Consider the following 60,948-nt stretch of genomic DNA (forward strand, 5'->3'; position numbering starts at 1 on the left):
AAAGTACTTCTACATCAAAAAATTATATTCGATAAAATGTTTGGAAAAAAAATGATATTAGGCGGCCTTGAAAGCTTTTTCATTAGCCAAATCTCTTTCTACGGGAAATTCAAAATGTTTTTTATGTTTTTTTGTTCGACAGATAAATTTGGAGTAATCTGAATTGGTTTAACTCAAATAAGATACAAAGGTTTATATTGTATAAATTTATAGTTTTTTATTTTTTATTTTCAATTTTTATATAATATTTTAATTTTTTAAATTTATGATTATACATTTTAGATTTTTTAAATTTTTAAATTTTTTTTGAATTATTTATATTATATATGATATTTTTATATTTTTAAACAATATATTATATATAATATTTTAAAAAAAGAAGGGTGGTGTGATAAATTCTGATAACGCCGCGTGAACAGTCAACTTGGTCAACATTTGATCAATAGTGGTCAACGATGGTCAATGTCGATCAATGGTGATCAATATCGATTAACGTCCAGTCAATGTTATTATTGTAAATAAACCTAAATGTCAGTGACACGTTTTAATTGGTTGAAAGCTGTCACATGACACATTTTAATTGGTGCCATGTGGTGACCAATTTTTTTAATGTTAATCATATAAATAATTGTGAAAGTGTGTAAAACTACTTTAATTTTTTTGAATCCCTCTCCTATATTATTATATTATTAATAGATGTCAAAAAAAAGTAAATATTATATAGATATATATCATATATTATTAAAATCTATGGTATTTTGGTATTTTTTTTAATTTTGGTGTGTTTGAAGGTTAAGTATTTTATTATGGTAATGATCTGTTGGTTTTGATTTATTTAATTTGTATTTTAATTTAACTTATATTTTATATAATTTAACACTTTTATTCAAATATAATTTATAATTTATTTGTATGCGATATTAAAATATAAACCTTTTTAAAAATAATTTTAAAATTATTTAAATCGCAGGCCAAGCCAAATATAAAATAAAACACTAACTTCAATGATTGTTATTTTTGAATTGTATATTTTGCTTCTTCAGAAGTTTAATAATACAAAAATAAAAATATATAAATTCAGTGTCTATACTTTTTAAAAATGATTTATCACTTTTAAAAGAAATTGGCAATGAACATATATCACAATTTTAATTAAAATTGTATCAATTAATTGATATTTTCACTACTATAGTATAAATCAGATCATATCAATAAAATTATTTACTTGATATTTTTGCAATTATTAATTATAAAATCTTTAATTTTTTTTCAAATTTACATCTATGAAATCACTATGAAAATTGAAAACTTAAACTCTATGAACATCTACAAATCTTTAAAGGATTAATCTCTATGAAATATAAAACGAAATAGAATACCATGATTCCACTAAATAAAAAACCAAAGCCTATTATCTTTATCAGTCAATATTTTATAACATACTAGTCCTAATTTATGTCAATGAAATATTCATTAACTTTTTTTTTCTTTTATTAAACAACTAAGTTGCTTAAATGAAATATTAATTTATGTCAACTAGTTTTCTTAATAGATTTTTTTAATTAAAAAATAGTTTTCTTTATTTATTAATAAACAAATATCATGTTATTCAATACATGATTCAATATAAAAACATAATTATATATAGTAAATATATTATTTTTTAAATCTTACAAAATTTTTAAAAAATATAAAAATTATTTAATAAAATTTAATTAATACATATTATTAACCCGTGCATTGCATTGAAAAAAATTAATTTATACTATTTTATTATAAAATCCTGTGAAAAAATGGTACAATTAAAGTACACCATGTAAATAATAATAGCAATTGACAAAACATTTCTAAAATTTCAATGAGTTACATCAATAAGCTAAATTGAGCATAAATTTTATCTTCTTTTTTTTTAGCACAGCTCAGCTACCTGTTTAGAATGTAGTAGACCATAGAACTGGCTACTAAATAAATTATGAGATTCCATGAAAAACTATGCCTGTCCTTTCTGTCTAGTATCAACATGCATAAATGTGGGAAAGCAGCAAATATGTATGAAATTCCAGAAATAGGTATGGTTTTCCTTTTTGTATGCTACCGATATATGTTGAGTATGGCTCCTATTTCAATCAAATTTGAGAAATAATCTTTTAGTTAAACTCTATTTATTTGTTTCAATCAAACTCTGATTAATCTAGATTATTTTATTATTATTTGACCTATGAATTTAGCCTATAAATAGGCTCTTCTACAACCTTAGAAAATACACCTTATAGATTAGAACTCATAACATATTTAGAGAATTTTGTGTTTACGTTTTGAGAGTTCTTTATTTTCGGGTTTTCGGGGTTTAGTTTTTATCTCCATCTTTTGTACTCTTCATTCTTTTTCCGTTATAGTAAAATTATCTTTGCCCATAGTTTTTTATCCTCTTTGGAGAGGTTTTTCCACGTTAAATTTGTGTGTTCAATTTCTCAATTTATTTTGCTATTTTTTTACTTATTGCTTAATCGGGTCGACCCCAACAAACTGGTATCAGAGCAAGTTTAATTTTGATAGATAAACCCATTCAGAGATGGCAGCAACAAGGTTTGAAATTGAGAAGTTCGATTATGAGAAAAATTTCAAACTGTGGCAAGTTCGGATGATGGCAATTCTAGTTCAAACCGGCTTGAAAAAGGTTGTTACGGGGAAAAAACCTGAGAATCTAAATAAAACAGAATGGGAAGAGCTTGATGAAAAGGCATTGTCTACAATCCAGTTGTGCCTCGCGAATATGGTATTGCAAGAGGTATTGATGGAGAAGACCTCATTCGCCTTGTGGAAAAGGTTAGAAACTCTTTATGCGACTAAGTCTCTGGCTAAACGTTTAGTGTTGAAACAACTTCTATTTACATTTCGCATGACCGAATGTGAGCTTCTTAGAGATCACATCAATCAATTCATTACTCTTTTAAATGATTTAAAGAACGTTGAGGTTCATATTGACGATGAAGATCAGGCTATGCTATTATTGTGCTCTTTACCCTCTTTATATAAGTCTTTCATGGAGACCCTAATTTATGGCAGAAACAAACTCTCGTTCGAAGATGTGAAGGGTCATTTGTTGAGTGGAGAAAAACTTGACAATGAGTTTGGTTTGGCTAATGAAATAAAAGAGCTTCTAAGAGTAACGAGAAAGATGTAGCTGGTGCTAATTTGGCCAATGAAAGCAGTGCTGATTTCTTGTTAGTGTCAATTAGTAATAACTCCAAGCTCACGCCCGAGTAGATCCTAGATTCGGGATGTTCTTTTCACATGTGTCCCAATACAGAATGGTTCTCCACATACAGTTCGGTTGAAGGTGGAGTTGTGCGCATGGGAAATGATTCATCTAGTAAGGTAATTGGTATTGGTACTGTTAAAATTAGGATACTTGATGGGACGATTAGGACACTCTCAGATGTCAGGTATGTACCTGATTTATGAAGGAATTTCATCTCCTTGAGTATTTTAGACTTGAAAGGATGCAGAATAAACATCGAGTCGAGCGATATTAAAGTATCTCGTAGAGCTCTCATTTTGTTAAAAGGTAAAAGAACCTGAAGTCTTTATATTTTGGAAGGTTCTACAGTAACCGGTGAACTTGGACATCCCTTGTCCGTTATGGAGTCGAAGTCAACTCGTTCAGAGCGGAGGCAACTTGGTCATAAGAGGGAAAAATGTATGACTGTTTCGTTGAAAAGAGGTTCTCTTTTGGATGTAGGTTTTGAAAAGTTAGGGCACTGTGTTCGTATAAATCAGACTAGGGTTAGTTTTAATTTGGCAATGTACAAGTCGAAGGCTAGAAGTCTTCCAGTTTCAAAGCACAGATTCGACTCAATTAATTCCTTGCATAGTTCAAGATAGGCCCGTGGCGGGCTTTGGCAAAGATGGCATTATGGAAACATGAGTCAAGGTGGAGATTTGTTGAGTATGACTCCTATTTCAATCAAATTTGAGAAATAATCTTTCAGTTAAACTCTGTTTATTTGTTTCAATCAAACTCTGATTAGTCTAGATTATTTTATTATTATTTGACTTAGGAATTTAGCCTATAAATAGGCTCTTTTACAACCTTAAAAAATACACCCATTAGAGATTAGAACTCATAACACATTTAGAGAATTTTGTATTTACGTTTTGAGGGTTCTTTGTTTTTGGGTTTTTAAGGTTTAATTTTTGTCTCCATCTTTTGTACTCTTCATTCTTTTGCCATTATAGTAAAATTATCTTTACCCGTGGTTTTTTATCCTCTTTGGAGGGGTATTTCCACGTTAAATATGTGTGTTCAATTTCTCAATTTATTCTGCTATTTTTTTACTTGTTGCTTAATCGGGTCGATCCCAACAATATGCATAAAAGAGGAAAAACAACAAATATATAGATTAATATACCCAACATAAATACAAACCTTCACACTTCATATCCACCATATACTTGGTCTGATACCAAAATTAAAGGGGGATCCAATTTATGGGAGAATATTAAATGAATTAGAACAATCAAGATGTTAAATTACAAGGTCAGGCAAGGACCCATGTTCCTACAAGTCCAAGACAGAAAAAATCAGAATTTATAAAGATAATAGGTGTAACGACCCGAAAGTCACTAGTGTTAAAAAGTGTAATTTCAAGATCTCGTTTTTGTAAACCGTACTCATAAATATTTTTATTAAATATTTAAAAAATTAAATTAGTAGTGAATTGAATTACGGTCATGTGATTTTGTCGAATTAGTGCTTAATTAGGGTATAAGGACTAAATCGTAAAAATGTCAAAAGTTTAATTTTTAAGGAATCTTTAATTAAACTATGACTAAGGGATTTAAGAAACAATTAAACCACTGCCCTAATGATAGTGGACAGTAGGAAATGTTAATTGATTATTAATGTTACAAAATTTTAACTTAATTAAAGTTTAATCTTAAACTAAGGTTAAAATAAAACAAAATGGAAATACTTGGGTGAGTGGAGAGAAAGAGAAAAACCATATTCTATCCTTCTTCATGCAAACCGAATGGGAAATTAGGGAGAAAGAGGATTCAGCCATTGAAGTGGATTTTTGAAACTTAAATCTGTTAGTATAATTTAGTTTTTTTCTAAAATTATGTTTTTGAAATTTTGGGAGCTTGAGTTAGCCGACGCATATAGTATTTTTTGATATTTTTAAATATTGAGAATGTTTCCATTGATAAATAGTTGAAGTTTTAGGGGTTAATTTGATAGATCTTAAGTTTAGAGTTGAAAAAGGATTAAATTGTAAAGTTAATTGATGGTTTTGTTTAATAGGGACTAAAATTTATAAATTTAAAAATTTGTGGTAGAAATGAGAAATAGGAAGTTCAATTAGGACTATAGTGAAATTGGCATAAAAGATTGAGGCTAAATTGGAAAGTTACGTTATCCCCGATTTTAGGGACTAAATTGAATAAAATGCAAAAGTTACATAAATTAGCAATTGAATGTGAAACTAGTTTTATATTGATAATTTTGTAAGCTTGTCTTGATCTGTAGCTAACTTCGACCCGAATTCCTCGAAAAAGAAAGAAAATCGCAAAGTCATCAACGAATAGCTCAGAGTACTGTTTGTGTTTCTATAATTCGAACTATCTCAATTGTTTCACTTTTTCATTGCATTGTATGGTAAGTTTATAAGGTGAGTTATAATTGATTCAATGATTTGAAATGATTTGTTATGAATTGGTTGTCTGTGTAAGGACTGAATTGAATAGATTTAAAAATATTAAATATTATTTGAAATGTGGAATCGTAATAATGTTTTGATGAGTATGTTGTTAAATTTGAAAATTATTGATTGGTTTATTGGGACTATGATATGGAAATTGTGAAGCGATTATAAATTAATGTGAGAAACTTATTACCCTATTAACGGGCAGGGTTGGGTAAAATTGGCATGTCATAGCATAGGAAGAATTCAGGGATATACGACTACGTGTTTTGGAGTGATAGGTACCCCATTTTGTCGGTTATACCGATCAATACTAGGCACATCTATTTGTCAGTTTTATTGGCCAGCGTAGGGTGCAACTTATTATTTTCAAATTTATCTGACAAACACTGGGTGTCAAATTGGTGTGTTGGTTGGATCCGCGTACCCGTCTAAGTCTAATTTAGATTAATAATGAAATAAGAATGGGAATTAGAATAATGAAATGTAAAATGAATAGAGTTAAAAGATGGATATGTTCTTTAAATTCATGATGTGGATATTGAGATAAAATGAGATACTTAATGTTTGATATTTCAAATGGTTATGAGATGGAAATGTTATACCTCATACTAGTGCCTTTTGTTATATTAGATAATGAAACAATGAAATAGTAAAAGTTTACATGATAACTTGCATATCATTAATTACTTTTGACTTATGCATTTGAATGAATTATATTAGGTTTTAATGTTAGGATTATAGAAATTTCACTGAGTTATACTTAGCATACGGTTTTGTTTTTTGTGCGTAGGTTAGGTAATTTTTTATTTGATCGTCAACTTCAGCATCCAACGATAATCCCGGACTCAAGTGTTGCTGATATTTTTATTTTGGTCATGACATGTACCTAAGGTGTCATTTGGTTAAACAATGTTCTATTTTGGATTTTTGTTGGCATTTTGAGAATCATATATATTTATGTGTAGGTGTTGGCAAAGCTCGCATTTCGTGGTGATATTATTGAGTAGCTTAGGCATGTATGTTTATTTGCTTAAATGATGATCTTGTGATGTGCCATGAAATTTGTAATAAAGGTGGATGGTATGCCTATGTTGAGATGAAGTAAATTGGTAATATTAGTGCATGCTTATAAGGTTGAATTTGAAATTGCTTGAATGGCTAAATTGATGAAATTTTGTTAGTTGTATTGCAGTGTCTTGGAAGGCATATTAGAATGGTTTGAATGTGGTGTTTTGGTTGAATTTGAATTGTTGAATTGAGGTGCTAATTGTGGCATGTTGGTTAGGTACTTAGGTTAATTGTTATAAATGATGTTTGTGGTATAATTTTAATTCTTTTGAATTGGTTGAGAATTGGTATAATGTATTTATTGCTTGTGGCATAAGTAAATTAGGGTTAGAAAGTTTGTTTTGAAAGGTTTCTTCAAGTATACACGACTAGATACACGGCGTGACACACGGTTGTGTGTCATACACGATCATATGGCACGACCGTGTTGTCTGTATGTTTAAGGTGATTTTTGGTGCAGACGACCACAGTATGTTACACGACTCGGGGACACAACCATGTGACATCTTTTGAATATTTGCACTTTTGACTCACTCGGCATCAATGAGTTACACGATTTGTTTGCACAGTCGTGTGACTCCAACTCCACATAGCTTGCCCACACAGTCTTAGCCTTTCACACGGTCGTGTGACCCCTTTTTACAGAATTTTCCTATCTTTTTATTTTTGTTTCAATTTGATCCATGATTGATGTTAGGTTAAATTAAAGCTTTCGAAACCTCAATTAAAACCCGAAATTAATTGAATTACATGTTATACTTGATTATATATGGTGAAATGATATATCGTATTGAGATTTCGAAGTATGAATGGTATGTAGTTACTTTGTATTTGTTTGTAACATCCTATTACTCGGGTTCGGCATCCAGACCGGATAAGGGGTGTTACAGTAGGAATAGAGAATAGTAAGATTTGATGAGAAAATATATTGATTAGTGAATTAATTTCTTATTAATATACTATCACCTTAATTAATAGTTAATTAAATGAGTGGTAAAATTTTAGGATATTATGATGAAAACTCTATCATTGCATTATTTAATGCGAAAGCTTATTTGTTTTCTTTTTATTAATTTCAATTTTACTTTATGATATTTTAATTACTTTAAAATCATAATCATAATTATTTATTATAGTAAGACTTATAATTGTTTAGAAATTAATTTGAATATACTAGAAGTGGATGAGTTGAATATAAGGTAAGTAAATAATATATATTAATCATATATATTTATATTTATTATAAAATATACAAAGTATTAAATAAGTTAATATAGCTTAATTATATTCAACAATTGAAATAAACAATATTATTTATGTTATAAAATAAATACACAGAAGGTAAAGAACAAAGAGAATAGGAGAGCAAAGAGAAAGCGTATTTTATTGATCAATCGGGAATAATTACAATGCTTCATCGAAGTCTCTATTTATAGGCATAAGAAGTATAAAAGAAGTAGAGATCTAATTCTAATAACTATTAGAATTTAAAGTACATTAAAACTTTATCTTGATCATGATGGACATCCACTTAATAAGATATTCATAACACTCCCCGTTGGATGTCCATTGGTAGATAATGTGCCTCGTTAAAACCTTATTAGGAAAAACCTTGTGGGATAAAAACCTAATGAAGGAAAAAGAGTACACAATCTATAATACGAATAATATGTTGCCTCATTAAAAACTTTACCAGGAAAACCCAATGGGACAAAACATCGATTAAGGGAAAAAGAGTGCAACGCGTATTTACTCTCCCTCATGAAAACATCACATATTTCCTCATATTCTATATATTCAATCTTGAATATTAGTTTTTCAAATTACTATTTGAATGTATTTTCTAAGTATTTATATTACCATTCTTTTAAAAGTCATGAGTGAGAGAAATTTGGGGAAATATATTTTGATCTCTTGAGGAGATTCAACAATAATCATAACAAACTTTAATCATGATTCTTTTATAAAAACACAAATAGGTATTTTGGATCATTTTATAATCCTCCTTCAACTACTATTCACTAAGTCAAATTTACCACATATGTTCAAATTATTTTAGTTCATATAAATGAACAATTTCTCAAGAATTTCAATATGCTTCTAGTATTCTAAATCTTTCAAGTATTTTAATATAAACTTTACATTGTATAGTGATTCATAAAAGGTTGTAACAACAACCATTAGATCGAGTTAAATCTTTTATGGATTGTTACTTAAATAATATATCTAAAGGTTATTACACCCACCACAAAAGAATATTATATATTTTCATAATCAATGCCAGGACTTAGCAAAAACATCATCACTACAGCAAAACAGGATTTTAGCGGCGTTTTTTAGGCCTATAGCGGCACTTTTTAGCGCCACTAACAGTATTTGCAGTGCTTTCAAAAGCGCCGCAAAAAATGCTGCTATAGATCATGCCGCTAATTTTGGTGGCGTTTTGTCCACATAAACGCCGCTAAAGAACATGACCTTTATCGACGCTTTTATCACAAACGCCGCTAAGGAACATGACCTTTAGCGATGCTTTTAACAAAAGCCGCTAAAGAACATGACCTTTAGCGGCGCTTTTATAGACCTTTATCGGCGCTTTTATCACAATCGCCACTAAAGAACATGACCTTTAGCGGCACTTTTTATCACAAACGCTACTAAATAACATGACCTTTAGCGACGCTTTATTCACAAACGCCACTAGAAGTACCGTTCTTTAGCGGTGTTTTTACAATAAACACCACTAACTTTGGTAGATTTATAACATCCAATTTTTATCCATATGCAACCCTTCCTGTAGCATAGAAACCAACCAAAAATAGCAAATCTAAATGATACTTCAAATTCAACGAAAGATATATGATATAAATTGATAAATGAATACAATAATGTTAAAAGTTAAAATGTTAAAAATATTCATACAATAGTCCAAGATGGCGGATTTTGCGACTGTTGAAACATTTTCATCATATTCTGAAGTTGTAGTTGGAGTGCGTCGTACTTTCTTCTCTGTTTCATTTGCAAAACTACTTCATTTTCACCCTCACTGGTTTTATATCTTTAGATATTTGGATTACTAGTCCAAAAACTCCATGAACTTATTTGTACTTGAGTTGTGTCTTTCTATTTTGATCAATTTATTCCATATCTATATTTCTCAATAGATTTATTCAAGATTCTCATTTTGTTTCATTATTTCAATAATAATATTGCATGCAAAATCATTTTCGACCACTTTTATTATTCGGTTCCACATTTTCTCGAATTGATATAACTTATCGAGATCTCTTATTTTTATTATTTTAAAATTTAGTTTTAGGTACCTGAATATTTTTTGAATTTTTACTTATTAGTTATGTCTTGGGTCTCTTATGGAGCATCCGCCTCCACTATATGACCATCTAGAAGAATTTTCATCTTTGGAACTGATCAATCTACTATTTGTTCTAATTGATTATCCTATTAGTTATTCTCATTAAGTTTGTAAATACATCTAACAGTTAACTTGTAATGAGTTATCCTTATTGAACTTCTGGTTCAAATTACTCTCCTCCTAACTCATTACAAGTTGTTATTTCTCCACCCCTAATGTCGGGAAAACTATTGAATCAAAATTATAATCACAAATCATGTCATAATTGAATCTCGAATACATTCAAAACATCTAATAATATAAAGAAACTTGTAATTAATATATATTATAACCTTTCTTTGAGGATTCACTCATCTTTGTGCATTATGGTGGAGCAATTGGAACATATACGCACATACAAAAATTCAAAGATGAGAAATATTTAGCTCTTGATCATAAACCAATTGTAATGCAGAATATTTATAACTTATTAGCTTGATGCATACAATACATAAATCAACATAATCTCATGTTGAAATAGGAAGTTTAGTTCTCATAAGTAATGGTTTAGACATTAATCAAAGGCGTTCAATCAATAATTTCTCTAGACCATTATGCGCATAAATAACAAACTTTTACATAATTTTTTCAAACTCAATCAATAAAAGACTGAGATATAAACTCATTTGTATTAGCAAGATGAATTGTCTTAATTGCATGATCTGAAATTAATTATTTAAACAAGTAATCTTGCAAATGACAAATTCAAATTGATAATACATATGTGATTATTTTGTAGATGCATCTACCAAAATCATATAATATCAAAACCATCCACATGATGGATGAATGGGCCCATATTCGTTTCATAAATGCAAGACACTAAATCTCAACTTTAGCTAGTGAGTTTCTAATAATCAATTTTCATTGAGAACAAACAACATATGACAATTCTTTTAAATTAAAGAATCTTCTAGTTCTTTAATGAATGTCCATTTGAATTCTTAATTAATTTTTACATCATATATGATCCAGGATGGTCTAACTAGTCACGTCAAGTAGTAAATGCATTTGTATTAGTAAACTCTTGGTTTACTTTAACATGTGTTTTAATTATACTAAATTGTAACAAATTAATAATTTTATTATCATTCATTTTACTTTGTATCCACATATAAGTGCTATTGTGACATTTACTAATGGAAATGTCTAAATCAATGTGAATATTATAATGTCACTAAGTCAACAAAATAAATATAATTTCCAAACAATTATATGCAATATTTGTTTCAGGAAGTATGTTAAAATCTTCAAATATCTAAAAAAAATATTTGCAACTTCAAGTGCATCTAACCATAACGTGCTTTAGATAGAATTATCATATTTTATTGTTTATAAATAGATCTTTCACAGTCAAATATTTTGCTTCCAACCCTTTAATGGGGATGATCACAAAAAATCACAAAGATTATAAAATAAATATAAATTAATAACCCAATCCTCTCTTTTTTATCCTTTCAAAATAGATATTTATAGCAATAGTGATTTATATGAAATATAATATTTTTCGGATTCAATATCTCAATATAAGATCCATTATAAATATCTTTTAAAACCAATGGATTAACTACCACAAGATATTAATATATTAGCTCTTCTAGAGCTTTCGGCTAATTTTGTACTATCAAATATTAGAATAATATTTGTTTGTTTTAGTATCAAATAAGATAAATACTTTCTATCTATAATGATAGATTTTATTACTACATTCTCATATCCTTACTCAAAGAATATTAATAGAAACAAATTATTTAGGCGTACACTATATATGTGGCCAATAATCTTTCATATCACATTAATTACATAAGTTATCTTTACCCTTTGAAGAATTATCTTGAGAACTCTCATTTTTTTCTTATTTATTACTATGTTCCCACTTTTAGTGGTTCATGATTATATCTTTTATTTTCTTTATGTTTGCATTCACTTCAGAGAATGCAACAAATCTAGTAGTGTAACGCCCCAAAATTTTTAATTTCGTTATTGTGAAACTTTGACACAAATAACTATCAGCTTTAGTGGTTATGTGTTCTGGGAGTGTTTGGGAGGTCTCAAGTTCAAGCTTTAGCTTGGGCAAGTTTTGGTATTTTGAATGAATTAGGCCTTACTCTTGTTCAGTAGGCTTTTATTTGATTGTTGGTTAAATTACATCAGAATGGGTCTGCTAGTCTGGTGGTTAAATAGTGTGTTATCATGGTGGAGGTCTTGTGTTTGAATCCCTATGCAGGTAAGGGTATTATTTTTTGCTCAGATTTCGGGATAGAGTTGTGTAATAGGGGGATTCTGAGTAGTGGGTGTGTAGTGGGAATTAGGGGAGAAGATTAAGGGATTTTAAGGGTTATCGAGATTCTATTTTATTTTTTTCCCATAACCGAATTTTGACTCTCTTTTCCAAAAAATTCTGCCGTCTATTCTTCTCCATCTCCTCTTCCCAAAATTCTTTGAGTATTTTCATCTTTCTCTTCTTTTTCTTCTTCTTGATTTTTCCCAAATCCATTTATTTTCCTTCGTTTTCGCACGTGGTTAGTGCTCGCTCAGTTTTGGTAAGTGTTTCTCTTTGTTTCTATCATAAATCTCTTAGCGACTAAATTGGTAATGTTTTTTCTCTGCAATTTGGGTGTAGAGGGAGGCTCGGACTAGTGAATTTAGTGTTCTCGTCTTAACAATAGTTAAACAGAGGGTGATCGTTGGGGGTAAGTTGGGTTTCTGTTAGTTCTTGGTTGTCAATTCGCTTGTAAATATGTTAAATTGATGTATATACAAAATTTAGACACGAGTGAGAAGCCAATGTCGCTTGCTACTGATACTGAGTCTCATGATCGCATGGTTGGGGACGACGCATTGTCCAGGCTATGTTGAGGATATTGGAGAAGGTCGCTGGGCCTAATACTGGATCTGGAGGTCGTGGGTCAGTTACAGAACGACTCCGGTTCAATAGAGCTAAGCGCTTCAGGGGTGTCACTAGAGTCTCCCCTAATGCGGCCGAGTACTGGTTTGAGGCCACAGAGAGGATCATCGATGACCTAGATTGCACCTCTGAGCATAAATTTAAAGGTGCAGTCTCGCTGCTGCGTGATGAGGCTTATCAGTGGTGGCTTACTCTTAAAAAGGGCACTCAGCCCGAACATCTGACCTGAGAGTTCTTTAAGACCGCCTTCCAGGGGAAAATATGTCAGAGCTAGTTATGTGGATGTACGTATGAGGCCGAGTTTTTGAGACTGAGCTAATATGCGCGAGGTATTGTGGCATCTGGGTATGAGCGATGTGTCCGCTTTGAGGATAGCCTCAGAGATAATTTGATAATTTTGATAGCCCCGCAGAGGGAGTGAGATATATCTACCCTGGTCGAGAAGGCAAAAATCACTGATGAGGATATGGAGGTAGTTAGGATTGGAGAACACCAGAACTACTTATCTAATGTGATCTCTGCACTAGTGGCAGAGAAGTTGGTTCGTAAAGGATGTGAGGCATTCTTGGCCTATATAAGTGTTTCAAATTCTAGGGATTCTATAGTTAAGGATATAAGAACGGTAAAGGATGTTACGGATGTCTTTTTTCAGGAGCTACCGAGTTTACCTCCTAATCGTAAAGTGGAGTTTGGGATAGAGCTCCTTCCCGGTACAGCTCTAGTGTCTATCGCCCCTTACCGAATGGCACCGAAAGAGCTTACGGAGCTTAAGGCTAAGATTTAGAAGTTATTGGATCGTGGGTTCATCCGCCCTAGTATGTCTCCATGGGGAGTACCGGTACTGTTTGTAAAGAAGAATGATGGATCTATGTGGATGTGCATTGACTACCGGTAACTGAACAAGATGACCACTAAGAACAAGTACCCCCTATCGAGGATAGATATTCTATTTGACCAGTTTCGAGGAGTTTCAGTTTTCTCCAAGATTGACTTGCGTTTTGGGTATCATCAGTTGAGGGTTAAGGAGGCTAATGTGCATGAGACGTCATTTAGGACTCGTTGTGGTCACTACAAGTTCCTAGTGATGCCATTTGGACTGACTAATGCACCGATAGCTTTCATGGATCTGATGAACCGAGTGTTTCAGCCCTACTTGGATCGGTTTGTAGTAGTGTTCATCGATGACATATTGGTTTATTCGAGGACTGAGGATAAGCATGACGAGCACCTTAAGATTGTTCTTCAGATTTTGAGGGAAAAGCAGCTATATGTTAAGTTCAGCAAATGCGAGTTCTGGTTACGTAAAGTAACATTTCTAGGTCATGTGGTGTCTGCTGAGGGGATTCGAGTCGATCCTCAAGAAAATGGAGGCTGTATTAGATTAAAAATAGCCTAAGAATGTGTTTGAGATCAACAGCTTTTTGGGGATGGCAAGTTATTACCGACAGTTTGTGGAAGGATTTTCACTTATTACAGCACCCATAACTAAGCTGTTACGTAAAGGTGTACCATTTAACTGGAATGATGCGCAGCAAGAGAGCTTTAAGAAGCTTAAGACTGTACTGACTGAGGCCCCTGTTCTGATACAGCCGGAGCCTGGAAAGGAGTTCACTGTTTATAGTGATGCATCTCATGTCTGTTTAGGATGTGTATTGATGCAAGATGGTAAGGTGGTAGCCTATGCATCTCGTCAGCTTAAGACCCATGAGGCGAATTATCCAATGCATGACTTGGAGTTCGCCGTTGTGGTATTCGCATTGAAAATCTGGAGGCATTATTTGTATGATGAGAAGTGTATTATCTACACTGATCATAAGAGCCTCAAGTATCTCCTCACTCGGAAGGAGTTAAATCTTAGGCAGCGTAGATGGGTTGAGCAGCTTAAGGATTATGATTGTGCCATTGAGTACCATTCCGACAAGGCCAATATGGTGGTCGATGCGTTGAACCGTAGGGCTATGACCAATCTGAGAGCGATGTTCGCTCGACTTAGCCTATTCGACGATGGAGGTCTCTTGGCAGAACTTCAGGTCAAACTGACATAGATTGAACAGATTCGAGGTAAATAGTTGGGGGATAAGTCTCTCAGGTTGTGTTTTCGTCAGGTTAAAAATGGTGGCACTACTGATTTTGGGATAAACAGTGATGGGTGATGCGGAAACCCCAGATCTAGACACAAGAGAAACACAAATTAGAAATAAAAACGAGAATAAATAAAATTAGTTAAATAATAATAAATAAAAAGAAAAAAAAAGCAGATAGATTTGCCCTATGGAACCCTTGGTTAACTTGTAACCAAAAATGCCAATGATTGAGCGGCTCCCTACGAAACCCCTAGAAGAAGAACCTCTAGAAACACCGTGAACGGGAAAAAAATTTGAATATTTGTAACTTCGAAATACCCTCGAAAGTAACAAACTCCAAACTAAATAGCAAGAGAAAAATCACTCTACTCTCAAAAATTTGCCTCACACAAATTTGGAAGAAAACAAAATACTCTCTTTTTATTCTCCCCCCCCAATGTGTAGAAAGCAAGCCTATTTATAGGCAAATTACAAGAGTAATTGAATCCTAATAAAACTCTTTCAAGAGTAATTGAATCCTAATAAAACTCTTTAAAATTATCTAAGAAAATAAATAAATAATAACCTAACCAATAAAATTACTTAACTCATAAGTGATGTGTCCCAACCAATGAGAATTAAGTAAATAATAATAATAATATACATAAAATATTAATCCACCAATTCATGGGCTTTCACTATTCTAAGATTGGTCCAGTGAATTGCATTCTCGTAGTTGTCAACGTCACGAACATGATCACTTAAATTTGTAGCAACAAAGTCTTGGACAAAAGCATTCATCTTTGATTTTAATTGTCGTGCCTTGGTTCGAGTGATTGGACCACTAGGAAAAACAACCCCTTGAGTGTCACCTCCTTGGCTCGTATCATTCTCCCCCTCTTCAAGAAGATTCGTCCTCGAATCTGAACCTACATCAAATTCAAAAGGAGAAAGATTAGAAACATTGAAAGTAGCACTAGCACTATACTCACCAAGAAGATCAATGCGATAAGCATTGTCATTTATTTTCTCGAGTACTTGGAATGGACCATCCCCTCGTGCATCAAGTTTATTCTTTCTCTTAGAAGGAAATCGTTCCTTCCTCATATGTACCCATACCCAATCTCCAAGTTCAAACAAGACTTGCTTTCACCCTATATTAGCTCGATGTGCATTGGACTCATTCTTTTTCTCAATGGCTTTACGAGCCTTCTCATGGATCTCTTTCACTAAATCAGCTTTCCTTTCACCATCTAAATTAGCAATCTCATTCAAAGGTAAAGGAAGCAAATCTAAAAAAGTAAGTGGATTAAAGCCATATACAATCTCAAAAGGAGTAAAACCTGTGGAAGAATGAACAGAACGATTATAAGCAAACTCAACATAGGGTATCCATTCTTCCCAAGATTTAACATTCTTACCTATTATGGCTCTAAGTAAAGATCCCAAAACTCGATTTACCACCTCGGTTTGACCATCAGTTTGAGGGTGGCATGTAGTAGAGTAAAGTAGTTTAGTACCTAACTTACCCCATAACACCTTCCAAAAGTGACTAAGAAATTTTGCATCTCTATCGGAAACGATAGTCCTTGGGATTCCATGTAATCTCACAACTTCACAGAAAAATAGATCGGCAATATGGGTTGCATCATCAGTCTTATGGCATGGAATGAAATGAGCCATTTTAGAAAATCGATCCACAACCACAAAGATGCTATCTCGTCCATGCTTTGTCCCTGGTAAACCTATTACAAAATCCATTGAAATGTCAGTCCAAGGTGAACTAGGAACAGGAAGAGGAGTATTTAGACCATGAGGCATCATAGTGGATTTAGCTTGTTTACAAGTAATGCAAGTAGAGCAAATTTTCTCAACAAGTTTTCGCATGTTAGGCCAATAAAAATGCTCATGTAAAACATCATAAGTCTTAGTGACTCCAAAATGACCCATAAGACCACCACTATGAGCCTCTCGAACCAACAATTCTCGCATTGAACACTTTGGTAAGCATAGTCTATTATTTTGAAAAAGATAGCCATTATGCTTATAAAATTTGTGAAATGCACCATGTTCACATGCGTCATAAATGCTTGCAAAATCAGAATCAGTGGCATATAAATCTTTGAGATACTTAAAACCTAATAATTTAGTATGCAAAGTACTAAGTAAAGTGTACCTTCTTGATAGAGCATCAGCCACAATATTATCTTTACTTTTCTTATACCTTATAACATAAGGAAAAGATTCAATGAATTCAACCCACCTCGCATGTAGCTTGTTCAACTTACCCTGTCCCTTTAAGTGCTTAAGTGATTCATGGTCAGTGTGAATCACAAACTCCTTTGGTAAAAGGTAATGTTGCCAAACTTCTAATGCCCTTACCAAGGCATACAACTCTTTATCATAGGTCAAATAATTCAAATGTGCTCCACCAAGTTTCTCACTAAAGTAGGCTAGTGATTTACTATCTTGCATAAGGACGGCACCTATACCTACACCAGAAGCATCACATTCAATCTCAAAGGTCTTTTCAAAATTAGGTAAAATAAGAATATGAGCATTACACAATTTATCTTTAAGTTCATTAAATGCTAATTCTTGCTTATCTATCCAATGAAAATAGACATCCTTTTTAATAAGTGCAGTCAAAGGCGAAGCAATTGTGGAAAAGTTTCGAACAAACCTGCGGTAGAAACCGGCTAACCCAAGGAAAGACTTTACCTCAGAAACAGTTTTAGGGATAGGCCATTCTTTAATTGCCTTTACCTTCTCCTCATCCACATGGATTCCTGTAGAACTTATCACAAAACCCAAAAAAACAAGCTTATCCATACAAAAGGTGCATTTTTCAAGATTAGCAAAGATTCGTTCATGCCTTAACACATCCAATACTAATTTAACATGCCCAACATGATCATTCAAAGTTTTGCTATAAATCAGTATGTCATCAAAATACACAACGACAAATTTTCCTAAAAAAGGTCTAAGTATGTGGTTCATTAATCTCATGAATGTGCTAGGAGCATTAGTTAAGCCAAATGGCATGACTAACCACTCATACAGGCCATACTTAGTTTTAAAAGCAGTTTTCCATTCATCACCTTGTTTCATTCTTATTTGATGGTAACCACTTTTTAAGTCAATTTTAGAGAAAATGCATGCACCATTAAGCTCATCCAACATATCATCTAATCGAGGAATTGGATATCGATACTTTACCGTAATCTTGTTGACAGCACGACAATCAACACACATTCTCTAAGAACCATCTTTTTTGGGACGAGAAGTACAGGGACCGCACAAGGGCTTAGACTCTCATGAATCAACCCTTTCTCTAAGAGATCTTCAACTTGCCTTTGTAACTCCTTAGTTTCTTCAGGATTGCTTCGATAGACTGGTCTATTCGGAATACTCGAACCAGACACAAAGTCAATTTGATGTTCAATCCCTCGTAAAGGAGGTAATCCCTTAGGCATTTCAGAAGGAAATACATCCTCAAAATCCTGCAAAAGATCAACAAAACAACTAGGCAAATGTGTATTAGGGTTAGTCAAAACAAAGTTTTCCCTAAACCTAATAATTACAAATATTTGTTTTGTACAAAGAGCAAATTTGATATCTCGAAACCTAGCGAATAAACTCACTTTCTCATCTCGTGACTTGTGTGTGCAATCACTCACCAATGTTAGGCCTTTAAGTTGGCTTTTAACACTAATGGCCTCTTTACTCTCAGCCTTTTTCAATGATTTTACCTCACTTCCCTTACCCATCTCACTAGCAAGTTTGAGTTGATCATTGTAGACTTCTTGAGAAGGAAGTGGAGCCAAAGTAAACTTCTTTCCAAGGAACACAAAGGTATATTGGTTAAGGAAACCATCATATTTACTCGTCAATCAAACTGCCATGGCCGTCCAAGTAAAATATGCCCAGCTTGCATTGGAACAACATCACACAAAACTTTATCAGAGTATCTACCAATGGAAAATAAAACTAAGCATTGTTTAGATACTTTTACCTCCCCACTATCATTCAGCCATTGCAAGCGGTATGGCCTTGGATGCTTCACACAAGGTAGGCTAAGTTTCTCAACAAGGGAAGAACTTACCACATTGGTGTAACTTCCACTATCGATGATCAATGAACTAGGTTTTCCATTAATCAAACATCTCGTGTGGAAAATGTTATCTCTTTGTTCGTGCATTTCCTCTTTAAACTAGACATTTAAAGCTCTTCGAGCAACAAGTGCTTTCTCACCATACTCCAAGTATTCTTCATACTCATTATGAGTATGCACATCATCAGCATCTTCCAAAGGAGGTTTCTCATCTTCGTTATCAGACTCAAAATCAACCTCGCCTTCTTCTCGAATCACCAATGACTTTTTATTAGGGCATTCTCGAGCATAGTGACCCATTCCTTAGCATTTGAAGCAGGTAATATCTTTTGGCTGCTTAATGGTACTAGGAGAAGTAGAAGAAGAAGATGGAGCTCGATTAGTAGAAGTAGAACCTTTAAGTGAATTAGGCATACCTCTATCTTTGGAGTAAGCTCTAGGCTCATTTGGCTTGAACTGTGCATCTCTCTCATTCCATAATCTATCATCTTGTTTTTGCCAATTTCCTCTCCAAGCAGGATTAGAAACTGAACTAACACCCCTCGTTGTCCCTTTCTTTCGTAATTATTTTTCAATGGTAAGTGCGGTTTGAAGCATCTCTTTAACATCCATGTAGTGTTGTAACTCAACTCGATTTGCAATCTCAGGCTTTAGGCCGGCAAGGAATTAGCCATAGTCAACTCAGTCTCTTCAACAAGATTGGCTCTAATCTGAATAGTCTCCATCTCTTTGTAGTAGTCATTCACAGATCTATCTCCTTGAACAAGATGTTGGATTCTTTGATGGAGTTCTCGATAATAGTATGGTGGAACAAACCGTTTTCGCAAGATGCGCTTCATTTCAATCCAAGTAGTAACAGGTTGCTCTCTATAAAGAATCCTACTTTTACATAATTGATTCCACCATTTTAGTGCATAATTAATGAACTCAGCGACAGCGTATGTTACCTTTTTCACATCAGAGTAATTGTAACAAGCAAAGACTGCTTCCATCTTTTCCTCCCAATCAAGGTAAGCATCAGGATCATTCTTCCCTAAGAAAGAAGGAAATTTTGGTTTGGGGGTGTCATTGTTTCGTTCCAACCTTTCTCTAGGTACATACTCGGACTCAAAGTCATCATCAAAAACATGGTCCTCCCTTCGTTTAAAAGTTTGATCTCGCGAATTTGATCGGCTTATAAAGGCTTCGTTCAACTTCTTATAATTATTGGCAATGTATCTCTCTTGAGTTGTAAGTTTTGTATCAAGATACTCCTTTTGCTCTTGTAACATCTGGGTCATGCGATGTTTGAACTGAGTTTGCAACTTTTTCATCTCTTTTTGTAACAACTCGACCAAAGGATCGTTCTCTCTTTTTTGCTCATCCTCTTCATTTTTACTAGTTTGGGATCTAGTGAGCGGCATGGTATCTGTGAAAGATCAAACAAACAGGAACAAGAAAGAAAAAATAATAATAACCTCACTCATTAGCTCTCAAAAGAATAACTCTCTGAATGATTCAAAACTTGTAAATATGTTTGGAGAGGGTTACTAATCAAGATCAAATAACAGAGGTGCAAACTTCAAAAAAACAATGAATACCCTAATTGCTCTAAGAGGCCAATAAACTTGAAGAGGCAATTTGTAATGGAAGCTACACAAATGAAGGAATGGTGCGTGCCTTTAATATCTGCTAACACAAGAAGAAACAAAGTGTTAGAAAGCGTAAGAGAAACAAAAAAAAATGTAGGCCTGCAATGATCCCTAACTCTAGAGTCAAAGAAAAGCTTTAATAAGAAGAACACTTAAGAAAACTCTACCCGATTTTAAAGAAAAACAAAAATCGGAAACATTTGGTGTCTTAAGATTTTCAAAAATTGAAGCTTTAATTATACTTGAGTCAAGAAAAGAAGAAGGAAAAGAAATTCAATTTCGGGAAAAATAAAAATAAAAATAATAACAATAATAGGAAAAGAAGAAACGTACGTATGAAAGGTAGGAACCTTTTTTTTGCAGTTTTTTTTGTGCTTTTTGCTTCTTCTTTTTTTTGCTATTTTTTTAAAAGAATAAGAGGAGAATAAACACAAAATTCAAAAAAAAAAGAATCGACGAAACCGATGAAAAGTGTTTTTGGTATTTTGACTCGTTTCGGATTTGATTTTAGCTTCAAAAATAACACCGAATGGCCTGAAACTAATACCAATTGATGCGGAAACCCCGGATCTAGACACAAGAGAAACACAAATTAGAAATAAAAACGAGAATAAATAAAATTAGTTAAATAATAATAAATAAAAAGAAAAAAAAGGATAGATTTGCCCTATGGAACCCTTGGTTAACTTGTAACCAAAAACGTCAATGATTGAGCGGCTCCCTACAAAACCCCTAGAAGAAGAACCTCTAGAAACACCGATGAACGGGAAAAAAATTTGAATATTTGTAACTTCGAAATACCCTCGAAAGTAACAAACTCCAAACTAAATAGCAAGAGAAGAATCACTCTACTCTCAAAAATTTGCCTCACACAAATTTGGAAGAAAACAAAATACTCTCTTTTTATTCCCCCCCCCCAATGTGTAGAAAGCAAGCCTATTTATAGGCAAATTACAAGAGTGATTGAATCCTAATAAAACTCTTTCAAGAGTAATTGAATCCTAATAAAACTCTTTCAAGAGTAATTGAATCCTAATAAAACTCTTTAAAATTATCTAAGAAAATAAATAAATAATAACCTAACCAATAAAATTACTTAACTCATAAGTGATGTGTCCCAACCAATGAGAATTAAGTAAATAATAATAATAATAAGATACATAAAAGATTAATCCACCAATTCATGGGCTTTCACTATTCCAAGATTGGTCCAATGAATTGCATTCCCGTATTTGTCAACGTCAGGAACATGATGACTTAAATTTGTAGCAACAAAGTCTTGGACAAAAGCATTCATCTTTGATTTTAATTGTCGTGCCTTGCTTCGAGTGATTGGACCACTAGGAAAAATAACCCCTTGAGTGTCACCTCCTTGGCTCGTATCAATGGGGTACTTTGTTTTCACGGTTGGATTTGTGTATTGAATTATGAGGATTTAAAGTAGTCGATTCTGAGAGAGGCGCATGGTAGTTCCTATACTATGCATCCCGACTAGAACAAGATGTACCGAGATCGTCGGGAATTGTACTAGTGGCCAGGGTTGAAGCGTGAGGTTACTGACTTTGTTGCTCGTGTTTGACTTGTCAGTAGGTTAAGGCTGAGCATCAGTTACCTTCGGGTTTGTTGCAGGCGATTAAGATACCGTTATGGAAATGGAAGCGAGTAACGATGGACTTCGTTAGTGGGTTGCCTCTAACACCCACTAAGAAGGATTCTGTTTGGGTCATCGTGGATCGATTGACCAAGTCTGTTCACTTCATCCCGGTAAGGACAGACTTTTCTCTTCAAAAATTAGCTAAGCTTCATAAGGCTCGATCATTTTGATCGGGATCCTCGTTTCACGTCTCAGTTCTGGAAGAAGCTTCATAAGGCTCTGGGTTTAAGATTAAATTTCAATACTGCTTTCTATCCTCAGACAGATGGTCAGTCGGAAAGGGTGATTTAGATACTAGAGGACATGTTGAAGAGCCATGTTATTGATTTCTGAGGCAATTGGGAGGAGTACTTGTCGTTAGCGGAGTTTGCCTACAATAATAGCTTCCAGTCTAGTATCCAGATGGCACATTACGAGGCACTGTACGGTCGTAAGTGTCACATTCCTTTATGTTGGACTAAGTTGGGTGAGCGACGTGTTTTGGGTCTTGAGTTGGTCTCTGAGACAGAGGATAAGGTTAGATTGATTCGGGATCATTTGAAAGCGACTTCTGATAGTCAGAAATCATATGCAGATTTGAAGAGGCGTGAGATCGAGTATCCTGTGAGGGACTTAGTTTTTCTCAGGGTCTCGCCATGAAAAAAGGTTCTGAGGTTCGGTCGCAAGGGCAAGCTAATCCCTTGGTTTATTGGACCTTACCGCATTCTGAAACGTGTGGGACCTAACGCTTATCAGTTGGAGTTACCTCCGGAGTTGGACCGCATTCATAATGTTTTCCACGTCTCGATGTTGATCCGCTACCGCTCTGATCCCACGCATGTTGTTTCTATTGAGGAGATTGAGGTTAGACCAGACTTGACCTTCGAGGAGGAGCCGATTCCAATTCTGGAGCGTGATGTAAAAATATTTCGAAAAAATTCTATTCCCTTAGTGAATGTTCTATGGCGTAATCATAGCACTGAGGAGGCCACGTGGGAGCCTGAGGATGCGATGCGTCAGCATGTCCTCATCTGTTTTGATCAGGTAAAATTTCGAGGAGGAAATTTTCTTTTAGGAAGGTAGAGTTGTAACGCCCTAAAATTTCTGATTTCGTTATTGTGAAACTATGACACAAATATCAGTCAACTTTAGTGGTTTTGTGTTCTTAGAATGTTTGGGAGGTCCCAAGTTCAAGCTTTCACTTGGGCAAGTTTTGGTATTTTGAATGAATTAGGTCTTACTCTTGTTCAGTAGGCTTTTATTTGATTGTTGGGCAAATTATATCAGAATGGGCCTGCTGGTCTGGTGGTTAAATGGTGTGTTATTATGGTGGAGGTCTTGTGTTCGAATCCCTATGCAGGCAAGGGTATTATTTGTTTTGCTTGGATTTCAGGATAGAGTTGTATAATAAGGGGATTCTGAGTAGTGGATGTGTAGTAGGAATTATGGAAGAAGATTAAGGGATTTTGGGGGTTATCGGGATCTTATTTTATTTTTTCCCATAACCGAATTTTGACTCTCTTTTCCTCTTGTTGAAATTCTCTGAGTTTTTCCATCTTTCTCTTCTATTTTATCTTCTTGATTTTTCCCTAATCCATTTATTTTCCTTCGTTTTCACACGTGGTTAGTGCTCGTTTAGTTTCGGTAAGTGTTTCTCTTTATTTCTATCATGAATCTCTTAGCGACTGAAGTGGTAATGTTTTTTCTCTGCAATTTGGGCGTAGGGTGAGGCCCGGACTAGTGAATTCAGTGTTCTCGTCTTAACAATAGTTAAACAGAGGGTGATCATTGGTAGTAAGTTGGGTTTCTGTTCGTTCTTGGTTTTCAATTCACTTGTAAATTCGTTAAATTGATGTTGAGTATCTTGATTATAGGCTTTGGAGTGCTCGGGGACTGTTCTAGCATCAAACAAAACCAAGTGTGTACCCGAAACGCAAAAAAAAAAAGGATTTGGCAAAAAGCCGAAATTGCTTACTGTTTGGACAGCAGCAGTAGGCTAACTTTGAAAAATCTCCATAAGTTATGGAAATCGAATTAGAGGTTGAACAAAATATGAAATTAAATCTTATTAGTCTAGTTTCTCATAGAAGAAACGGTGTAAGTAATGGGATTGTAAATCGTAAGGTATAATGAACTTTGTGAGACAATGTCAGAAAGAATTCGGGTTCCCCTGTTCTGAATTTGGAAAATCATCAAAAATTGGAGAAAAATAATTAGGAGTTAAAATTTATTTTTTTAAATTATAAATGGGTCTATTTTCAATAGAAACCAATGGAAATATCATCCAAATTTTGTACTAAGAGATAATTAATTTTTAGCAAAGAAGGGCCGAAGCTGTCAGATAGCAGAACAGGGGTAGGTTTGAAGATTTTACTGTACTTATTGGCTGAACCAAAAATTCTAAAAATTTTATGGTAGAAATGTATTTGAGTCTAGTTTCAAAAACATCAAGCAGATCTTAATTCGAAATTCTTTAGCTCAAGATATAAATAATTTAGTAACAGTGACTCAAGTAGACAGCTTTGAAGGAACATATAAGTAAATAGTGAAAACATATATGAGTAATTAACTAGCACGTATTACATTAAAATGGATCATGCGGCCAAGACCAATTTGGGCTGAGTGGGCCACATGGGCGTGTGAGCCCATTTTTCTAAAAAGTTCTGTAAGGTTGCACGGGTCACCCAAGTCGACTATGGACCTACTGTAGGGTTAGTAAGCTTTACTTAGACCCCTATGTGTGATCTGTCTATCTGATCTCTATACCGAGTATGATTTATAATATATGAATGTATGTACTATTAATTGCATAATGGCATGACATATTTTATATGTTGCATTGCATCAGGGTGGGTTGGTGATATTTGGAGGAAGTGTCTGAAAGGCTATTAAGCACGTTATCTAGCAGCTCAGCTGCAACCTTCTAATTATGTGCCGCATTTCGGTACAGCATGGTGTGTAGGGATGGGTGGGTTGATTTAATCCCCATATGGTGTGTAGGGTTGGACGGAGATGATGTGTAGAGGCTAGTGGGTAGGATTCTGATTTACTGTATCTAATATGGGCCAAGGGCTTAATGTATTTCTGAGACTGTATCTGAATGGGCTAAGGCCCAAGCTAGTTCTATGATGGGCACAGGCCCCAGACTGTATCTCACTGAATTTTGTTGAATATCTGTATGCATGTTTTCTGTGAGGATTACACACTAAGTTTACGAAAACTCACCATTTTTCTGTTTAATCTGAACAAGTAATCCCGAGACTTGATGGGTCGATGTAGCGGAGGGCTCGACGGTGGCCACACGTAAATTTTAGACTATTTTCCGTTAATGCCTAAAATTTATTACTTATTTGAGGTTTTTGATGTAACTTTTGGACTATGGACTGGTTGGTTTAAAATTTGGGACTTTATACTGTTTTTATGGATTTAAAAAAAATTTTCAACTCAACAAAACGCGATTTTTCTAAAAACTAAGGTTTTCGTAAATAGAAACAATTTTCTCTAAATTAATTGATTACAAAAGCTTCCGCTAAGAGACAAGGTTTAAAGCATATCTACTAGTATTTTTTTCGAATTAAATAAAAGCTAACTTACTGTAACGATTTTTAAACTCGACAATCTTATCTTCAAATCTCATTCACATCGCCAGATTCGGCCATAAAGTCTAGGCCGGGTTTGGGGGTGTTACAAGTAGGACAAACTTTTAAACGTCCCATTAATTTTTTACTTCATAATCACCATCGTAAACATGCATGGATTTCAAATCAAAATCCATCTATTCATTTTGTCATGATTAGTCTCCAATTATAATAAACATGATATAATAAATAAATCATAGTAATATATACCAGAAGATCTGAGTGGTTAAAGGCTCTAATGATTACACATAGTGCATGGGCCTTAAATAAAAACTGAAATTGCAATAGCTCTAGAAGGCAATCGACAACAACTTGAGCAATAAATTTGGAGTGACCGTATTATAAAATAAAAAAGAATCGTGCTGAAACGTGTTATAAAATAAATACACATAAAGTAAAGAACAAAAAGAATAGGAGAGCAAAGAGAGAGCGTATTTTATTGATCAATCGGGAATGATTACAATGCTTCATCGGAGTCTCTATTTATAGGCATAAGAAGTATAAAAGAAGTAGAGATCTAATTCTAATAATTATTAGAATTTAAAGTAAATTAAAATTTTATCTTAATCATAATGTGCATCCACATATTTATAACAATTTCACATTAATAACCGCAATTAAAATATAAATCTGTAAAACATGAGAAACTAGTTTAATCTAAAATCATATATTTGATTTTTATCAGGTAAATAAATGGATGAAATTAAATGAGATTTAATTGGTTTCACAGTAGTATAAATTTGTCGTTTTTTTAGCAATTCTTTAAAAGGCAAGGCCATCATAACTTGGAAGAAACTTTTATTGAAGCTGGTTGACTTTTTTATCTTTCTTTTTCCCATTATCAAACTCCACCAAGATAGTCAAGGGTTGATGCAGAGCTTGAGAACAAGCAATTAAGATGGATCTCTTGAGTTGGTTAATGTACCTTGTTTCCTACATGATCTTGTTTCAAGCCCTCCTTGCAATCACAAGAAAATTGGGAAGAAGGGCCAAGCTTCCGCCTGGTCCACCACCAATTCCCATCTTCGGGAACCTCTTTCAGCTTGGTGATAATCCCCATAAGTCTCTTGCCAAACTTGCCTCGGTTCACGGGGACATCATGACTTTGAAACTTGGGCAAATAACTACTATAGTTTTCTCGTCTGCAACCATGGCCGAAGAAATCTTCCAAAAGCATGATGCCGTATCTTGTAACCGAACCGTTCCTGATGCCATTCGTGCCCTTCGACACCACGAAGTCGGATTGCCTTGGATGCCTGTTTCAACCACATGGAGAAATCATAGGAAAATCTGCAAGTTGCACATTTTCGCTAGTCATAGACTTAACGCTAACCAATACTTGAGGCGCACCAAAGTAGAACAACTCCTCGCTGATGTTCGTCATAGTTCCCGCGTCGGAGAAGCTGTTGAGATACGCCAAGCTGCTTTTAAAACTACGCTTAGTTTTATGTCAAATACTATTTTCTCTATTGATTTATCGGACTCTTCTCAAACTTCTGAGGAGTTCAGAGAAATTGTGCAGGGTATCTTGGAAGAGTTAAGAAAACCCAACTTTGGTGATTATTTCCCTATTGCTAATCTTGACTTGCAGGGTAATAGGCGTCGAATGACAATTCATTTAAGAAAGATTATGGATCTTTTCGACAATGTGATCGATGAGCGGGTGGAGTTGAGAAGGATGAGTGAATATGTATCAACTAATGATTTATTGGATACTCTTCTCCAACTCAGTCAAGAAAACAACCAAAAGCTTGACAAAAAATCAGATCAAAAATTTGATTCTGGTTGTAACTTTATCTCCTTTCTGTTTTTTCTTATTGAAATTTTAAGTCCATAACTTGGTAAGAATTTATGAAACAGGTTTTATTTACAGCGGCAACTGAGACAACTACAAGTACAATAGAATGGGCAATGGCAGAATTACTCCATAACCCCCAAGCTTTACTGGAAGCCCGGAGAGAAAAAAATAATTGGCAAAGGGAACCTGGTGGAGGAATCCAATGTTACTTGTTTACCTTATTTGCAAGCAATTGTCAAGGAAACATTGAGGTTACATCCTCCAGCTCCTTTTTTAATCCCTCGAAAAGCTGAAACAGATATTGAGGTTCATAAATTCGTGGTTCCAAAGGGCGCACAAGTGTTTATCAACGCATGGGTTATAGGTCGAGATCCCAATTTTTGGGAGGAGCCCGACTTGTTTCATCCAGAAAGGTTCATAAGATCAGAAATGGATGTTAAAGGAAAAGACTTTGGACTGATTCCATTCGGAGGTGGGCGACGAATTTGCACTGGATTGCCATTGGCCATGAGAATGTTGCACTCAATGTTGGGTACACTTATTCATTCATTTGATTGGGAACTTGAAGATGGAGTTGCACCCGAAAACTTAAACATGGATGAAAAGTTTCACTTTGTTTTACAGAAAGCTAAACCATTAAGAGCTATCCCACATTCAATTCGATCCTGGTTTTATCTGTTTTCTGTTATTATCTCAAGTACTTGAAATGAATAAGCTTGGATCTATTCTGTAAAACCTCCAATTGTACATCAATAAGATCCTGAGAATCGATTATAATGTCTGCTACGGTCTTTTTCTTGGATATGAATAAGCTTGGATCAATTTGATCCTGGTTTTATCTGTCTGCTGTTATTATCTCAAGTACGGGAAATGAATAAGCTTGGATCTATTCTGTAAAACCTCCAATTGTACATCAATAAGATCCTGAGAATCGATTATAATGTCCGCTACGGTCTTTTTCTTGGATATGAATAAGCTTGGATCAATTTGATCCTGGTTTTATCTGTCTGCTGTTATTATCTCAAGTACGGGAAATGAATAAGCTTGGATCTATTCTGTAAAACCTCCAATTGTACATCAATAAGATCCTGAGAATCGATTATAATGTCTGCTACGGTCTTTTTCTTCATAAAGCTCAGCATCCCAATTTTATTTTAACAACAATATCATGTTGATTATTTGTATCTATAACTACTGAAGACTTGACGACAAAGTTATTATCGATTTATTTTATATTATATTTCATGTTTTTCAAACATAGTGGGCAACGCTAGCATTCATCATCCACATAAAAAACCATGCGTACCTATTCACTACCATGTCATATGCGGGAGCCAATATTGACATTTGAACTCAACAAAGGTTCATTTCGTCAACAACCATAATATCACTGCCACAATACATCTTCTATATATATATATATATATGGATTAAACAGCTTTTTCCATTGTCATTGAAGCTTAGAGCTCATAAATTATGTGAACAAGAATCCTGGTACCAAGGATACAAGTACATTTACCAACTTCGACAAATCCTTAGACCTTACTGGTGACAAAATCTTTGTCACTTGCTTCCCAGATGGTGGTACCGTCACATGCACATATCTTCTTGTAGTTTTCACCAACCCCAGCACTTCGGGCTATCACTGCAGCCGTCAGACCTGGATCCGATCTATCTTCAGTCTCATAAACAGCTATTGACCGCCCAATGAGATCAGCAACCCTGAGCTGCTGTTTGACACCAGTGTAAAAGGACTCACCGTTCTTATCCACATCTAGAGTTCCCAGGTCGCCAACTGGCTGTAATGCAAAGACAAGATTAAGGAATGAACAGCAAACATGATGGTATGAAAGAATGGATATCAAGATCCTGGTTTTTTATAATTAAATAAATATGTAGTTAACAAAAGAGAGAACATTCCATGTTTATTAGAAAAACACTACGTATTGGTAACTTAAATACTAGCATCAATTTTTTTACAGCAAAGAATAATCTTCCACAATTTTGCTTTAATATATATATATATATATACTTTCTGTTTCTCAACAAAGAAGTCTGCAGGCAAGATTAAAAACACTTGGGTCTTCAAGCATATATTCAGTCATTACAGAACTCTAAAAGTTATGAAAAGAACAAATTCGCTATCAAGTAAATCATTTGAAAATATCTTAAGGCAGCAGTGAACCATGCCCTTCACTATAGTTGTGCCCTTCAGATAGCATTGAGATAGGTCCATCAACCAGTAAGTTGCATCTTTAACACAAGTAAGTGCTACTTTGAATCTCACACTTGCACTTTATACTTACTAAATGAAATTAAACTGACATGCGCGCGAACTCACAGTCAGAAAATGAAATATAAAAATACACAGGAAAAGGGTCGCATGTGAGGTCACTTCATGATTTATGTGAAAAAGAAAAATATGAAATCCAGGATTGCAGAAGTTGGGAAAATAACCTGTTTAGCAGTTCCTTCATTTGATGGATTAAACACTTTCCCTGTACTTGCAGCACCTCTTGTCAGATCACCAAATTCATTAATTGACCAACCGTGTTTTCCAGGTGACAGACCACTAAAACTGGCTTCAATCCTAGCCAGTTCCATACTCACTTGAGCCAATCGAACCACACCAAAAATTTGTGGGCCTTTGAACTCAGCAACAGCTGCAGAAACTAAAAAGTCTGCAAAAGAAGGGCAAGGATAATAATTTGAGAAATTGCAGTTTCATTTGCCGAAATGGGGTGGAGAATTCCATTATATGAATAGCATGCTCAATAATGTGCCTCAAAAAATCGACTCCCATCAATATATTTATGCTCTGTTTGGGAACAAGGCTTTGAGAATTTGGATTTCATTTATCATATAAATGGTAAGAATGAAATGGATATCTTATGGACAAATTAGTTGAGATTCAATATATTATATATTTAAAAAGGCATAAAAACAAGGATTTGTCAACTCCAAAAATATTTTAAGAACTTCAAGTTCATTACCAAATAGACATCTAACAATCCATGGATTTGAGAAATTATCATGAATGTTACATTTCTAAATAGTTTACTACTCAATTTACACTCTTTTTGAAATCCACATCCAAATTCTAAAATCCTAGTTCCCAAACGCTACCTTAGAAAATTGGTACAATTTAAGCACATCATATAAATAACAATAGCAATTGACAGGACATTTCTAAAATTTCAAGGAGTTCCATCAACAAGCTAAATTGAGCATAAATTTTATCATTTTTTAGCACAGTTCAGCATCTTGTTTAGAATGTGGTAAACCATAGAACTGGCTGCTACATAAATTATGAAATTCCATGAGAAACTATGCCTTTCCTTTCTGTCTAGTACCAGCATGCATAAATGTGAGCAAACAACAAATATACAGGTTAATATCCCCAACATAAATACAAGGTAGATTTGACAAACCTTCTGGCACTCCTTGACCTATTAATCTAGCTTTTCGACCAGTCTGCTCCAATGCTTCATTCATAGTTTTCACAGGCGAATTACCAAGTACTCTCACCACTTGATTGCTCAAGTCAACTTCCACACTCTTGACTCCTTTGCATTTATGAACAGAAAATAGACACGAAATGAAAGAACGTTTAAAAAATATCCCTTCAAAGCCTCAAAAAGATTAGTAAATCACAAAATTATCACTATTGCCTTACCATCAACTGTTTGTAGCTTATTCTTGACCGCAGTAACACAACCTTCACACTTCATATCCACCATATACTCAGTCTGATACAAAAATTAAAGACCCAACTTTTTAGCATGTCAACAAAATACAATAACCATCCACTTCATGTTCAAGTAAAAGAGGGAGTGGGGGGGGGCTCAATTTATAGGAGAATACTAAATGAAATAGATTAATCAAGATGTTAACTTACAAGAAGGTCAGGCAAGGACCCATTTTCCTGCAAATCCAAGATCGAAAGAAGCAGAATTTATTAAAGACAATAGTAATAGAGAAGAGCAAGATTTGATGAGAAAAGAACTGAGCAGTGCTCAAAATTGGGAATTTGATAAGAAACCTGAGATGGGTTGTGATTAGATGAGGGTGAATCCATGTTAAGAGCAATGGGAGAGGTCGCGAAGTTCCTTATAAGGCCTAAGCGATTGGGTGGTGAAGAGAGGAAAGGGAGGCTTTTTGCGTTGGGGAAATGAGAAGAATTGCGAGAAGAGGAGGAGGAAGAAGAAGAAGAAGAAGAGAAAACAAAGGCGGCAGGCAGAGCAGAGGCAGAGGCAGCGGCTATGGCAGTGGCAGGGGTCAGCAACCTTAAAAATGCCATAGCTTTTGTTTGGCAATTTTTTACTTTTTGATGGTTAGGTGAAGGTGCGGTTCGTCGAGAGCCGCGAGTTGGCTCGCTTTCCAGATGCTTCTAATCTCAAACTTGTAACTTGGAACTAATGCATAATAAATTTAAGGAGCTAATTCTGCATGTTGTGTAAAGTAAGGGGACTAAATATGAGATTTTACCTGTTTATATTATTAATATGAGATTTTACCTGTTTATATGAGATTTTACCTGTTTATGTCAACTAATGAGAGTGGCGCAGCGGAAGCGTGGTGGCCCATAACCCACAGGTCCCAGGATCGAAACCTGGCTCTGATATTTTTGAAATAATTTCTTAATTTGAGCGATCCATTTTCATAATTGTTTTGGGCCAAGAGCAATTATTTTTTACTCAATATCCTAATTAGATTGAAATTATGACCACACATATTTTTCAATATAATTTATTTTTATTATAGGGTGTGATAAAGAAAATATAAGATATGTTTATCAATCTTTAACAAAGTATAATTGAATTGATATGTATGAAATTCATTGCTCTTAAAAAATAATAATAAATCATTTGTAGTATAACCTGATAATAGGATAATATAAAAATAAAGTAAGATTGTTAATTACTCATGCAACTATGAGAGATGTTTATTTCATTGTATATTTATTTATTAACATGACTTTTAAAACTTAATATTTTCAACTTTAACCTCCTACTCTAACTATTATCATTGTTACTAATTTCTATCAAATTTTGATAATTTAACATATTTATTTTCTATAAATCAATATGTCAACAATCTAATCAAGATTTTAAGTTGTCAAATTTTTACAAATAATACTTCCAATTTTAATAGTAGGGCTGAGATTTTTAAATAATAATAATAATAAGACTACTTATTTTTTTAACTTTTTAAGTATAAGGATTAAATCTTAAATTTTGTCAAATTATAGGGACTAAGAATAATTTTAACTTTTTTAAGGGATAAGTTGCTTGGTAAGGAATTCAACTAGTGTTTGTTTTTTTTTCCCTTTATTTCATAGGTTGAAATCGCCATAGCACAATGGCGAATTTTGTTTTTATTTTTCTTTATAATTGTATTTAATATTTCAAATTACTATTAAAATAATTTAAATTGTTTCATAAATTCAAAAATTAAATGTTGAAAATTTAATTATTGAATTTTATAAATACTAAATTTATATTATAAATTTGTTTGATAAGCCAAATCTCAAATTTTAAATTTTATTTTATTTTATTTTATTATTTTAATTTTAATTTTATTACTATAATATTTTATATTATTTTAATAAATTTAGATAAAATTTAAAAATAACACTTTGAATTTTTTTTTACTTAAAAGGGATAATTGATTTCATTTATGATTTTTTTTTTTAGATAAAAGAACTTAAAACTTTTTTAAATTTAACATTGTTCTGAAAGGAAAATTTTATATGAGTTATTAACACATTTAAAGCTTTGTGCATTTACAATCTTTACTTTTATTTTTAAGATTTTAATTTATATACTTTTAAATTTAAAAGATTCAGCATAATTAAAGTTATTCTACTAAATTTATTGATGTGATTTTTAAAAAAAATTATTCACTTAGTAATCATATAATCAATAAAATGATATTGTAATATACATGAATTTAATAGAAGAATTTTAATAATATTGGCATCGATATTGTTGCTAGTATTAGGTTTGAGTACGCTGAAGCGAGATTCTTCTTGTAGTAAAGGTTGGGAGGGGTTATTCCCAATTCTAGGTATTGTATAAAAAAATACTTAAAATGTCTAATTCTGCACAAAATTCTTGTACGTTTTAGATTTTTAAAATTTAGTCCCTCAGATTTTAGTTCTAGAAATTTAATCTCTACTTGTTTCATTGAAAATTAAAATCCAATTGATAACATTGTTATATTGTCGTATGACTTTTGTTAAATCTAAAAATGTGCTATCAATTGTACTTTGTTTTTTAAATCAACTATATCAACGTACCCAAAATTTAACAAAATTATCAATTGGACTTTAAATTTGAAATTAAAAGGACTATATTTTTAGAAATAAAAGAAAAGAAGTAAATTTCAAAGTCCAAAGAGTTAGGTACTGAGAGCATAATTAAACCTGCCTAAGAATAGGACATAGATCATAAAACAAGGAACTAAAAAAATGCTAACGTATATATTCAGTCAGAACTTGCATTAATCAAGCAAGAAACTTAAAAATAAAAAATCAAACGAACTCTTGATTTCCTTTCTCATGATCCTCGTGGCTCATTGTTCCTTGGTTCTGCATCAAATATTTAGAATATACTCTTCATGATCCTAGCTTGTATCCTACAAATCAAGAAATTCATTGGTAATATTTGGCGATAATATACAGGCAAATATATATATATTCCATGTCATAGTAAATATAAATGTTACCTTAGACATTGTCATCATGCTCCTTCCTCGTCACAACTCAATGTCCTATCCTTTGTCATGAGCGTGATCATCATAGCAATTCGTCCCAAAAGACTAGGCAAAAATTTCCTTAAACACTTACGTAAAATGACCATTTTTTACATGATAAACAATCAAGTAAAACCACAAGTAAATACCAGTTTCACTTTGCTGAAGCAGTTCCCAATGTTCAAATGTATCTGTCATACACAAGGTCCATCAACATTTTGTTTTCTAACTGGATACGGCAGCGGGGAATACCAAGTTCCCTATGAACCGACCTAGAGGAACTATCTATATAAGGATATGTATGCATATGGTAGTGTACATACAGAGTAATTCAAAACATTAGGATTCTCTGTTCCTTTAATCAATATGAAGAGAAGAAGTACTAAACTGGTGCCAGAAATGGGTGCTATTTGTTTAGTTACTCTTGTTTTTATGTTTATTGTTCCTCTAGCAGTTGCTAGCAAAGAAAATGGGGAAAACAGCTTGTCAACTTACATTGTTCACCTTAAGAAACCAAAGGGAGTCTTTGCTCAAGCAGTAGATTTGGATGGTTGGTACCGATCATTCCTTCCGGTTACCATCCCCGGTCAGAGGACACAGATGGTTTTTTCGTATCAAAATGTGGTTACAGGATTTGCTGCAAAGCTTACAGCAGAGGAAGCAGAAGCAATGAAAAGAAAGGAAGGGATCAAATCTGTTTGGCCTGAGAAAGTATATTCTCTACATACAACACATAGTCCTGACTTCATGGGTTTGCAGCAAAATCTTGGCTTTTGGAACCAATCAAATTATGGTAGGGGAGTCATAATTGGGGTTTTAGACACTGGAATAACCCCGGGTCACCCTTCATTCAGTGACGAAGGAATGCCGCCCCCACCAGCGAAATGGAAGGGGAAATGTGTGTTTGAAGGGGGATGCAATAACAAGCTGATTGGGGCAAGAAGTTTTGTAGAAGGTGAGGTTGGGCCACCGGCTGACGAGGAAGGTCATGGTACTCACACAGCAAGCACAGCTGGTGGCAATTTTGTGAAGGGTGCAAATGTTTTTGGCAATGCCAATGGCACAGCTAGTGGGATGGCACCTTTAGCTCACTTGGCAATGTACAAAGTATGTGGAGCGGGTTGTTCTGAAAGTGCAATATTGGCTGCAATGGACGCCGCTGTTGAGGATGGAGTGGATGTCCTCTCACTTTCATTAGGTGGTGGTTCAATTCCCTTCTATATGGACTCAATTGCCTTGGGTGCATTTACAGCTATTCAGAAGGGTGTATTTGTGAGCTGCTCAGCTGGAAACGAAGGTCCTTCCTATGGTACCTTATCAAATGAGGCTCCATGGATTCTTACAGTCGGAGCAAGCACCACTGACAGGAGCATAGCAGCTGTACCAAAGCTAGGGAATGGATTAACTTTTGATGGTGAATCCCTTTATCAGCCTAATGATTTCCCTTCAATGTTACTGCCTCTTGTATATTCAGGGGCAAATGGCAAGGCTGCATCGGCATTTTGCGCCCCGGGGTCATTGAAAGATGTTGATGTCAAAGGAAAAGTGGTTCTGTGTGAAAGAGGTGGCGATATAGGAAGAATTGACAAAGGCCAAGAAGTAAAAGACAATGGTGGCGCTGCCATGATTCTCATGAATGACAAACTTAATGGTTTCAGCACCATAGCTGATCCTCACGTACTTCCTGCAACCCACGTGGGTTACGAGACTGGTTTGAGCATCCAAAAGTATATAAACTCGACCATGAATCCAACAGCTACAATCATATTCAAAGGTACAGTACTAGGAAAGCAAACTGCTCCTGAAGTCACTTCTTTCTCCTCAAGAGGCCCAAGTTTGCAAAGCTTTGGGATCCTGAAACCAGATATAATTGGTCCTGGTGTAAGCATTCTAGCTGCATGGCCAGTTTCAGTGGAAAACAAAACAAATACAAACTCAACATTCAACATGATTTCTGGCACTTCAATGTCTTGTCCTCATCTCAGTGGCATTGCTGCTTTACTCAAAAGCTCTCATCCAGATTGGTCTCCAGCTGCTATAAAATCTGCGATCATGACTACAGCTAGCTTGGTTAACCTGGGAGGTAACACCATTGTTGATGAAACAAACACTACTGCTGATATCTTCGCAACTGGTGCCGGCCATGTTAACCCATCTAAAGCAAACGACCCTGGCCTTATCTATGATATCCAACCTGATGATTATATCCCTTATTTATGTGGCTTGAATTACACTGACGAGGAGGTAGGAACAATTGTGCAACAAACGGTGAACTGTTCCAGTGAATCAATAATAGCTGAAGCTGAGCTAAACTATCCCTCATTTTCTATATTATTGGCAGAATCTGGTGGTTCTCAGACATATACGAGAACAGTGACGAATGTTGGACCAGCAAGCTCATCCTATACCTATGAAGTGTTTGTGCCAACAGGGGTGGATGTTAGTGTAAAACCGGAAGAGATTGCTTTCACAGAGGTGAACCAAAAGCAAACCTATTCGGTTACATTTAGCAGGCAAAAGAACATCTCCTTGCCGTTTTCCCAAGGACTTTTAAAGTGGGTTTCTGCTCAACATGATGTTAACACCCCAATTGTTGCCATATTTGAATAAGTAATAGTTCCAGCAGCCCCCATGCAAGGCCAACTTTTCATGCAAAAAACTTGTTACTGGTATTTATTATTCCTAGTTCACAAATTACAATCGTCTCTCTTCTATATGTTTTTCCTTCAATAAATGTTAAAAGTGAAACAAAATCCGGGTTTGCTTTCATCCACTCGTGATTTCGTGTTTCAAGTTCCAAGTTTTTTTCTCATGTTCTTGGTTTTGAGTTCATATGCCATTCTTGCAATTGCTATTTATGAATAGGGATTGAAGTTATATTGCAAGTTGAGATTATATAGTGAAATTGAATGAACTGGCTTGGACCATTTCAGCCAAAACACGATGGATTTCAAGCCATGTCTGTTCGCACCATATGCATGAATATTATTATATTATCAGCAACTGGCTCAAATATAGAAAACAAAGGAGTCTTTGAAAGGACTCAGTCATGGTAGTGAAGAATCTTTAAGAGAAAAAATGTAGAGAGGCAAGCATATAAAACAAGGATGGTTCATTATTCCGTTGTACCCCTAAATCAACGCCCAAATAAATAAAACACTCAAAGGCGGCATCTCAGTTACAGGTTAAACTATGATTGGATAAATACAAACTAATGGGGTGAATAATAGTCCAACACTGGATGTCAACATATATTGAGACTCACATGAGAAACCGGCCATCTTTGTCCCTCTTGATTTGTATATATAGGCAGAGTAAGGAAGCTTCGGAAACACAAGAAAAACAACTAAATATTCTTATAACTTGATAGAGAAGAGCCATTTCCCATCCAAGATGGATATGAGTTACTTCATCTGTTTCATTTTCCTGTTCAACTTTCATTCCTTTATTGTTCGAGGGAGTAAATTTTCTTCTGCAAAAGAGATTGAAAAGAATAAGTTGCAGGCTTACGTTGTCTGAGTTGAGCAGCCTGATGTAGGAATTCTTGGACAAGCAGACAATCTGGATGTAGGAAGCTGGCACAAATCTTTTCTTCCATTGCATACTGCAAGCTCAGATACGCAGCCAAGGATGGTTTATTCGTACAAAACAGTCATCAGCGGCTTTGCAGCTAGACTGACAGAGGAGGAAGTGCAGGCCATGAGAACGAAAAAGGGGTTTATCTCAGCACATCCTCAAAGGATACTGCGTAAACAGACAACACACACTCCTCGCTTCTTGGGGCTGCAACAGGAACTGGGAATTTGGAAAGAATCAAATTTTGGAAAAGGTGTGATAATTGGCGTGCTGGATGGTGGAGTTTTGCTTGACCATCCTTCATTCGGTGATGAAGGAATGCCACCTCCACCGGAAAAATGGAAAGGAAAATGTGAATTTACAGCCTGCAACAACAAAATAATTGGTGGAAGGTCCTTCAATATTGATGGAAATATGACCAAGGGAAAGGGGGTTGAGCCACCTAATGATGAAGATGGACATGGGACTCACACAGCTAGCACTGCTGCAGGTCGGTTTGTAAACTATGCTGATGTGCTGGGAAATGCCAAGGGTATGGCCGCAGGGATGGCACCACTTGCTCACCTGGCAATTTATAAAGTATGCTTCGGAGAAGACTGTGCAGAGAGCAACATACTAGCTGCGTTAGATGCTGCTATTGAGGAAGGTGTCGATGTGCTTTCACTTTCTCTCGGGGAAGGAGTTCCCTTTTTCCAGGACAGCATAGCCATTGGCGGATTTGCAGCAATGAAGAATGGAATATTTGTTAGTTGCTCAGATGGAAATTCTGGCCCCTTCCAACACCACATTATCAAATGAAGCCCCATGGCTTCTCACAGTGGGAGCAAGCACCATAGGTCGAAAAATCGTAGCCACGGCAAAGCTTGGAAATGGAGAAGAATTTGATGGAGAATCCATTTTCCAACCCAATGACTTTCCTTCCAAGCTGTTGCAACTTGTTTATGCCGGCATGAATGGTAAACAAGAGTCTGCATTGTGCGGCGAGGGAACATTGAAAGGTATAGATGTCAAAGGCAAGGTGGTTTTATGTGAAAGAGGAGGTGGAATAGCAAGAATTGCTAAAGGACAGGAAGTGAAAAATGCTGGTGGTGCTGCTATGATTCTTATGAATCAAGAAACCGATGGCTTCAGTGTTTCAGCCGATGTTCATGTTCTTCCAACAACCCATGTAAGCTATTGTGCTGGGTTGAAGATAAAAGCTTATTTAAATTCAACAGCAGCACCTACAGCGACAATCTTATTTAGAGGAACGTCTTAGGAGACCTGTCATCTCCCTCTGTTGCTTCCTTTTCGTCAAGAGGCCCCAGCCTGGCGAGCCTGGCATCCTGAAACCGGACATTATAGGCCCTGGCGTGAATATTCTGGCAGCATGGTCATTTCCTCTTGACAATAACATTAACTCAAAATCCACTTTCAATATAATGTCTGGCACATCAATGTCATGCCCTCATCTCAGTGGCATTGCAGCCTTACTCAAGAGCTCTCATCCTACTTGGTCACCAGCTGCCATTAAATCTGCTATGATGACTTCTACTGACCTATTCAATATCGGAGGCAAACTCATTGTCGATGAAACACTTCAACCTGCCGATGTGTTTGCTACCGGTGCTGGCCACGTTAATCCATCCAGGGCAGATAAACTAGGATTGATTTATGATATCCAACCAGATGATTTATATTCCTTATCTTTGTGGTTTGGGCTACAAAGATGAGGAAGTTGGTATAATTGCACATAGATCAGTCAAGTGCTCAGAAAAACCAAGTATACCGGAAGGAGAGCTAAACTATCCTTCATTTTCCATCAAACTTGGACCATCTCAGACATACACAAGGACTGTGACAAATGTTGGTGAGGCAAATTCAGCCTATGAAGTTAAGGTTTGGGCCCCAAAAGGGGTTGATGTGATTGTGAAGCCTAGTACACTATACTTCACAGAGCTAAACCAGAAGGCAACTTACTCGGTAACATTTACTCGAGTTGATTCAACTTATAAAACAGGTGAATACACTCAAGGGTTCATCAAATGGGAGTCTGCTAAATACTCTGTTAGGAGCCCAATCGCAGTAATGTTTGAGTAAGACATAAAAGCAAGCAATCAAATGTATTCTCATAGAAATCTACAGCTACTACAAGATGCTATTGCAGTCTTGTAATATCTTAATATTTCTCTAATTTTATTCAACAGGTTCTTCCGTTTGCAAAACAAGCAAATTAAGTCCATTGCAAGTGAAAAGTAGATTTGGCCCCTCACTTTATTCCTAATGGTTATAAAACAATAAAATTATCAAATAGAACTGGCCAACATGAACTTATAACAGTTGCTGAAGAAGATTTTGAAGGATAAGTGGGCATTAAGTTGAAGTTTTTCTTTCTGGATTCATATTTTAATCGTCAACTACTGCAAATTTATCCTAAATATTCCAAATCTTAATCCCAAGACCGAAGATTTTAATAACGAAATTTCTCATACCAAACATACTATAAAGAAATACACCTACATCTTAATCCTGGAAATCACATGATCTTAACTAACAACGCCATCAAGCATTCTTACTCTTCAAATTCTTGTACTAGTTTTCTTGCCAATCCCATCCGACCATCTAAAACTCTTTAACCATTCATACATAATCCATCGATCGAAGTTCTATAGTCATAAAAAGTAAAATTTTAAATTCACTTGTTTGTTTGACTTCGCTTTGTTTTCAAACTTTTCATAATTTTATTTCTTTTTTAACTAAAAAAAAATTTATCTATTTTTCGTTAAAGCTTATATATGTTTTTTTCTTCAACTTTCCATGTTAATCTAACCAAAAAAATCAACCGTTTATTATTTCTATATGTTTTTTCTTCAATTTTCTTTTGAAATACACATTCAATAAATGCTTTCAACTTATATCCTAACATGAATATAAAAAAATAATCCTTTAAAAAGCTTTTCAAATACATGAAAATCTTGAAATTCACATGAAACACATACCTAAGTTCGAGTTCAAATAGCATAGTAACAAAGAATATCATGAAAATAAAAAGGATTATAAATCAAATTCGAATTTTGGAATTAATAAATCTAGTGTTATAGCATAAGTCAAAACTCAGGTTCTTGTTCTTCCCATAATAGAAAAAGGGTAATGCAACTACTCTTTATCTATTAGGCGTGTGTGTGTGAGAGAGAGAGAGAAAGGGAGAGAGGGAGGATGTTAAAAGTTGGGGCATGACATTGCCATTGATTTCTGTACAAATTTGCAAGTTGCCCCTTGTAAAAATACTACAATCAGTTCATAGAATAGAGTACATAAATGTGTACAGCATGACAAAATTATGTGTCTAAATTGTATCTCAATTCTCAAGTATCGTATTCAATTAACAATTTTTACTTACACTTAATAACCACCTTGAGGTAAATTTGAGCTCCACCAGATGATAATGGACAGGAGAAAAAAAACCACGATCTCTCAAGCACTGGAGCTGGAAACAATCTAGGACGAGTTATGTGTCCTCTTACGAGAATGGCGCCGGTCGGTTACCAAACTTGAGTTTCTGCAAATACATGAAGCTAAGCAAGTAAAGATAAAATCAAATTGAAATATTCAGTACTAAATTTGAATTACTCACGAATCATCTCCATGCTTTCCACTTGTTGACTCTTGTACTGTCGGAGATGGTATCATCACCTACCAAAGATACATTACTATATTAAAAACATGAGGTTCAGCATGTATGCCTGTGCTTGTGCCACACTGCTAGACCAAGCTACAGTGTATAACAAGTCAAATTTCCTAACTCCCATGGGGCAGATAAAACTAAGTCCATCCATTCATTCAGTTTCTTTTCCTTTATTATTGTTACTTCTCTGGTCATGGGAGTAAGTTCAGCATTAAAAAAAAATTAAAAACCAATCAGAGAAACATGCACAGATATTCATTCGCTGCTCCTAGGGCAATAAAGGGTACAGGCCGAAGGCCAGACTTGGATGAAAGAATTTCTATGAGTACACATTTTCTTTTCATACAGAGATGAGCTACTTGTCTGCCTGCTAGTGTTTCATAACTCTAAGACAATAGGCCAAACTATCCCAAATAGGAACCCCGGACATCTTGGCAGATGCAATTAGCCGGTGGTAGCATGTCATAAAAATAAGCAACTTCTATTAAATTATTTACACAATTAATTGACCAGGAAGCTGATACAGTACTGCATTGCATTGACAGGTACAGGTAACAGATATAGTATACAAATAACCAGTCAGAGTTATTAATAGAAAGTACACTGACAGGGCGGCATAGTTGTTTGCTGGTTCTGCCATGGGCTTCTAGGTACTCTTCATATGTCTGCAACCATAATGAGGAGTAAGACATTTAGGGAAAAAAAGAAGAAGAAAAGGTTAAGATATAACTGAGCAAGACTATTCTGAGAGAGAAAGAGAGGGGGGTTCTTTTGTTGATAAAGCAGAAACTGCGGCACTTCATCTGCAGATTGGTCATGCATCGGCCAAAAGTTTAATAAAGTGTGCCAATCTTTATGTCCACAGTTGATCAGGGAAAAACAACACATTGAGCACATGAAACATGTGGCAGGATTCACTGCGCTGAATTCTTTGTAAAGAAAGAGAAGTGGAAAGTTAGGGCGAAAGGGCTCTTGGTAAATACTAACCTGAGAAATCTAGCTTCTCTGATTAATCACATTATATATGACCACAAGGAACATATCCGCTTAGCAAAAGAGCATATAAATTAAACTTCAACAGAATATAAAACAGAGCTTAGACAGGTTCCCAATACCATTTCAAGGAAATCATCCTCAGTCAAGGTACTAGCAAGTGGGCTTTCTGCACATAAACCCCAAGCATCAAATTGAGTAGACATATCATGGTTTATTTGTAGATTGGTGAGATTTCTGTTGATGCGAGAATTTTTCATACTTGCAACCTTTGATGCTCCCATACTGGTAGGAAAATACTCAGTAGCCAAAGTATGCGGATGTGTTAAATGGAATCTATTTGGGTCAGCCTGATGTTGATAGAGGAAGGGATTGTAAGGCATGGGTGTACCAGGCCAAGGCACATGCAGCGGAGGCACACTATAATCTTGATCTCCTAAAGAATATGGAGGTTCTAGGCAAGGCCTCTTTGAAGCTAGATCATCCCTGGTATAACCATTCCAGCGTGAGTTCACAAAATCCAACAAGGCTCATGATTTTAATAGAACATGCAGCTTGGAGATACCTTTTCAGCAAAACATCCACATCATTACTCACATCAAGGAGCTCACAAAGAGCTTCCCCTATATCTTGAGGTAATTCCTAAAAAGAAAACATGAATAAAAATATTACTGTGAAGGAAAGGATGCTTAGTTAAAAGAAGAAGAAGAAGAAGAAGAAGAAGAAGAAATAATTGTGAATATAAAGGACACCTGGCAGTCCCTGCTGATTTTGACAGGTTTGTAGTCATTCAAAGGGTTCTTAAGGTGTAGAGTCTTTTGGAAAGGCAGGTGATTCAAGCAGAGCCATTTGACCTTAAAACTGCGGCCCCAAGGATTACCTTTACCACTTCCTTGGCTCCAAACATTATCTCGCCTCCATCCAACAGAAGACATCATTTGGGCATAACCTTGGAAGAAACCACTCATGTTGACACTAAATATTAAAATAACACAACCGGAATTCTGCAATACAAGAAAATCCCCCAGTATAAAATATCTAGACATAAATAATTGCATAAGATTAAAATAAGAGGGATTTTACATGAAAAGCATCTTCTAGAATTGGTTCATTCATGACTTGAGTAGCCCAAATTCCTTTGTCAATTGATAGTTGAATATTTTGGTGGTTCAAACTCTTAATGATGAAATATCTTTTATTACACAATTTGCCCCTTTTGTCTGCCACATGAGAATGCTCTAGGTCTTGTGCCTTAAAGGGATAGCCATCCTCATTCTCTGACATAAACCAGATTCATACAATGAATAAAACTTGAAAATACATATTAACAGAGGCTGTTACCATGTAATTGATTCTGTACAATACAAGAACATGAAAATCAGTAAAAGCACAATCCTGCACTTTAGTACATATCTTAACTCACTTCATCACTTTATCATAGTGTGTGAATATATGCATGTATATATATTAGAGAGAGAATTCAATGCCGATGTCAGCATAAACTAGATGGACTGTAACAAAACTTGGCCACTGGAACCAATTCACCAAAAATTAAGAAGAAAAAGACTAAGTAGTTTATAACTCCATTGACAATGTATACTTTCCTAAATACTGTATCACAAAGTGACGTGAAAAGATTTCAACAAAGCTGGATCTCTATGCTACTTGTTTCCTGTTTAACGTCTTATCTTTACACAACCATTAGCCAATCCAATGAAAAAAAGGGATCACTTCTTATGGATTCACATGCAAGAAAATATAGTTATGATCATACAGCCATGATAGAACCAATAATGCAAATATAGGGGGCTACAACTCGTACACATATTCAAAACCTGATAAACAATAACTGCTCTCATTATTTATAGCATAATAGGACTTCAAAATTATGTGTCCCAAAGTGCGATATGTAGGTTCTGAGCAAGTTAAAGAGAGAGGGAGATCATAAAACTTCTTTTTCTTGTCTTAAAATAATTCTAGGCCTACAACCAATGAACTAAAATCATGTTCAACATAAGATGCAAACATATACATGGGAAAGATGAATTTCAGATCAATTAAAGGTAGAAACATATAATGATGTCTTAAACAAGAAGAAGATGCGCCATAATTTTACCTAAATCATCTGAATTTCCCATGTCATTTTTCCATTCAGTCACCGATGAATCAACTACAGATGCATTTTCTCTTGCAGTATCAGAAGACATATCCTTATTCACCTCCAATCACAATGCAGATTAATGAAAAAGAAATCAAGCCAGACTCTGCGGCAAGACAACGCAACTGTATTTGAAATATATATATTTAGCAATCCAATTCAAAATAAACAGTGATCAGTATCCAGAATCTCTACCATCAGCAGCAATAACCGGATATGGACTTTGGGCAGAAGGAAAGAAGTATTAAAAGTAAAAGAAAACACAACTTTTCTAGGCTAAACATGAACTATTACTCCAAGTTACCTTATAGCAAAATTAGACATGGAGAATACCAAAAAAAAAAAATCATACAGAAAAGCAATTGAGTAAATAAAGAAAGAAAAAAGGAGGATATAGTTACAGTAATAACTAATAAGTAAATACAGTTTCTTTTTGTTAATCCCATTTATAGAATTTTCAAGGAGAATGTTTGGAAATGTATTTTGCATCACAAGTCTATTCTATTCTATTCGTCCATTTAATTTTTTAGTATACCATTAGGGCCGAACGCATAACAAATAAATTCTCATGAATAAATAAAAGAATTAATACTAAGATAAATTATAGCCAATTCCTTATATTCATAGGCGAAATGAATTTTGTAAAGTTCATATTCAACATTAGGGAAATTTCAGAAAACAATTCACTAATTATGTAAAGGAATTCCTCCCATTTTCGTTCTACTATTGTTTCTCAGCAACCAAGCAGGAGGTAAAGCGGAAAAGAAAATAAGAGAAAAGAAAGAAGTGAAAGCGAGTACCTGTTTAAGAGGGAAAACCAAACAGAAAGCAAAACAGGAGTGTTGAAGTTGAAGTTGAAGTTGAAGTTGAAGTGGAAGTGGAAGTGGAAGTCCCAAGTGATTGGCTATGTATTAGTGTCTTGGCCTTGCCTGTAGTAAATGAACCCTAACTTTTGTTTCCCTTTTTTGTTTTTCTTTTTTTTTTTCGATTTTCATTTCTTGGAATTGAACCTTCCAAATTATACGCCGAGTATAGGTAACTTTAGCTCTTTATTTTTTTTCCATTTGCGGGTCTTGAGATTGGCGATCCAGCAGCTGCTTTAGGTTGGTTTCGGCTGAAGGTGGACAGATCGGACAATGTTACGTGTGTTCGTGAATCTCAGACAATGAGCGCAAATTAGATTTTAACTGGGCCTTCTCAGTTCCAGGTTCTATATTTGGGCTGTCATTGCCCTGAGGCCTCAGCCATGCACTTGGGGCAAACAGTTTAATCGGTTGATATCTTTTTGGAATTGATTTAATCAAAAATTGATTTAATTGATTTTAGTTAAGAAAACCGATTTCAAATCAATTTTGATTCGGTCGATTATTTTGATTAACTGATATTGAGTTATTAGATTGGGTTTATATGGTTAGATATTTATTTTGTATTATAAAATATAAATATATTTTAAATAATTTAAAAATAATATAAAATAAGTCTATTTGTTTGATCGGTTCAATTACGGGATTTAAAAATTAATGACCGATTGAATTAACCGATTAAACCAAGATCAAAACCGACCAACCCGCTCCATCTGACTAAACTGAAACCAAAAAAATCGAGTGAACTAATTTTTCGATTAAACTTGAAAATTGCTCTCCCTATCGCTATTTTTCAGATTTCAAAATTCAAGTTTAATTGTTAACACTATTATTCTTTTTGTTAAATTTACTAGTGTTGCATTTTAAAATTTAAATAAAGATACTTAGTAGTAATATAATTGAAAAATGTTGTAATTAGACTTATCCATGACTTGGGCCACAGCCCAATTCTTAAGTCCAAGCCCTTTTTCTACCCGACCCAACCAAAAAGCCTGTTTCACTGTTTAAAAATTAATGATTGAATTCGAGTCAAGTTGACCCACAACATAGAAAACTTTGTCTAAGTCCAACCTAAGTTAGCTCACCTAACTAATGGACAAGTTTAGTCGCAATGAATCTAAATTTAACAAAATAATTTTAACATGTTAACGGCTAGATTTAAATTTAAAAATATCTCAAACAAAAAAATTAAAAATTTCAAAATAAAAATAAAAAATTAAATTTTAAATTTATGAAGAATAAATATACTTATTACACATTTTAGCATTAAATTAAGGGTAAATTACACCAACAGTCACTCAACTTTGAGGTAGGTAACAAAACAACCACCTAGGTTTCATTTTAGTCACTCAACTTTTGAAAAATAACAAAATAGACACTAACGTTATAAAAAAGTGACAAAATAGTCACCGATTAATAGTTTCCGTTAGTGTCTTACCGGACCACTGATATGGCAAGTTAACTGCTGATGTGGCCAGTTAACTTGTCACGTTGGATGTCCACAATGGAAACCCACCCAATTTAAGAAGAAATTGAAAAAAAAACCCTTAATAACAAAGGAGAAGAAGAAGAGACTATAAAAAACAAAAAGTCTTCTTTGCTTAATTTGGCGGGTTTGATTCTTTGCCATTGAAACACCATGTCTTTGCTCTTCTTCTTCTTCTTCTTGGCTATATTCTTCTGTAACCTTCCACCATTGAAACACCAAATAGATAAATCTCAACTTCACTAAAACACCCAAAAACAAAGACAGATAAAATTTCTTTCAGACCCAAATTAATAAAAAGGAAAAAAATTTGACCCATTATATTGATTGAACCAGCAAGGGAGTTGAATAAATTTGGAAAAGACCCAGAAAAGAAAATCTTGCAAAAAGTGGGTCATTTCTTCAAAATTTGAAAATTTAAACATTACTTGCCATTATCAGAAGTGAGGAGAAGCTTGGGTAAATTGCCTTCCCCTTGTGTTACTGTGACCCCCAAAGCAACAACATTCTGGTTTGAAGCTGCAACAGCCATTCCTAAGTAACTGCAGAAGAATATGAAGCAATTGGGTTAAAGCTTTGGCCTTAGATCGTTATCTTTAAAGTTTGGAGGAATCACTTGCAGAGATGCAGTATGGGACTGATTTGAAAACTGGGGGCATCTCCATTTTTTCTCTTCTTCTCTTTCTTCTTCTTCTTCTCCTCTTCTTATTCTTTTTTTCTTCTTTTTCTCTTCTTAAACCCTAAATTGATACTGATGAGGCTATTAAATTGGTGGTAACCGGTTAGCTGAAGGGTTTTTTTATACCAAGCACGACGTCATCTATTATGTCACTTTGTCATGACGTCTGTGATGGAAAATGGCAAAAAGGACTGTTTTGTCACTTTTCTAAAGTTGAGTGACTGAAATAAAATCGATGTGATTATTTTGTCAGCTATCTCAAAATTAAGTGACTGTTAGTGTAATTTAACTTTAAATTAATTATATCGACGGGTTAAGTATGAATCAAAATAATAACTACCAGAACGTCACTTGTGTTCTGCATGGACACCACAACCTCCATTTGGGATTGGTACTGAATAAGGGAAAAGGTGGTTAGAAATATCACTCTGCTACTTTGAGAAATTAAAAAGACAGAATAAATGGTAATTTTCACAAACAAGTAGCTTAATAAAAGAACCAAATCAGCTCTCATTATTCAAATAAAACAGGTAAAGAGGAGCCAAGGAGTGGAGACAGACGCCACAACCAAGGGTTTAACCCCCCAACGAAATATAGCATTCATCAGAGTACAGAAAGAAATAGGTTATCGCGACAAATAAAAATACTAGTTTCAGTTGGACAGATTATCCTGGGTCTTCCTGAACAGCTTATGCTCGATATGCTGAGCAAAGGTACGAGGAGGGAACAGTGGAGGTTCGGTCTCAGAGACAGTCTCCGGGAGTGGCTTAAGGATGATCTTATCCTTCGGTGGCTCACAGAAAACTGCCCATGAGATCCTAACCTTCTCCTTATTAACCAGACCCCTGTGGAGAATGCTCTTGAACTTTCCATTGCTGAGGATCTCGATGGTGTCTCCAATGTGCATGATGATGGAGTTGGGAACACATTTAGCGGTCACCCACTTGCCTTGGTAAAAGAGTTGGAGGCCAGGAACCATGTTGTGGAGAATGAAAGTGAGTGCACTTATATCGGTGTGAGCTTCGACACCGAGAGCGAGTTCTGGTTGTGGACACTTGGGGTAGTAATTGATTTTCAATTGAAGAAGAAGCTCTTCCACGCCACCAACTTCCTTCTCTAGCCTTCCTTCTTCTAATCCCAAGCAAATTGATAGTGCTGAAAGTATTTTGCTCGCTAGGCCTCGCAGTTGCCTTGCATACTCACTTGTAACTTCACTTCAAGACAAGTAAATGATGAATCAGTACCAATTAACATTAAATATGTAAGTAAAAACAAGCTAAGCTAAACTCACGTGTATTCGCTGGGGATTTTAGGCCAAATTGACAAGTCTCTCTTATCCTCAGGAAAAATAAGATGGAAGAAGTAGTCCTCCCACTCAAGCTGCCCACTAGCATTGTTAGCAAGCTTGCTACCATAGCCCTGAACATTCCCAGAGCTCTGGTCGTTGGCATACTTCTCTTTCTCCTCCACAGGGAGTTCAAAGAATTTCTGCCCAACTTTCCTAACACGATCCATGAGCTCCTCGGAGATGCCATGGTTAACAAGGTGCATCACACCCCATTCCATGGCAGCCTTTTTCAGCTCCTGCTGACATCTTTCCCGGACCTCTTTGTCCTCCGACTCGATTTCTGTCAAATCGATGGTCGGAACCTGAGGCCCTTCCTCTTTTTTCTCTTCTTCAAACACGTTACCTATGCTTGTAAGCTCTTCTTGAGGCCTGATATATTCTTTCGGGATTGATTGAATCCCACTGCTTGCCAAGCTTTCTACTCTAGGTAGCACTGAGGTCACCATTTGTAGATGTCGTAAGTTTATATTTTAAAAACAAAAACAATTTTTTTTGCGTACTGCAGTATATATCGGATAGTGCTGGGCATTTTATAGGGCAGCGGTAGAAGAATAACGTTAAGCTAAACAGTAAACAGTGATGAAAATAACGGAATGAATTTTTAGGAATGTGTTTGATAGAAAGTTGTATACACGTGAGTGATAGTAGGCAGGGTCAAGGAAAAAATGATTTGAACTTTGAAAGAAAACTAAATGGTAAGTTGTACACGTGAATGAGAGTAGCCAGGGTCAAGGTGGGTTGACTGGAAGATAAGGGATTTGGCCTTCCGTTTTTGGTGACTAGGAGATTTCAGATTTGGCTTAAATATTATAAATAAGGAAATTGATATGAAAATTCATACTCTGACAATTATCAGCCGTTAGGTCTTTTTTATTTATTTTTTAATTAACCTTAAAATTTAAAATTTAAAGTTTTATAAAAAATATTAAATTAATTTTTAAATATCTTAAATTAAAATAATAATAAGTTAATTGAATCTCAATTCAGTTTATATCAAAAAATGCCAGTAAATCTACTGATTGTGAGCAAAGCCTCGCACAAATTTTCTATATGATAAAAATCATGAAATAGAGAAACGAACAAAGATAGCGAGCCACATAATAATAATAATGTCATAGGAAAAATATATATTAACAAAAATTAGCGTGAAGCCAGTAATAAATTAATGGATGGGAGGTTTAGGATTCCATAATTGTATTTGTAAATTTGTTTCCTTTCCCGTTATAATATGCTTACACCAAGGAATCCTATTTAAATTAGAGTCGGTGGCGTGAAAGAAATTTGTTTTTAATGAAAATCTCAACTCTTACTGCAAGACGTTTCACTTGTATAATAGAAATAGCGTCAAGGTTACGGTTAAGCTAAATGCATTGTCAAACTGCCAACTACCAAGCCAGTCCTGCACGTTTCATCTAACCCAATCTTTCCCTTTGGATTAATGCATGACATTCAATTTATTATGCGGTATTATTGACCTTCAAGTGGATAAGAGTAATAATTATATAATAGAACTTAAAAAAATTCAAAAGAATATTAATTTAGGGTGTTTTTATAAATTATTGAAAATTTTCATTTTCAACAATTAATATTATAAATGTGTTTGATAATCATTTTAATTTTTTTATTTAATATAAAATTTTCAGTAAAAGGTGTTGAATAAGATAAGTAGATAAGTAGTTACTTATCACTTAATTTAGAAAATATTAAGTTAATTTTATTTCATTAAAAATTGAAATAAATTATTAAAAAGAATGAGATATTTAAATTATCATATTTATCTTTCATTCAAAACCATTCTAAATGATATAAAATATTATATTAATAAGAATAAAATTTTAAAAAATATTTTAAAAATTAATATTTACTTTTATCGAATAATATAATTATATTTGGTACTTATATTTAAATTCTACATTATAAAGGGTTTTTTACTTAAATAATATAAAAAAATATTGAAATAGGATGATAGGGCCATTATTTACGAATATTGGCAAATTGCACAGTGAACCCATGGTGTTGCCTGAGCATTGGCGGCATCAACCTCCTTTGGCAGTAATGATTAAGCTGATGATTTGATTTGAAAAAGAAATTAATTTTCGTTTGGTGCCACCTGAGCAATCGGCAGCGTAACACCCTATTACCGAACTCAATCGCTGGGTTGAGCAACGAGATATCACATCATTGCCGGAGCAACTATCATCATTCGTTCCATAATAAATTCAAATCGTACATTTAGACCCATAGCCATGTCTTGATTAATATACCAATATCTTAGCCATTAACCTATTTATTCATTGCAATTCATGCATCCTCTATTCCAGCTATATATATACAACAACATTAATTCGGTACTAAGCAAGAATATACAACAGCATTCAATCCACCATACAATGATATTTCAAGCATCAAATTACTCACTCATTAACAGCAGCAATTTAACTGAATTCTTTCATGCATTTCTTCCAACCCGAAACAGCAAGGTTAAACCACCAAGAATTGAGCATTTTACGTGACAAAGACCAAGAAAAGCTCACCAAAATATCTATTCAAAGTGTCGAGACCCTCACACTAACTTAGATTTTCCCTTGTCGTTTGGTCCTGTTAAGTATGACTCATATTTCAGTCAAATTTGAGAAATAATCTTCCAGTTAAACTCTGTTTATTTGTTTCAATCAAACTATGATTAGTCTATATTATTTTATTATTATTTGACCTATAAATTTAGCCTATAAATAGACTCTTTTACTGATTAAGTGCTAAAATTACATATTTTATGTAATTAAATCGGTTAATTTATGAGAGTGCACCACTGATTTTTCCATGCTTATATTGAATTTTGTGCAGGGATGCAATTTGGGGCTAAATAGAAGAAAAATGAAACAATTGGGCTAGATTGAAGAAAGAAGCAAAGAAGGAGGACCAAAGCAGAATTTTTCCAAGGTGTAATTAGCTGAAATTTTTGTTGACTTAGTGGGAGATTATGTTGGGACTTTTTATATCATGGAATATTTTATTTCCTTGATTTTCTATGGCTAGTAGCTCTTAATTTAGCAAAGCCACTAGTATAAATAGGGGGCTACAGTATTCATTTATTCATCAAGTCATAAATCAAGCTTTCATCTTTGAATGCAATCTCTTCTTCATTCTCACGAAGCTATTTGTTGTTTTTGGTTTATTTTTCTTCAATTTATTAATTTCTAGTTTGTCACCAACTTAAACCATTTACAATTTCTTTTTCAAACTTCCTTTTCATTTCTAGTAGCTAATCATCCCACTTTAATACATAACCAAAATTCCAGCCCCATACTTAATCACACCACCCATTCTTTTCACCCATTTTTTACCTTATTTAATTTATCCAACTCTAATATGCCCCAAACCTTAAGTTAACTAAATCCACTTTTAGCTTTAGGTCGAAATTAGCTTCATCAAAACCCGTGAGTTACGAACCCGAGTAATTTAACTCCTAAATTCCAGTACTTATTATTTCTCTGGATTAAGAGTACGATTTTGTCAACTCACAAAGTCAGATCAACACTAAGTCAAAAAAGACATCGTTTAAGTTAGTGTGGTTAGACGTACAGTTGGAATTCCGAAAGGATTGATTGTCTGATTGGTTTTCCGTGAACACATTGGCGTGCCATGTAACAGCCCAATTTTGACCCTAATCGGACAGAGTGGTTTCGAGACCACAAATTCGAGTCAAAAAAATATTTTAATATTATTTAGAGAGTTTATTATGTGTGAATTTGATTGTGTGAAATTTCCATGTTTAAATTTTATCGTTTGAATGACCGATTAAAGAAAATGACTTAATCGTGTAAAATTAAAAATTTAAGGGTCAATCTTAAAAGCACCTAATTGTTGTTGTCTTTTAAAAATGGGGGATTTAAACGACAATTGGGCCATTTAGATGATAGTGGGTGGCAATGGTCAACATTGCCCTTGTATTATATGTTTTATAATTAAATTAAATAAGGTTAAAATAGTAAACCAAAAATATATATGTTATTATATGTTAAATAAAACAAAAAGAAAATAAATTCATCATCATCTTCCTATTGCCGAATTTGAAACAAGAAAAAAATAATAAAACCTAGCTAGGTTCGGCCATTAATGAGCTCAAATTAAGGTTAGTTCTTTGTTCGATTTTTAATAATTTTTACGTTTTTGAGATTGTTGCTTTGAATACTATCCGACCCATGTTTGAATTTTTAATTTTGATGAATATTTTGAGTTGTGCCATTGATGAACATTTGTGTTATGTGATGTTTGATGATGAATAATGAAAGATACATTTTAGATTAATATGTTTTGTATTGGAAGTTTTGGTGACATTGAGTAATTAGAGTTAAATTGTGAAATTAAATTTTTGAGGGTTTAAAATGTGAAATAAATGAAATGTGAGGACTTGTATGAACAATAGGTGCATTCAGCCCTTGTATGTTGTGAACAAATTTTGTGTATTTTGTGTTTTATCCAATAGGGACTAAATTGTAAAAAGTGTAAATGTTAGGGGAAAAATAGTAGTTTACCCATTTATGTGTTTTTGGATTAAATTGAATGTAATTATATTTAAACTAGCTTATTTTGAATATAATTAGATCAAGAATCGAAGAAATCAGAGTTGGATCGGGGAAAAACTAAAGTTGTCGATTAATCGTCTGGTTTCAACTTTTCAACGTACGAGGTAAGTCCATTAGCAATTTGAGGTTATTAAATCAGTATATATGCATGAATATCTATTTTATTTTGATGAGCTGAAATTGAAAGTATATGGATTGAATTTGGTTTAAGTATGAATGATATATATATATGTATCATGTTCGAATATATATATGTATAAATACTTGTTTTTAATCAAAGGTATTTATATATATAATATATATGTATACATAAGGTCTGAATATATATATAAGCATATACATGTATAAACCTTTGGACTTGGTTAAAGGTATGAATGTGTATATATATGTACACGTGAGTTGTAATATATATGTATACTCATGAATAAGTCTTGAATATATTTAAAGGTATGAATCATATGTATGTATATGTAATTTCAAATACGTGTGTATATACATGTACAAATTTTTGTATTGAATTAAAGGTATGAAATTGTTAGCTTAGATTATTTATAAGGTATTAGAATGTATGATATATATTTTCTTTGAATTGATTTTTTTAATGTTATGAAATATATATATATGTATTTAAGTGATTCGATTATTAAATGTATATTAAGGTATGATAAAAGTTAAATGATAAGATTTTAATAGTAGAATTTAATTTATTAAGTTATATGTATATATATGTGAGTGTACGGATGTATAATTGAATTATTTGGCTGAATTTGGTATTTGATCTTTATATATCTATGTGGTTTAAAAATATAGTTTATAAATTATTGAGCTAAATTTTTATGTATGGACAGTATAGACAAATATAGTTCGAACATGAGTAACAACTTCTGTGAATTGAGATTTTTTAGGCTCAGTGCCTATCAGGTTTATTGTCAGTGAAATAATTCAGACTTTATGTCTAGCAGGCTTGATGCCGCTGAAATTATTCAGACTATAAGTCTAGCAGGCTTAATGCCGGTGATACATTTCGGACAATAAGTCTATCAGGCTAAAAGCCGGTGTACCGAATCCGGTTTTAAAACCTAGCAGGCTAAGTGCCGGTGAATCTGTTTAAATTATGTGAGAATATGCAATTGATATATCTATGATTTTGATTATATGGAATTGATGAATACATAAACGTTCGACCTATTTTTCAGTTACATGTGTTTAATGAGTATACAAATGTTCAGTCATATGATTTTGGTTATATTAAATTGATGAGCATATATATATTCGGTCTAAGCAATTATTAAATATATATATGTGCATTCGGTATATGCATATATTAAATATATATGCAATAGGTATATGCATTTGCTAAGCAATTGATAAATATATATTCGGCAAATGCATTCAATAATTATATATATAAATGTTTGGTTAAATGCATTCGGTTATAATGTTTATTTAGTATATATATTTATATGATCAGTTATATGCATATGATGTATCTGTATACATATATTCAGAGGTATGCATTTGACAGGTATATATATATTTGATTATAAATAAAATGGTTTAAGGATAGCAAATGCTAATATAATAATTATTTGTGTTATTTACGATTTCAGTGAATTTGATTTGGAAATTATATGACTTATATATATTTTAGTTATGCTGTAGACTTACTAAGCTATATAAGCTTACTTTGTTCGTTACCTCTCTTTGTTTTATAGACTTTAGATCAAGCTTCAAGCTCGGGGATCGTCAGCAAGTTCATCACCCTATCTATTATCTTGGTATTTAAAATATTTAAATTCTAACTATGGCATGTATAGACTAGATAAATGTTTTGAAGGTCGTATTTTGTTGTATTGTATATGATTATTATAGCCATACTAAAATGGTTTATTTCTTATGGATTTGCTAGTTTGCAATGTTTTTATTAGTTAGATTTTAATGTCTTTGTTTATTAGAAATGGTTAGAAGAGAGAAGTTTAAAATTTTGCATTTTGTTTTATAATAGACCAAGCTTATTATATTTATATATATAATATATATATGCATTGATTTTGAGATGGTTGTCTTTGTTTAGTAATGCCTCGTAACCCTAATTCAGCGACGGATATGGGTTAGAGGTGTTACATGCCAAGTGGGGATTGTTGTTTGGTTCCATCAAGGGAAGTAGTAACCGGATTTAAATGTCTCACGCAGTTGAGGACATTGGTTCGAGCTAGGCTCTTCTAGAACGCAAAGCTGCCGAAGTTCTAAATCACAAACGTGTTGCTGGTTGTTCGATCGGTAAGGGTTAGTTATAGGACGTTCCATAACTAATTTACACAAGGAAGAGTTGGTGTCTGAGGCATCCTTGGTAGCTATAACTAGCTTATTGGAAAAGAGGAGTTCATCTAATTTCGAGGACCGATTCAAAGATGAGAAAAAACCCGTGCCTAAAGTTGAGCTTAGTTTAGTTCATTTTTCTTCAAATTTATTTAATTGTTTTTATTATTTTATTTTCAGCTTTTACTTTTCATGCATTTTTTCCTATTCATTTCAGGTTCTAGGTTTTCAATTTTATCCTCCCGCCAAATTTCTTGGGCATTTACAATCTTAGAAAATACATCGATTAGAGATTAGAACTTATAACACATTTAGAGAATTTTGTGTTTATGTTTTGAGGGTTATTTATTTTTGAGTTTTCGAGGTTTAGTTTTTATCTCCATCTTCTGTACTCTTCGTTCTTTTGCCATTATAGTCAAATTATCTTTACCCGTGGTTTTTTATCCTCTTTGGAGGGGTTTTTCCAAGTTAAATTTGTGTGTTCAATTTCTCAATTTCTTCTACTATTTTTTACTTATTGCTTAATTGGGTCGATCTCCAACAAGTGGTATCAAAGCTAGTTCAATTTTCGTAGATCAGGCCGTTCAAAGATGGCAGTAACAAGGTTTGAAATTGAGAAGTTCAATGGTGTCACAAATTTATGTGGCAAGTTCGGATGATGACAATTCTAGTTCTAACCGGCCTGAAAAAGGTTGTTACTGGGGAAAAGCCTAAGAATCTAAATCAAATAGAATGGGAAGAGCTTGGTGAAAAGGCCTTGTCTGCAATCCAGTTGTGCCTCACGAATAATGTATTGCAGGAGGTATTTATGGAGAAGACCTCATCTGCCTTGTGAAAAAGGTTAAAAACTCTTTATGCAACTAAGTCTCTGGCTAACCGTTTAGTGTTGAAACAACTAATATTTACGTTTCGTATGAATGAATGTGAGCTTCTTAGAGATCACATCAGTTAATTCATTACTCTTTTAAATGATTTAAATAATGTTGAGGTTTAGATTGACGATGAAAATCAGTCTATGCTATTATTGTGCTCTTTACCCCCTTCATACAAGTTTTTCAGGGAGACCTTGATTTACGGTAGAGATAAGTTTTCGTTCGAAGATGTGACAGGTCATTTGTTGAGTAGAGACAAACTCGACAATGAGTTTAGTTCGGATGGCAAGGCATATAGGCAAGCTTCTGTTTTGGTAACATCAAAGAAGCGAAACAAAAAGTTCGCTATTGTAAAAAGTTAGGTCACATCAAAGCATATTGTTAGAAACTGCGAAATAAAAAAACTACTGAGAGAAACGAGGAAGATGTAACTGGTGCTAATTTGGCCTATAAAAGTGGTGATGATTTCTTGTTAGTGTCAACGAGCGATAACTCCAAGCTTACGTCTGAGTGGATCCTAGATTCGAGATGTTATTTTCGCATGCGTCCCAATAAAGAATGGTTCTCCACATACAGTTCAATTGAAGGTGAAATTGTGTGCATGGGAAAAGATTCATTCGGTAAAGTAATTAGTATTGGTACTGTTAAAATTATGATGCATGACGAGACAATTAAGACACTTTTAGATGTCAGGTATGTACCTAATTGATGAAAGAATCTCATCTCATTGAGTATTTTAGACTCAAAATTATGCAAAATCAACATCGAGTCGAACAACATTAAGCTATCTCGTGGAGCTATCATTTTGTTAAAAGGTAAAAGGACCAGCAATTTTTGTATTCTGGAAGGTTCTACAGTGACTGGTGAAATTGGATGTCCCTCGTCCGTACGGAGTTGAAGTCAACTCGTTTGGAGCGGAGGCAACTTGGTCATAAGAGGGAAAAAGATATGATCGTTTTGTTGAAAAGAGGTTCTCTTCTGAATGCAGGTTTTGAAAAGTTAAGGTATTGGTTCGTGAAAATCAGACCCGGGTTAGTTTTGATTTGGCAGTGTACAAGTTGAAGGCTAAAAGTCTTCTAGTTTCTAAGCACATATTCGAATCAGTTAATTCCTTGCATAGTTCAAAATAGGCCCTATGGCGGGCTTTGGTAAAGATGACGTTGTGGAAATATAAGTCAACGTGGAGATTTGTTAAGTATGACTCCTATTTTAGGCAAATTTGAGAAATAATCTTCCAATTAAAATCTGTTTATTTGTTTCAATCAAACTCTGATTAGTTTAGATTACTTTATTATTATTTGACCTATGAATTTAACCTATAAATAGACTCTTTTACAACCTTAGAAAATACACCCATTAGAGATTAGAACTCATAACACATTTAGAGAATTTTGTGTTTACGTTTTGAAAGTTCTTTATTTTCGGGTTTTCGGGGTTTAATTTCTATCTCCATCTTTTGTACTCTTTGTTCTTTTGCCATTATAGTAAACTTATCTTTACTTGTGGTTTTTTTATCCTTTTTGGAGGGGTTTTTCCACGTTAAATTTATGTGTTCAATTTCTTAATTTCTTCCACTATTTTTTATTTGTTGCCTAATCAAGTTGATCCCCAACAAGTCCCTCCACCTCCTTGCTAGCTAAACTGTAATAGCTCGATTTTTCAGTGGTGTCAAAAACAGTGGTTTTGAGGCCACCAAATTCGGCGAGTAAGTTTGTAAATATTATTATTTAATATTTACGAGTTAAATATGGTTTTAAAAAGGTTTTTGATTTGGTAATTTATATTTTATAACGATTTATTAGGTTCAAGTGGTAAGACCCTAAGGTCAAGTGATTTTAGAAAGTGAGGTATCCGGACCTCATTTCTATACCGAGCCATAAATATTTTTATAAATATTTACAGAGTGTCATTAAGGTGGTATTAAAGTTTTGTTGAAAAATGTTAACGTTTTGATAGTTAATTAATTAAAAAAGACTAAGTCGTAAAAGATGTAAAATTTAGTCACTATTTGATTTGAGTGATTAAATGGTTTATTGAATAAGAAAAAGGGACTTAGTTTGCAATTAGACCATTATTAAAAATAATGGGCAAAGTTGGATATTAAATGGGTGAATTTTAATATTATAACAAAGGTTAAATTAGTAATTTAATAATTAAAAGAAAAGTAAAACAAATAAAACAGGGCATCATCTTTTTTAACCTTTGTTTTCCTCTCGAAATTGTTAAAGAAGGAAGCCATAGCTAGGGCTTAGTATTCGACCAACTTTGGTTTGATGATTTGGTAAGCAAAATTTTGCCCGTTTCTTTTAATTTTTATGTTTTTGATATCGTTGCAACTAGGTCCAGCTAACCCATACCTTCGTTTCTAATTCTGTTAAAAATTTTGCAAGTTTCCATTGATAAATAGTAGAAGCTTTTTGCAAGTTTCCATTGATAAATATTAGACGTTTTTTATGAATAACATGAATTTGGAGTTTTTTGTGTTGTGTGATAATTTTGTAAAGTGATTTTTGTTAAATTTTGATTTTAGGATTAAATTGTGAAAATGTCAAAATATTAGGGTTTGATAGTGAATTTTAGGTTTATCGGGGGCTATATGAGGGCCTAGAATATTTGGATAGATTATGGATTTGATAAAATTAGTTAATTTGATAGATTAACTAATTAAGGGATTAAATTACAAAAACTGTAAAAGTTTAGGGTAATTGCATAAATTCAAAAAATAAAAAGGGTATTAATTGTAAAATAGATTGGAAATGAAATATATGCTAATAAATGAGTAATTTTATATTTTAGATCAAGATCCCTTAGATACTCATGGAAAAGGAAAAATAGCGGAATAGTCTCTAAACTTCTACAATTACTACAATTCAATCCAGGTAAGTTCGTACGGTTAAAATTTAACATTCGTATAAAATGATGATTGGTATTATGCATATATTATATTGTTGGAAATGAATTATTGTTTGAATTATAATATGGAATTGGATATTTGGTTTGAATTGAACACGAGATTTGAGTACATTCGTGATTTGGTGTATGATGGGGGTTTGGAGTGGAGATGGTATTGGAGGGAGATATCGACATTTAACCCAAGTAAATCGGGATTCAGCATTTGCTACGAACTCTCGTGTTTTATTTTCTATTTGGCTTGATTGGGTGGATCAGCTCTTATGAGCTTCTGTTCAGCTCTTACGAGCTTCTAATCAGCTTTCGAGCTTCTGTTGGCGTATTTGAGAGGACCAGCTTTTATGAGCTTTTATGGCGTATTCTTCAAATGGAAAAATCTCAGTAAAGTGATTTATTTAATTAATTTGAAATACATGTTATTTATTTTTTTATTGATTTGAATAAGGATGTATTTATCGATTGAAGTTGTGAATGATAGGGAGTTCTCATGGATGATTTTTATTATTTGATTTATTATAGTTAGTTTGGCAAGATTTTTGTTTATCTCGTCGAACTTACTAAGCTTCATTAAACTTACTTGTGTTGTTTAATGTCATTGTAGATTTTCGAAAGGTTGGACGATCGGATCAACACTCAAGTCACACTACCCAGTTTATCTCGATAGTTTTTGAAACGTTAAATTTGGATTATATGACATGTATAGGCTCTTGTGCTACTTTGGTTAATGTTTGGCTTATGTAAATGTTATGAATGATATTTTGTGCAAAT

General features: G+C 34.0%; 6 protein-coding genes and 1 pseudogene across 18 annotated transcripts; 4 read left to right on the top strand and 3 right to left on the bottom strand.

The window, feature by feature from the left end:
- Window positions 1-27,070: 27,070 nt before the first annotated feature.
- On the top strand, window positions 27,071-28,009 carry LOC107930045 (geraniol 8-hydroxylase). The gene has a single exon (XM_041100059.1). It carries the CDS (start codon window positions 27,071-27,073, stop codon window positions 28,007-28,009), a length of 939 nt encoding a protein of 312 aa, XP_040955993.1.
- Window positions 28,010-28,023: 14 nt separating this feature from the next.
- Window positions 28,024-28,751, top strand: LOC121219897 (cytochrome P450 76AD1-like; annotated as a pseudogene).
- Window positions 28,752-29,310: 559 nt separating this feature from the next.
- Window positions 29,311-32,417, bottom strand: LOC107930044 (copper chaperone for superoxide dismutase, chloroplastic/cytosolic). Its single transcript, XM_016861605.2, has 6 exons — window positions 32,013-32,417; window positions 31,869-31,895; window positions 31,647-31,719; window positions 31,402-31,536; window positions 30,428-30,651; window positions 29,311-29,769 (listed from the first exon to the last, which is right to left on the bottom strand). Exons 1-6 carry the CDS (start codon window positions 32,268-32,270, stop codon window positions 29,506-29,508), a joined length of 981 nt encoding a protein of 326 aa, XP_016717094.1. The 5' UTR covers window positions 32,271-32,417; the 3' UTR covers window positions 29,311-29,505.
- Window positions 32,418-35,058: 2,641 nt separating this feature from the next.
- On the top strand, window positions 35,059-37,833 carry LOC107930041 (subtilisin-like protease). Its single transcript, XM_016861596.2, has one exon. It carries the CDS (start codon window positions 35,093-35,095, stop codon window positions 37,334-37,336), a length of 2,244 nt encoding a protein of 747 aa, XP_016717085.2. The 5' UTR covers window positions 35,059-35,092; the 3' UTR covers window positions 37,337-37,833.
- Window positions 37,834-38,245: 412 nt separating this feature from the next.
- LOC107930040 (subtilisin-like protease 4) lies at window positions 38,246-41,482 on the top strand (the record flags this gene model as incomplete). The annotated part of the gene is given in 5 exon segments (XM_041098619.1): window positions 38,246-39,082; window positions 39,084-39,552; window positions 39,555-39,608; window positions 39,611-39,975; window positions 39,977-41,482. Coding segments are annotated over 5 exon segments (2,130 nt in total), but the record flags the coding sequence as incomplete, so codon positions are not given.
- A 16-nt stretch (window positions 41,483-41,498) lies between these two features.
- On the bottom strand, window positions 41,499-46,265 carry LOC107930042 (YTH domain-containing protein 1). 13 transcript variants are annotated; one of them, XM_041098623.1, is made up of 10 exons: window positions 45,918-46,265; window positions 45,076-45,223; window positions 44,043-44,236; window positions 43,712-43,963; window positions 43,525-43,601; window positions 43,222-43,445; window positions 43,082-43,128; window positions 42,575-42,631; window positions 41,916-41,974; window positions 41,499-41,840 (listed from the first exon to the last, which is right to left on the bottom strand). In XM_041098623.1, exons 2-10 carry the CDS (start codon window positions 45,164-45,166, stop codon window positions 41,780-41,782), a joined length of 1,062 nt encoding a protein of 353 aa, XP_040954557.1. In that variant the 5' UTR covers window positions 45,167-45,223; window positions 45,918-46,265; the 3' UTR covers window positions 41,499-41,779. The 13 variants fall into 13 exon arrangements, 12 of the variants coding, with proteins under 12 accessions (XP_040954557.1, XP_040954556.1, XP_016717092.2 ...); XM_041098622.1 differs by having other exon boundaries at window positions 42,569-42,631; XM_016861603.2 differs by having other exon boundaries at window positions 45,076-45,242.
- Window positions 46,266-48,631: 2,366 nt separating this feature from the next.
- Window positions 48,632-49,980, bottom strand: LOC107930062 (leucoanthocyanidin dioxygenase-like). The gene is made up of 2 exons (NM_001327309.2): window positions 49,437-49,980; window positions 48,632-49,359 (listed from the first exon to the last, which is right to left on the bottom strand). The coding sequence occupies exons 1-2, from the start codon at window positions 49,937-49,939 to the stop codon at window positions 48,798-48,800; spliced, it is 1,065 nt and encodes a 354-aa protein (NP_001314238.2). The 5' UTR covers window positions 49,940-49,980; the 3' UTR covers window positions 48,632-48,797.
- Between the last annotated feature and the right edge of the window lie 10,968 nt (window positions 49,981-60,948).

Source organism: Gossypium hirsutum, chromosome D08 (assembly GCF_007990345.1).
Source record: "Gossypium hirsutum isolate 1008001.06 chromosome D08, Gossypium_hirsutum_v2.1, whole genome shotgun sequence".
In the NCBI taxonomy this organism is placed as follows: domain Eukaryota; kingdom Viridiplantae; phylum Streptophyta; class Magnoliopsida; order Malvales; family Malvaceae; genus Gossypium; species Gossypium hirsutum.

Coding starts and splice junctions, on each gene's coding strand:
- LOC107930045 (XM_041100059.1), top strand. CDS start 27,071: ATGGATCTCTTGAGTTGGTTAATGTACCTTGTTTCCTACATGATCTTG.
- LOC107930042 (XM_016861598.2), bottom strand. CDS start 45,166: ATGTCTTCTGATACTGCAAGAGAAAATGCATCTGTAGTTGATTCATCG. Junction 43,446..43,524: donor GTGGATGTTTTGCTGAAAAG/GTATCTCCAAGC, acceptor TGGTTATACCAG/GGATGATCTAGCTTCAAAGA. Junction 41,841..41,915: donor GGAAAGCATGGAGATGATTC/GTGAGTAATTCA, acceptor ATGTATTTGCAG/AAACTCAAGTTTGGTAACCG.
- LOC107930062 (NM_001327309.2), bottom strand. CDS start 49,939: ATGGTGACCTCAGTGCTACCTAGAGTAGAAAGCTTGGCAAGCAGTGGG. Junction 49,360..49,436: donor AAAATCCCCAGCGAATACAC/GTGAGTTTAGCT, acceptor CTTGTCTTGAAG/TGAAGTTACAAGTGAGTATG.
- LOC107930041 (XM_016861596.2), top strand. CDS start 35,093: ATGAAGAGAAGAAGTACTAAACTGGTGCCAGAAATGGGTGCTATTTGT.
- LOC107930044 (XM_016861605.2), bottom strand. CDS start 32,270: ATGGCATTTTTAAGGTTGCTGACCCCTGCCACTGCCATAGCCGCTGCC. Junction 31,896..32,012: donor CTAATCACAACCCATCTCAG/GTTTCTTATCAA, acceptor TTGGATTTGCAG/GAAAATGGGTCCTTGCCTGA. Junction 30,652..31,401: donor AGGTCAAGGAGTGCCAGAAG/GTTTGTCAAATC, acceptor CTTCTTTTGCAG/ACTTTTTAGTTTCTGCAGCT.